Below are 72,089 nucleotides of genomic sequence, written 5' to 3'. Positions count from 1 at the left end.
TTTCTGGCATCAAACTTGCTGAAAACTTTTGCTCCTGCCAGTGTTGGTGTGATTTCTTCAATGTTGGAATAGGGTAGTGATCCCTCTTTATTGCTTGGTTAAGATCTTTGGGATCTAGGCAAATTCGTAGCCATCCATTTGGCTTCTCTCTCACCAGGATGGAATTTACCCGATCTGTAGGCTCTGTGACTCTGGCGATCACCTTCTTTTCTTCCATTTTGGAGCTCTCTTTCAAGCTTTCCTTTTAGTTCGACTGGTACTTTATGTGGGGGATGAATCACTGGTTTCATCACTGGGTCAATAGTGATGTGAGACTCAAAATCTTCAAAGCATCCAACCATCTCATCAAAACATTCGGTACATTCTGGTACCAGATCTTCTTTGCTTCTTATCGGAGGGCACTTTTCAATGGGTGTATTATCTTCAACCCTCAGTGTCGCCTCCTTCACCTCATGGTTTACTGAGATAATCTACAGCTCTTCACAACTGCTCAACCCCAGGATAGCCGCACCATCTGTTTCTGTGATGTAGAACATACAGTTAACATCTTTTCCTTTGTGTGTCCCTCTAATTTGGGTTGTTCCTAGCTGTCGAATCTCAGTTCCCCCGTATGCTGTTAGCATGATGTTGTTTGGTTTCAGAGCACCTTTCCTTGGATAACCATTTTACTCCAAATTTTCAGGAAAGATCTTCTGGTATAGTTCGAGCCGGATGATGTTACTCTGAGCTCCAGTATCGATCTACACCTTTAGATTTATCATTTTGGGCTTATTTCTCAGCCTCTTCCTGATCTGAATGTTGTGTGAATTTCTTTTCTCTGGGAACTGTCACATCCAGACATTTCATGTAATTCTATGGTTCCTATGTCTATTATGTTCTCAAACCCATCGCCATCTTCCAGGGTATGGATGTTTCGGTTTCTTTCACTATTCCTTCACCCTGTTACCCTGGCTCTGATAACTCATCGACCACCTTCTTGTCTTGTTCTGCACATCTTTTCCCAGTGATTGGTCTTTCTGCAAGCTCTGCAGATTGATACATGTACGGAACATCTCCTTCCATCTGTCAATTCTTGTGGTCGTCCACAGCTCCTGCATGTGTTTCTTTCTGTTTGGTGTACATTCTTTAGTTGATGTTTCACTGCATCGACCCTGCTGCCTGTCTCTTGGCTTAACTGAAGGCTAGCCATTTGGGAAGTCAGAGTCTTCATCTGTCTGCTTGGGGCTTCATGTGCTCTGGCAGTGTCTACAGCCTGTGATTTTGTGAGCTTGTCCTGTCTGATTAGAGCTTTCTTTACTTCAGGACGTGCAGAACCTCAAATGAGCTGATCTATCAGCTGTCCATCTGTGTCCTTAAATTTACATTTTCTGGCTTCATTTTTCAATCTTGCGACAAAATTGTCAATAGGCTCACCTAGTTCCTGTCTGTGGCCTTGAAATTCATAACAGTATACCCGATCATTTAATTTTGTCTGGAGGTGGGTGCTGAATCTTTCAAAAGTTTTGTCTGGGTTTCTGCTGTCCTCTTCGCTTAGGTCCTAGCTGTTAAATAAATTTAATCCTTTATCTCCAGCCCACAGAAGGATATAGCTGACCCTTTCCTCTTCACTGGTGCCTTTTAGAAAACTACTGAATGCCAAATTACACTTTTGTTTAAACTTCTCAAATGCCTCCACCACAAGTTCAGCTCCCCAAATCATTATGGGCTATAGCAGTGTATTCATTCCTGTCCCAGCTTCATTTTTTTTTTAGAGTTTTCTCACGAGTCACTCAGTTTTTCTTTCTCTCTCTCTGGCACTAATTTGTGTCACTTTTCTCAATCTGATGCTTTTAAAAATGTTCTATGTTTACCCACAGACACTCACTATCACCATGTTTCATCTTTATGTTGTTTTATGGTTTCCAGATGTTGGAAAGAATCACACTTTAATCTTGGAAAAGGTTGGAGTCAGTCTTGTTTATTTCAGCACCAGGCTCTGTGCTGTAGAACCTGATCCAAATGGTTCTTGTGTTACATATAACATGACTTCCCAGTGCTGCTGTGAATGAGGCCCCCCCCCCCCCCACTGGAACACTTACACATAACAACTAGTTCCTAGCTATTTAGTTCCTAACACTTTACAGATAGTATAACTTCTTTGGCCTCCTTGTCTCGAGAGACAATGGGTAAGCACCTGGAGGTGGTCAGTGGTTTGTGCAGCAGTGCCTAGAGTGGCTATAAAGGCCAATTCTAGAGTGACAGACTCTTCCACAGGTGCTGCAGATACAATTGGTTGTCGGGGCTGTTACACAGTTGGGTCTCTGCTTGCGCTTCTGTCTTTTTTCCTGCCAACTGCTAAGTCTCTTCGACTCGCCACGCTTTAGCCCCGCCTTTATAGTTGCCCGCCAGCTCTGGTGATCGCTGGCAACTGACTCCCACGACTTGTGATCAATGTCACAGGACTTCATGTCGCGTTTGCAGACGTCTTTAAAGCGGAGACATGGACAGCCGGTGGATCTGGTACCAGTGACGAGCTCGCTGTACAATGTGTCTTTGGGGATCCTGTCATCTTCCATGCGGCTCACATGGCCAAGCCATCTCAGGCGCCGCTGGCTTAGTAGGGTGTATATGCTGGGAATGTTGGCCGCTTCGAGGACTTCTGTGTTGGAGATACGGTCCTGCCACCTGATGCCAAGGATCAGATAGTATAACAATATATACATATATAACATACCCCCAAGTCTCTCTGTTCCTGTGCCCCCTTTAGAATTGTATCCTTTATTTATATAGTCTCCCCTTGTTCTTCCTACAAAAATGCATCACCTCACACTTCTCTGCATTAAATTTCATCTGCCACATGTCCTATTCCACCAGCATGTCTATGTCCTCTTGAAGTTTATCACTATTCTCCTCAAAGCTTCCGTGTTTTGTATCATCTGCAATTGTACGTTTGAAGTTGTGCTCTGTACACCCATGAAAAGCAGTGGCACTGACACCGACCCCTGGAGAACCCCTCTCCTTTCTGAAAAACAATTGTTCACTACTATTCTGTTTCCTGTCAATCAGCCAACTACATAACTGTACTGCCAATGTCCCTTTTGTTCCATGGGCTTCAACTTTGCTGACAAACCTATCATGTGGTACTTTATTCAGTACCTTTTGGAAGTCCATGTACACCACATCAACCTTTTCTGTTACCTCATCAAAAGACTCAATGAAGTTAGTTAAACATGATTTGCCTTTTACAAATCTGTGCTCCTTTCCTTAATTAATCCACACTTGTCCAAGTGGCTGTTCATTCTGTCTTGAATTATCAATTCTAAAAGCTTTCCTGCCACAGAGGTTAAACTGACTGGCCTGTAATTGCTGGGTTTAACTTTTTTTTGAACAAGGATGTAACATTTACAATTCTCCAGTCCTCTGGCACCATCCCCATTTATAAGGAGGATTGGAAGATTATGGCCAGTATCTCTGCAATTTCAACCCTACTTCTCTCAGTATCCTTGAATGCATCCCATCCAATCCTGGTGACTTATCAACTTTAAGTATATCCAGTCTTTCTGCCACCCCTTTATCAATTTATAGCCTTCCAGTATCACAACTATCTCCTCTTTCACTCTGACTTTGGCAGTATCTTCTTCCTTGCTAATGACAGATGCAAAGTACTCACTTAGTACCTCAACCATGCCCTCTGTCTCCATGCACAGGTCTTCTTTTTGGTCCCTAATCAGCCCCACCCCTCCTCTTTATTACTCTTTTACTATTTAAATGCCTATGGAAGACTTCTGGATTCCCTGTTATGTTAGCTGACAGTCTCTTCTCATACTCTCTCTTTGCTGCTATTATTTCTATTTTTACTTACTATCTGAACTTTTTATATTCAGCCAGGTTCTCATCTGTATTAACAACCTGACATCTTTCATATGCACCCTTCTTTTGCTTCATCTTTAATCTCTTTCTTTTCCATCTTTCAGGAATCGCTGGCTTCGGTTGCCCTATCTTTCCCCACTGTGGGAATATACCTTTATTGTACCCGATCCGCCTGCTTTTTAAAGGCATCCCATTTTCCGATTACAGTTTTGCCTGTCAATCTTTGACTTCAATTTACCGAGAACAGATTTGTTCTCAACCCCACTGAAATTGGCCCTCCTCCAATTAAGTATTTTTATTCTAGATTGCTCCTTGTCCTTTTCTATAGCTAATCTAAACCTTATGATACTATGATCACTATTCCCTAAATGTTCCCCTACTTACACTTCATCCACTTGATCCATCCCATTCCCCAGAACCACATCCAGCAATGCCTCTGTCTTCATTGGCCCAAATATTGCAGTCAGTACCTAAGTGACACTAACCTCAATGAAAGTTGCTCACAAAGATCTAGCCACCTCGTTTGTGTGAATTCTATCTTTCCCAACATTAATTTGCTTCTGGCCCCAGCTGTAGGAATCTCTGACGTCCAGCAGCAGTGATATCATCAAACAGGTGAAGCAGCCAATCACACTGAGGAATTCTCACACCCAACAAACCAACGATTCCAGTTTGTTGATGATCTCTAACAGGTTTATTAATAGCTAAACTAGTATATACAATACAGAGCAAACTATTTACCGAACCTTTGTCTAAGGTATTACAGTTGCAGAGTGACTATGGCCTCTAGTCACATGACTACATCCTGATACTTCGCTCATTGACATAGAGTTCTTAAAGGGACATCACTCTTAAGATGATCATACAACAGACAACATCACTCTTGATTTTCAAGTTCAAAGAGTTACTATCAGTTTGAGACAAATGAGGAGGACTGTAAATCAATGTTAAACTGAATTTCATTCTTCCTTTTATTTAACTAGGCTTTCCTAGATATCACTGCTTCTTCACTGAATACAAGTGTGGAGAATGTTTCCTTTCACATAAGCCTCACAGAGATTTCAGCACTAAAACAGGCTGTAAAAGGGAGTCGAGAAAGAATAGAACATTCAGATCTCACAAACACTCATTCAGAGAATCTGTCAAACAAGCAGAAATCCGGCAGCCTTTTAAAATAAAAACAGAAAAAGCTGGAATTACTCAGCTCAGGCAGCATCTGTGGAAAACCTTGTCATTTATTCTTTTTTCTGTTGTCACAATAATTGAAATGTCTCATAGTTACTTGTGGACTTTTGACTTCTTTCTTATATATGTCAACACACCAAGAGTGGTAAATGAGGTTGGTGAGCTGCAGCACAAATAGTCACATGGGACTAATGATGAGTCATGGTGATAACGGAGACGTAGCTCAAAAAAGGGTGCTAAATATTCCTGAATACAGGAAAGATAGAGAAGGAAAGAAAGGAGGAGGGGTGGCATTACACATTATGGAGAATATTGCAGTGCTGAAGAGGGAATGTACTGGAGGAGTCAAGGACAGAATCCTTGGTTAGAGTTAAGAAACAATAGAGGTGTCATTACACTACTGAGCATATTCTATAGGCCACTGACTAGTGGGAAAGATATAGAGGAGCAAATTTTCAGTGAAATCACAGAGAGGTGGCGGAACTATGGAGTAGTGATAATGGGCAACTTAAATTATACGAACATACGAATTAGGAGCAGAATTAGGCCATTCGACCCCTCAAGCCTGCTCTGCCATTCAATAAGATCATAGCTGATCTGTTTGTGTCTCGAACCCCACACTCCCATCTACCCCTGATAATCTTTGATTCCCTTACCTAACAAGAATCTATATGCCTCCACCTTAAAAATATTCAATGACCCCGCCTCCAACACCTTCTGAGGCAGAGAGTTCCAAAGTCTCAGAACCCTCAGAGAAAAAAATTCTCCTCATCTCTGTCCTAAATGGGTGACCCCTAATTTTGAAACAGTGCCCCCTACTTCTGGACTCCCCCACAAGAGGAAACATCCTTTCCACATTCACCTTGTCAAGACCTTTCAGGATCTTATATATTTCAATCAAGTCTCCCCTCACTCTTCTAAACTCCAGTGAAAATAAGCCTAGTCTGTCCAACCTTTCCTCATAAGACAACCCACTCATTCCAGGTATCAATCTAGTAAACCTCCTCTGAACCGCCTCCAATGCATTTACATCCTTGCTTAAATAAAGAGACCAAAACTGCACACAGTATTCCAGATGTGGTCTCACCAATGCCCTGTATAACTGAAGCATAACATCCTTACTTTGATTTTCAATTCCTCTCATAATAAAGGATAGCAATCCATTAGCCTTCTTTATTAGTTGCTGTACCTGTATACTAACTTTGTGACTCCAGCACTAGAACACCTAGATCCCTCTGTACCTTGGAATTCTGCAGTCTTTCTCCGTTTAAGAAATACTTTGCTTTTTTATTCTTCTTGCCAAAGTGAACAACTTCACATTTTCCCACATTATACTCCATCTGCCAGATTTTTACCCATTTACTCATCCTATCTATATGGGTCTGCAACCTCTTTATGTCCTCTTCACAACATACTTTCCTACCTATCTTTGTGTCATCTGAAAATTTAGCTACCAAACCATCGCTCCCCTCATCTAAGTCATTGATCTAAATTGTAAAAAGTTGAGGCCCCAGCACAGACCCCTGTGGGACTCCACTCATCACCTCCTGCCAATCAGAAAAGGACCCATTTACACGTACATTCTGTTTTCTGCCAGCCAGCCAATATTCTATCCATGCTAATATGTTACCCTCTACACCATGAACTCCTACTTTGTGCAATAACCTTTTATGTGACACCTCGTCAAATGCCTTCTGGAAATCTAAGTACTGTATGTCAATGGGCTCCCCTTAATCCACAGCACATATCACTCCTTCAAAGAACTCTGATAAATTGGTTAAACATGATTTCCCTTTCACAAAACCATGCTGGCTATTCCCAATTATCTTGAGTTTTTCTAAGTGCCCAGCTATAGCCTCCTTAATGATCGATTATTGTAATGTAGGCTGGGATAGTAATAATATAAAGGGCAGAGAGGGGGAAGAATTTCTGAAGTGTGTTCAGGATCAGTACATTTCTGGCCCAATGAAGAGATCTTCACAGAACTGGAATCCACGTACCTCACTGCTTTGCATAAGACAAAGAACACATTACATTATCAACTGCTGATTGATTTACATTTCTTAAGAGTGTAAGGTCTTTTTTGTTTTAAAAATACACAGGTAAACTATGGCCCAAATATTGCAGTCAGCACCAAAGTGACAGTGCTCACCACTAACCTCTATGAAAGTTGCCCACAAAGATCTAGCAATCTCTTTGGTGTGACTTCCACCTTTCCCGACATTGCTTTGATTCTGGACCCAGCTGTAGGAATCTCGGATGTCCAGCAGCAGTGATATCATCAAGCAGGCAAAGTAGCCAATCACATTGAAGAATTCTCACACCCAACAAACCAGGAAATAAAATACACGGATCACCCTTCACTTTTTAATCGTTTTACAAAGAGCAAGACACAGATTGGGACACACACATGTGATTAAGATAGAATCTGAAATATCAGAAACAAACTTAAAAAAAATACATTTTTATTATATTTAAAACCTGTGGATTTTCTTTTATCAGAATGGAGAAATTTAACATTCCACAAATGTGATTTTCAGGGCTAGGAAGGTTGTTCAGCAATAATTATGATTTAGTGCATCATTAAAAACCCAGTTACACCTCACTCAACAAGGTGTAACTTCATACGGGGTTATTACAGAGAGACTAACCATGTAAAAACTGGAAATTCACATTAATTCTCGTGATTTCTGAAGATTTCCATCTGCCTGGACTTCAGCACTACACCCTGTAGAGGAACAGGGAATCACTGATCACTGGATTTCTACACAGCATATGTGTGGACGGCAGAAGTTGCTGGTTGGGGAAGATTCATCAAAATGCATTCATTTTCTCAGGTACACAGCTATGTTGGCACATTTCAAAGGCTTTATCATATCAAAAATATGTAATTTACCAAGAAATTGATTAATATACATCAATGAAACTAGTAAATGGTTCAATATAGTTTTGTAAAGTTATTTTCAGTGATTTTTAAATCAGGTTACCCACAACCTTATTAAAAATATTTACTTTTGTTGATAAACCCATTTTCAGCTGTGTGACTAAAACTGCAGCAAGTTACTGCTCTTAAATACATCAAGGAATACATTTTAATGGAAAGAATAAAAATAAACAATTCCAGTTTATTGCACAGCCCAGTTGTGTTAGTTCATGGAAGATTTTACAGTTTGCGATAGTGCAAATGAATTTTATCGAAATTAACCTAACCAGCATAATTTTTAGCGCGAAGCAGAAACTCTGCCCCCATAGTCTGTAAACAGCTGGTTTCCTCCTCCATCCCATCTGCAAGAGCCTTTCAAAGTCTGAAGAGCCAGTCTGTTTTTAACTTCTTAATCGGTAGAATTGCTGGATGTGAAGACATTAATGCTATATTTGATTTTCTTGGTGTAGGGGTTTAGTTTGGATGTTTCCCAACTGGACTCCCCATCGTGTCAGAAAAAAATCTGAAGATTGACAGGTGGATCTCTTTAGCTCATTCCAGGGCTCCCCAAAAGAGTCACAATGAATTTTCTGTTCTTTATTACAGACAGACATCTGATTCAGGACCATGTCAATGACTGTGACCGCAGTAGAATGAAAATGTCAAGATGTCACCTTGATAATTGTTTCCCCTCGCCCATGACAATCCTCCCTCTACAAAGAAGCCTCCTCGTTCCATCATCAACCCATTAAGGGCCCTCAGGAATGATTGGAGATTGACTACATAGCCAAGCTACCTCAGACTGCAAAACCAAATAAGTATCATCCAATTATAATTGTTGATTCTTTCACTGCTTTGCTCTAAGCTGTATCCTCACTGTACTGTTCTAGTGACTGGGAAAGTACTGGTTGAATAAGTTCTTTTGAAATGGGTGATCAATAGTGGTAAAAATGAAACCCCCAATACCATGAGCCCTAATCTCGTACAACAATTTCTTGTGTGGCTCTTATCGAGTGCCTTCTGAAAATCCAAATGTACTACATTCACTGCTTCTCCCTTATCTACCCTATTAGTTGCAACCTCAAAAATCTCTAACAAATTTGTCAGACACCATTTCCCATTCATAAAACTATGTTGATTCTGCCTAATTATCCTGTAATTTTACAAATGCCCTGTTATCACATCCTTCCCTACTACTGATGTAAGGCTATAGTTCTGTGTTTTCTCCTTCTTTCCTTTCATAAACAGTGGGGTTACTTTTACTACCTCTTAATGCATGGGGACCATTCTGCAATTGAGGGAATTCTGGAAGATCAAACCAATGGAGCTATTATCTCTTCAGAGACCTCTTTTAAAACCCTAGGGTGTAGGCAATCAAGTCCTAGGGAACTGTCAAATTTCAGCCCCATTAATTTCTCCAGTACTTTTTATTTACTAATATTATTTACTTTACTTCCTCACTCTCATGAAACCCTTAGGTCCCCACAATTTTCAGTATGTTCTTTGTGTCTTCTATTGTGATGAAAGACATACAATATTTGATTACTGTCTCTTCCTTTTCCTTATTCTCCATTATACTTTCTTCTATCTCAGCCTCTCAGGGGCCCAAGTTTACTTTCATGACTGTTACTTTCGCTACTCTCTTTTTTTACATATTTGCGGAAGCTCTTACAAACTCTTTTTTATATTTCTGTATAGTTTACTCTCCTATTCTATTTTCTCCCTCTTTATCAATTTCTTGGTCATCCCTGGCTGATTTTTAAAGCCCCCAATCCTCTGGCTTACTACTCTTTTTGACAACATTGTAAGCCTTTTCTTTTAACCAAGCGTTATGCTTAACTTCTCCAGGTAGTCATGGCTATGCCACTTTTCAAGTGGAGCTTTTATTCCTCAAGGGAGTATATATTTGTTGAGAGTTATGAATTATTTCTTTAAATGTTTGCCATTGCTTATTTGCATCATATCTTTTGATTCAAATTTCCAATCTACCTCTGCCAACTCACTGATATACCTCTGTAAGTGGCTATATTTAAATTTATTACTCTAGTTTTGCATGTAACTACATCACTCTCAAACTTAATATGAGGTTCTATCATATTATGATCACTCTTCCCTAGAGAAACATTTGCTATGAGATTATTAATTAACTCTATCTCGTTGCACAATACTAGATCTAAAATAAACTGTTCCATAGTTAGTTCTTCATCCTCCAAAGAACTTTTGCCAATTTGGTTTGCCCAGTCTATTTGAGAATTAAAAATATTGCATTATGTGTGTTTCATGCATCTCTAATTTTCTGATTTAAATTCTGTCCATTATGATTACTGTTTGGGTTCTATAAACTACTCCCACCAGTGTTTTCTGCCATTTGCAATTTCTTAGCTCCACCCATTCCACCCGTACAAATTTTATATCCTGATTTTCCTGGCTACAAATCTATCTCCTGACAACCTTAATCTCATTCTTTATTATCAGGGCTACCCCTTCCTCCCCACCCAACCCCTACTTTCCATTTTCATATCCTTTCTAAAAATCATGTCCCTTGGAAGATTTAGTTCCCAGCCTTGGTCACCCTGAAGTCATGTCTCAGTAGTGGTTACCAAATCAACCCCATTTATCTCTATTTGTGCCATTAATTCATCCAGTTTGTTATGAAAGTTCCACCCTTTCAGATATAGCGTCTTTCATTTTAGCCTTTTCCTATTTTTCCTGATCTGGCCTTACTCGGTAAAGTCCTATTACTGTTATTAAACTCTCTGTCCCTTCCTTGATTTTACCCAAACCGCTATTCTCCCCATCGGCCCTATCAAAACCCCTCATAATGTTGAAAAGACTCTAATAATTCCCCTGTTAACCTTAAATGTGCTCAGGAAATTAATCTCAGCTGCATTATTATCTCCACATTTCTGAATTCCTTCATGTAAATTCAAGAAGATTTCCTTTGTACCCACTCCAAAGATTTCACTTTCTTCTGAAAGTGTGTCCAGCAGTGAACACAATACTCGAGATGAAGTCTAACCAGTGATTTATAAAGGTTTACCGTCCTTGTCTGTGTACCTTTCCCTATATTTGAAAGTCAATGATCCCATTTTTTTTAACAACATCATTAACATCTTGCCACCTTCAAAGTTTTGTATACACACATCCTTCTTGCCACTCCTGCCCTCCTACTAAAATTGTCCCATTTAGGTTATATCGCTCGTCCTTATTTTTCCTTTGAAAATGCATCAATTTGATTGGGGAAATCATATCTGTGATTGTAATTGCATTATGATCTGTGTACAAGTTTTATATTAAATTGATTACAACAGATTTTATAAATTCACAGGAAGCATTGTAAATGCACGAGGAAAATCCAGAGTAAGCTGAGTTTGGAGAATTCCAGGATTGCAGGATTTTGTCCCGGGTAAATATTCATTCAAATTAAGTCCTGATACTTAAAATTTAATGAAGCATAGTATCTTTCCATGCAGTACTGCAACATAGCAAAAGTTGTTTCCTTGTGAACATACAGCAAAGATAATCTGATACTAGAAGAAAAAAAACTTCAAACCTCACTAAGTTTAGAAGTAAAGGGTTTAACATCATTACAGTTCTAACAGGGAAGTGGTGGGGCCAGCTCCAGTCGAGCAACTGCAAACTCCACCAGAGTTTGAGCAAATTTAAAGAAACTTTGCTGGATTAAAAAAAAACTTTGGATCTCAAGTCTCAAAGACAGAAAACAGGACCTGGTCCTTCTGTTCCATCCAGACTGAGTCAGACGTTTGCTATTGTCCTTGGTCAGGTGATTTTTCATGGCTTGGCCTCTGCAGTGCCAGAAATAGCCCCCAAACTTGGCAAACTTTACCAGCTATAATTAATTATGATCTACTGTCAGCTAGGGACGGTCCTTCCTGATACACATAAAGAGCACTTAAAAAAAACACTTTCGACTCCTGGCTTCACTCATCGCTGTAAAATTCAGTGTAACGTTCCAGTTGATGACACTTCTGACTAATTAATAGGTCTGAAAGTCTAGTGTCAGCAAAATTAATACTTTATTAATATGGAACATTGGTGTCACACATTTAATCCAAACCCTAACACCAGGTCTGTCACTATTTATATGCTTTAATGAACAATCCACATCACCCGACAGATCCCAGACCACATGCTTTGTTACAGAGCAAAACTGTAGCTGGAAATAGTCCCATTTCTTATCTGTGCTTTATGAGGACACATTCCTTGGTATTGAACGGCCTTTCATTAATTTCCTTCAGTGATTTTCTCATTATTCCTAAATCAACTTGCCAACTGATAAATATATTATTTATTTTAGTTTCATAAACATCCCACTTTATAATTTAATCTATCTGATTAGTCACTCTGGCTGAAGATTGTTTTGTGCCTAATAATGGACAAGGTCCTGTTACTTCTTTATCCCATTAAATTTTTCCTGTTTACTGACCACAATGGGTGTTTAATCAGTGTTACCCCGATGAACTATCTGCACTGAAGTTCCTGTCTGTCTAACTCAGGCTTGTTTCTACTTCCCATAAGACATATAATATCAGCCATTTTATGTCAATGTATTTCACCATTTTATATTAACATTTGTCTAAAACCTCCAGTGCACACTCAATGGAGCAGGAATGCACACAGTGAAATAGAAGCACACAGGCAATGAAGTGGGTGTACACACTCAATGGAATGCGAGGACACACTCATTGGAATTTCTGTACACACTCAATGGAGTGGAGGAACACACTGAATGGAATGGCAGCACACACTTTATGGAATGGGAGTACACACTCAATGGAATTCAAGTAAGCATTTAATGGAATGGGAGTACACAATCAACAGAATGGCAGTAAACACTCAATGGAAAGATGCTGAAATGTTGTGGATGAACAGAAAGACCTGGAGATTCAAATACAGAATTCTGTGAAAATGTGAGTGCAGGTAAATTAAGCTATTCAAAAAAAGGCTGCAACCGATTATCCAAGGGACATTCAGGTCATTGAGAGTATATCGCAAATTCAGCAGTGCGAAAACATCTTGGTGTCCATCACACACAATCTATAATTGTGGCTTTTCAGAGAAACACTAGAATTGCAGGAAGAGGAACTGAGAAAAAAGTCACATTTCTCTCATTCAAGACAAGAAGTTTTTCCAGCTGATAACATGGAGCTAGCTGACATTTATCAAAATGTCAATGAATTTCATCGTGATCAATTCAGAAAAGAGAGAGGAAAAAAGAAAGAGTCGAAGCCGGGTAGATAACACTCATTATCTGATCATTACTGTACAGGTTATTCAGTTTGAGTTAATTAACTAGTATTTATTTACCATCAAATCAATTCACAACAGCAAATAGGTCCTTTCCTATTAGTTGAGAGAACATGTTGTTAGGAAATTCAATTTCTTCAGAAGAACTGATGGATTTTAAAGCTGAACATTGGGGTCAGAAGCCCTTGTGACCATCCCTTTAATTGATGGCATTGTTAACAAACAGTGAAATAAAACAGTGGGGTCAGAAGAATGCCGTGACTCTCCTTTCAACTGACGGTGTTACTGGCTCACACTGGAATCTGAGAGGAAGATTTTGTAGTAAAGATGCTGGATGAGGGATGGTGAAAAGCTGAAGAAATGATGAGGACAGAGCTGTGAAATGGACAAATGGTCTTTATTCCTTGTACCTTGCAGATTGCCTGAGTAAATGATATTTGTAAATTTGTAACTGTCCAAAACTTGCTTCATTTCAATTTCCTGCTGAGTTTATATATTTAACCTGCTGTTCATGAATGTTCTTGAATTGAAGAAATGTGTCTTCGATTGGCACAACTGTGCAAAGTTGAAAATATTCCTGTGTTGACAACAACACTCGGCTCCTTTGCCTCTTCTCCAGGACCGAATGAGAAAGGGTTTGGAGTCTTTTTCACCAGACGGTTCCCTCTAATCTTTTCATTGATGACTTTCTCTTGCGCCTTACAGAACGTGCTGTCCGATCAGCAGAACCTGTCCGAGGAAAATGGTCACCTCTGGTCATTTACATTGTCCTGGGTTTCTCCATCCTGCTGACAATCGTGATTCTTGCCACTACAATTGCATCCTGTAAGTTTTGTAATATTTTAAACTATTAAACTTATTGTCCTGAATTCGACAATGATAGTTAACAAATCTAATTCAGAGATATGCAGAAATTAGCATGTATTAATAATGGAGCAGTGAAATGCGGCTGGGCTATATAAGGGATGATGGTAAAAGGGGACATGGAAGTTGGACTCCGCTCAACGCGCTTCCACTTCTCACCCGTTGCCGTGCCACCCCTCCCCCACCCACTCGACCCCACCTCAGTCAGCAGTCCACATGCTGCCTCGTCTCCTAATGGCCAAGTTTCCCCTTCAGAGGTACAGGTGGAGCAGCCTTTGGTGCAGTCCTCAAGGGCTCCAAAAGACAGAAGACATCGATGTAGAGCATCTCAACAGTCAGAGTAGGTATCTGAGCAGCCTGGCACTAACTTTACTCAAGCCACATGGGTTGTACCATGGAGTAGTAGGAAAAGGATGCGTAAGGCTTTGTAATTTAACAAGGGTGTACATAGGTGTATGAGAAAATGTTATGTTAAGTTTCTTAGATCACATAAACATTATTCTGTTGCATCAATTTCCCATTTTGCCCATTCTTGTGTGCTGGCGACAAGTTTCTTTTTAACATGTTTGATGACATGAACTGATGGGGTCCAGTGGCAGGTTGTTCAAGAGCTGATAGTTGTTGGCAGTACTGCTTTGCGTCAGTGGCATTGGTAGGGGCGGTAGTGTTGTTAGGTATCGCAACCATTGCTTCTGCTTGTGACATTAGTTGACTGGTGCAACCTTGCATTAATAATGACGTCCCTGACATTACATGAGCAGGGAAGAAAACAGCTTTGAATGCTGAATATTTATCACTATATATCCCTGAAATGGATTGACAGTTGCTGCTGGGTTCTCGCCTCGCTTTTACTGGCAAGTTTCACGAAGGCCATTGACCCAATTTTAAAGTCAAAAGTCTGAGTAACTATAGCTCGAACTGAAGGGGTTGTGAAGATGTAGCCGACACATTGGAGTGAAATGTGGAAGTTGGCAGGTTGGGGCTGGATTCCCAACTCACTATCAATTTCCCACTTTTTACCAGTCCCACCCACCCATCCACCCCTAAAGCCATGTATGTACTCCTTCATGTTAAACACCTCCGGATAACTCTTTCGGTGAATCTAGCTGAGATTATCAGAGCAGGTCAGTTAGCAATCCCACATTATGAGGATAAACTCGCTAATCTAACATCGAATTGGAATTACACTTTGGAGGGGGTGATTTTCAGTTCTTTAATGCCTGCTTAAAGGAATGACAAAGGAAGAAAGAAAGGTAGAGAGGTGGAATGGTTTTGGGAGGGAATCCCAGCGCTTAGGACCTTAGCAGCTGAAGGCACTGCCACCAATGGTGGAGTAATTAAAATTGAGGATGTTCTGAGGTAAGAAATGGAAGAGAGCAGATATCTTAGAGGGCTGCAGGGCTGGAGAAGATGACAGAGATAGGGAGAGATAGGGAAAGACCAAAGCAACAAAAGCAGGTCATTTCGCTCATGTTGGTTCTTTGCCAGAGCAATTCAGAACTAATCCACTGTTCTCCACTTCCTCTATAGCCCTGTATATCACTCTGCTTAAAATGAGTATCAATTTTTCTGTTAAAAGATGCAGTGGCCTCTGCCTGAACTGTGCCAAATCATCCCCTGCTGTAGCACTCTGCATAAAGAAACCTCTCCTACTCTCCCTCCGCACTTACCTAACTTGCTCCTCACTCCCTCCTCACTCAATTCGCACTCCCCACTGTTTTAGTGACAATTTTAAATTGATGATACCTCATCACTGACTCTCCAGCCTGAAGAAACGTTCTTTCCCTATTCACCTGATCAGGACACTTCATGATTTTGAAGACCTCTATTAAATCTCCTCTTTGCTTTTTCTGTTCCAGTGGAAATAGTCCTAGTAACTCAAGCTCCTACACTTCCCATGTAACTTCCCAACACCCTGGCATCATCCTGGTGAATCTACATTGAAAGCTCTCTCTGGCTTTAATGTCCTTTCAATAATAGGATGCTGAAACCAGCAAATTATAGCCATTGACTTGTATGAATGCATAGCTTTTTGATTTTTCTCATGTATGCCTTTCATTATATGTCTCATGGCCATTAAGGGATTGTAGCTTTCCTTCCCTAAGGGCATTAATGAACTAGACGGGTTTTTATGTCAATCAATGATAGCTTCACGGCACCATTACTGAGACCAGCTTTCAATTCCAGATTTTTAGTAATTGACTGAATTTGAATGTCACCAGCTGCCATGGTGGGATTTGAACCCGTGTCCCCAAAGCATCATCCTAGGCCTCTAGATTACTAGTTAAAGGATGTTATCACTGTGCCACCACCTCCCTTGATCCATTAATACCCCAGATAGCAAAAATCTATCAAACTCCAATGTAAAGTTATTACAAATAAAAAAAAAATGAGCTAGCATTTGCTACTTTATGTGGGAGAGAGTTCCACACTTTGGTCCAAAATTGATGACCTCATACTTACCTGCATTGAAATCCATCTGCACAGTTTTGCCCACTCACTTAATCGATCAATGTACCTTTGAAATTTTATGCTCCCACCTACACCACTTACTGTACCACCAATCTTAGTATGATCAGCAAACTTGGATATATGGCTCTCCATCTAATAATAAAAGCAAAATACTGTGGATGCTAGAAATCTGAAACAAAAACAAGAAATGCTGGATTCACTCAGCAGGTCTGGCAGCATCTGTGGAAAGAAAAGCAGAGTTAACGTGTCGGGTCAGTGACCCTGCTTCGGCTCTCCATCTAATTCACTTATAAATAATTGACTAATTGAGACTCCAGGACAGATCTTTATGAGACAAAAATCCACAAACGGGACTGTCCCGGCAGACCCATTGTGTCAGCCTGCTCCTGCCCAACTGAACTTATTTCTTCCTATCTAGACTCTATCTTTTCTCCGCTGGTCCAGTCTCTTCCCACCTACATCCGTGACTCTTCTGACGCCCTACGTCATTTTGACAATTTCCAGTTTCCTGGTCCCAACCGCCTCCTCTTCACTATGGACGTCCAATCGCTCTACACCTCCATCCCCCACCAGGATGGTTTGAGGGCTCTCCGCTTCTTCCTGGAACAGAGGCCCAACCAGTCCCCATCCACCAACACCCTCCTCCGCCTGGCTGAACTTGTTCTCACATTGAACAACTTCTCCTTCAACTCCATGCATTTCCTTCAAGTAAAAGGTGTCGCTATGGGTACCCGCATGGGTCCTAGTTATGCCTGTCTTTTTGTGGGATATGTCGAGCATTCTTTGTTCCAGTCCTACTCAGGCCCCCTCCCCCAACTCTTTTTCCGGTACATTGATGACTGTATCGGTGCCGTTTCCTGCTCCCGCCCCGAACTAGAAAACTTTATCAACTTTGCTTCCAATTTCCACCCTTCTCTCACCTTTACATGGTCCATCTCTGACACTTCCCTTCCCTTCCTCGACTTCTCTGTCTCCATCTCTGGGGATAGGTTGTCTAGCAATATCCATTATAAGCCCACTGACTCCCACAGCTACCTCGACTACACTTCTTCACACCCTACCTCCTGTAAGGACTCCATTCCATTCTCCCAGTTTCTCCGTCTCCGACGCATCTGCTCTGATGATGCTACCTTCCATGACGGTGCTTCTGATATGACCTCCTTTTTCCTCAACCGAGGATTTCCCCCCACTGTGGTTGACAGGGCCCTCAACCGTGTCCGACCCATTCCCCGCACCTCTACCCTCACCCCTTCCCCTCCCTCCCAGAACCGTGACAGGGTTCCCCTTGTCCTCACTTTTCATCCCACCAGCCTCCATATCCAAAGGATCATCCTCCGCCATTTTCGCCACCTCCAGCGTGATGCCACTACCAGTCGCATCTTCCCCTCCCTTCCCCTGTCAGCATTCCGAAGGGATCGTTCCCTCCGCGACACCCTGGTCCACTCCTCCATTACCCCCACCACCTTGTCCCCGTCCCAGGGCACCTTCCCTTGCAATCGTAGGAGGTGTAATACCTGCCCATTTACCTCCTCTCTCCTCACTATCCCAGGCCCCAAACACTCCTTTCAGGTGAAGCAGCGATTTACTTGTACTTCTTTCAATGTAGTATACTGTATTCACTGCTCACAGTGTGGTCTCCTCTACATTGGGGAGACCAAGCGCAGACTGGGTAACCGCTTTGCGGAACATCTCCGCTCAGTCCGCAAGCAGGACCCTGAGCTTCCGGTTGCTTGCCATTTCAACACTCCCCCCTGCTCTCATGCTCACATCTCTGTCCTGGGATTGCTGCAGTGTTCCAGTGAACATCAACGCAAGCTCGAGGAACAGCATCTCATCTACCGATTAGGCACACTACAGCCTGCCGGACTGAACATTGAGTTCACTAATTTCAGAGCATGACAGCCCCCCACTTTACTTTCATTTTTAGTCATTTTTAGTTATTTTTTCTTCCTTTTTTTTTTTGCATTCCTTTTTACATTTTTTACAATCTTTTTTTGCATTTATTTCATTTCATCTTAGTTTGTTCAGTTTGCTTACCCACTGTTTTTTTCAGGTTGTTTTTCTTCAGGTTTGCACTTGCTGATGTTCAATATTCAGTATATTCACACCTAATCTGTACTAATGCTTTGTCTTTCAACACACCATTAACATATTGTTTGCCTTTGCTCCGTGACCTTTTGGTCAGCTATGCGGCCTGGTCCAATCTGCACCTTCTCCTTTGTTATCTCTTGCCCAACCCCCACCTCACTTGTTTATAATCTGTGACTTTTCTAATATTTGTCAGTTCCGAAGAAGGGTCACTGACCCGAAACGTTAACTCTGCTTCTCTTTCCACAGATGCTGCCAGACCTGCTGAGTGAATCCAGCATTTCTTGTTTTTGTTTCAGATTTCCAGCATCCGCAGTATTTTGCTTTTATCTTTATGAGACAACACTGGTCACTTCCATCCAATTTGTGTTCATGTCCATCATCCTTACTCTCTGTCTTGTAACACCCAACCAATCTTTGAACCAGGTCAATAATTAGCTTTAAATTCCATTAGCTTTAAATTTAGCTAGCAGTCTCTTATGTGAAACCTTATTGAATGCCTTCTGTAATTCCATATAAATTACATTCATAGATATTCTCCTGACGACTACTCCACTTCCTTCCTCAAAAAATTCACTTCAGTTTATCGGATATGATCTACTCTTTTCAAATTGATGTTGGCTCACTGTAATCAGCTCAAATTTCTGTAATTTCTCTGTCATGCTGTCCTTAATTCTAAATTCCAATAACTTCCCTTCAACAGATGTTAGACTAACTGGTTTATAATTTCATGATTTCTCTCCCTCACCTCTCATCTCACACCTCTCCACGTAAAATTGCATCTGCCTCCTGTCTGCCCATTTCACTAACCTCTCCATGTCGACCTGACATCTTTTACATTCTACTTCACTCGTTATAAAGCCACTACCTTTCAGTTTTCAGTCGTTATGTGATTCTCTTCTCTGCCAGATTCCAACTCAACTAAACAAAGAACAAAAGGGTTCCTGGACCCAGCTCTGGTCCCTGAAATAACACGTCCAAGCCTTCTCTAATTTCCATGCGATGGGTGTGGGAGGGGGGACTCACAACAATCCTTGCAGGGGTGGGAGGGGAGGGAAAGGGAACTTCACTTTGGCTGGGAAAACAAAGGTTACCTTAACATGTGATATTGTCCATTCGAGACAGGGGAGGCAAATCCAGTCTATGCTAATGTGCGAGAGTCAAATCCTTGTTTCCTTTTCAGTTGCTCAGATGCTCAGTGAAATGAAAACGACAGTCACAGATTTCAAGGTGGAACTTTCCCAGTTGAAGAGTAATGGTGAGTGTGAAATCCCAATCTGATAAAGGAGACGGTCCTGTTTGGGTGAAAGTCACTTGAATAAAACTTCTGTATTTTGATTTGGGGTTTGGTTTGTGATTGGAGCTAAATTCTAATACCCATCCTGTACTGATACAATGTTAAGTAGTTTGTTGTTATAATCTATCTCAGAGGAGTCAAACCTATGGCAGGTGGAACAGTTTCATCCAGCCCACAGTGTCCTCTGCTTAGAATTTGGCAAGTCTCCTGGAACGGAACGTCAGCTCCTGGAATAAAAGCAGATGCTGGAAATCTGAAATGAAAGGTCTGATGGAAGGTCATCAACCAGAAACGTTAACTCCTTTTCTCTCTCCACAGATACTGCCAGACCTGCTATTTCCCGCGCTTTCTGTTTTTATTATAAATCCCCCGGACCCTGCTTCAGCAATCCAGGAGAGCTGGGCCTTTTAAGTTTCATACCACCTGTCTTGCTGTGTTACAGCATCACCCCCCACTGTGTGTCATCACCTCCCTGCAGTGTGACATCATTACCCTGCTCGGTGACATCACCACCCCTACCCTCCCTCCCTGCACACACTACAGCAATGGAACACTGGTTGGGGTGAGATCGATGTTTCTGCGGTGATGCCCAAGTGGTTGAACCGCTTTGAAGTTTTGCCCTAAATGGTTTAGTTTAGTTTAGAGATACAGCACTGAAACAGGCCCTTCGGCCCATCGAGTCTGTGCTGACCATCAACCACCCATTTGTACTAATCCTACACTCATCCCATGTTCCCTACCACATCCCCACCTGTCCCTATATTTCCCTACCACCTACCTATACTAGGGGCAATTTATAATGGCCAATTTACCTAGCAACCTGCAAGTCTTTGGCTTGTGGGAGGAAACCGGAGCACCCGGAGAAAACCCACGCAGACACAGGAAGAACTTGCAAACTCCACACAGGCAGTACTCAGAATTGAACCCGGGTCGCTGGAGCTGTGAGGCTGCGGTGCTAACCACTGCGCCACTGTGCCGCCCCTAGTGTTGGTGTTGAGCTTCTTTGTTGTTGTTGTGTCACACTCCAGACTTGTGCCTTGTAGGTAGTGCAGAGACTTTGACTAGTGAGGAGGTGAGGCACGTGCCACAGAATATGCAGCCTCTGACCTGCTCAAGTAGCCACAGCCTTTATGTGGATGGTTCAGTTAAGTTTCTGATCAATGGTGACCCCCAGGATGTTGATGGTGAAGGATTTGGCAAGAGCAATCCCATTGAATTTCAAATGGAGGTGATTACATTCTCTCTCTCGGTCAGTAACTGGCATTTGTGTGACACAAATATTACTTGCCACTTGTCAGTTCAAGCCTGGATGTTATTGAAGTCTTGCTGCATGCAGACATGGCATCATTTTGTGATGAGGAATGTGAATGGACCTGAGCACTGCAATCATCAGCAAACATCCCCACTTCTGACATACCTGGACAATTTTTCACATTGTCAGGTTGATACCAGTGTTGTAGCTGTACAGGCAAAGCTTGGCTAGGGGCACAGGTAGGAGAGCAGGTCTCCAGCACGATGTTGTATCATGACTTTAAGTGGGTACGTCCATAATCTGTAGACATCATCAGACAGGATATGATGTCGTCTGTCATAGGCACAGTAGTTGGAATATGTTAGTTGACCAAGAAAGACATACTAGAAAGAGCTCTCCAGCAATGTGTATATACTACTGTAATCTTTGAATAAAAAGTATCGCTCATCTACTTGAGTGATTGGCAAGTTTGTGTTTGAAACATAGAAAGAACCACAACACACTACAGCTGATACATTGTCAGGGCCTGTAGCCTTTGCTTTTCTAGCTGTTTCTTGATATCAGGTGGAGAGTTTCGAATTAGTGAAGACTGGCATCTATTATCCCTTGGGGGTGACCCCTTGGGGATGAGCGATCATAATATGATAGAATTCTTCATCAAGATGGAGAGTGACATAGTTGATTCTAAGACTAGGGTCCTGAAACTTCATAAAGGAAACTACGAAGGTTTGAGGTGCGAGTTGGCTATGATGGATTAGGAAACGTTACTTAAAGGGATGATGGTAGATAGGCAATGGCAAAGATTCAAAGGGTGCATGGATGAACTGCAACAATGGTTTATTCCTGTCTGGCGCAAAAGTAAAACGGGAAAAGTAGCCAAACTATGGATTACAAGGGAAATTAGAGATCCAGGAAAGAGGCATACAAATCCACCAGAGAAAACAACAGAACTGAGGATTGGGAGCAGTTTAGAATTCAGCAAAGGAGGACCAAGGGATTGATTAAGGAGGGGAGAATAGAGTACGAGAGTAAGCTTGTGGGAAACATAAAAACTGACTGTAAAGGTTTCGAGAGGTATGTGAAGAGAAAAAGATTGGTGAAGACAAATGTAGGTCCCTTACAGTCAGAAACAGGGGAATTTATTATGGGGAACAAAGAAATGGCTGACCAACTAAATGCATACTTTGGTTATGTCTTCACAAAGGAGGACAAAAATATCATACCAGAAATGTTGGGGAACAGGGTTTAGTCAGAGGGAGTAACTGAAGGAAATCTGTATTAGTAGAGAAATGGTGTAGGGGAAATTGATTGGATTGAAGGCTGATAAATCCCCAGGGCCTGATAGTCTACATCCCAGAGTACGTAAGGAAGTGGCCCTCGAAATAGTGGATGCATTGGTGGTCATCTTTCTAGATTCTATAGACTCTGGAACAGTTCCTATAGATTGGAGGTTAGCAAATGTAACCCCACTATTTAAAAAGGGAGGTAGAGAGAAAGCCTGACGTTGGTAGTGGGGAAAATTCTAGAGTCCATTATCAAAGATTTTATAGCAGAGCACTTGGAGAAAAGTGGTAGAATCGGACAGAGTCGACATGGATTTATGAAAGGGATATCATGCTTGACAAATCTACTAGAATTCGTCGAGGATGTAACAGTAGAGTTGATGAGAGTAGGAGCCAGCGGATGTGGTTTATTTGAACTTTCAGAAGGCTTTCGACAAAGTCCCACATAAGAGATTAGCATGTAAAATTCAAGCGCATGGGATTGGGGCTAGTGTATTGCGATGGATAGAAAATTGGTTAGCAGACAGGAAACAAAGAGTAGGAATAAACAGATCATTTTCTGAATGACAGGCAGTGACTAATGTGGTACCGCAGGGATCGGTGCTAGGACCCCAGCTATTCACAATATATATTAATGATTTAGATGAGGGAAAAAAATGTAATATTTCCAAATTTGCAGATGACACAAACTGGGTGGAAAGATTAGTTGTGAGGAGGATACAGAGAGGCTTCAGGTTGATTTGGACAAGTTGAGTGAGAGGGCAAATGCATAGCAGATACAGTATAATGTGGATAAATGTGAGGTTATCTACTTTGGTAGCAAAAACAGGAAGGCAGATTATTATCTGAACGGCTATAAACTGAGAGAGGAGAATGTGCAGCGAGGCCTGGGTGTTCTCGTACACCAGTTGCTGATGGTGCATGCAGGTGCAACAGGTGGTAAAAAAGGCAAATGGTATGTTGGCCTTCATAGTGAGAGGATTTGAGTACAGAAGCAGGGATGTCTTGCTGCAATTATACAGGGCCTTGGTGAGGCCACACCTGGAATATTGTGTGCAGTTTTGGTCTCCGTATCTGAGGAAAAATGTTCTTGCTACAGAGGGAGTGCAACGAAGGTTTACCAGACTGATTCCTGAGATGGCGGGACTGACGTATGAGGAGAGATTGACTCGGTTAGGATAATATTCGCTGGAGTTCAGAAGAGTGAGAGGGGATCTCATAGAAACCTATAAAATTCTAACAGGACTGGACAGGGTAGATGCAGGAAGGATGTTCCCGATGGTGGTGGAGTCCAGAACCAGGGGTCATAGTCTAAGGATACGGGGTAAACCTTTCAGGAGTGGGATGAGGAGAAATTACTTCACCCAGAGAGTGGTGAGCCTGTGGAATTTGCTACCACAGAAAGCAGTCGAGGCCAAAACATTGAATGTTTTCAAGAAGGAGTTAGAAATAGCTCTTGGGTCTAAAGGGATCAAAGGATATGGGGTGAAAGCGGGAACAGGCTACTAAGTTGGATGATCAGCCATGATCATAATGAATGGTGGAGCAGGCTCGAAGGGCCAAATGGCCTACTCCTGCTCCTATTTTCTATGTTTCTATTACAGTGGGGGACCTCAGGGGGTCATCCATTTGTTACTTCAGGATAAAGATGATTGTCAGTGCTTCAGGCATGCATTTTGTAATCATGTGTTGGGTTCCACCACAATTTCTGGAGACTCTCGACTCAGTTACTTTGGGAATTGTCCACCAGCATTCATGACTAAATATGAAGGAACCGCAGACCTTTGACCTGATCCGTTAGTTGTGGGATCGCTTAGCTCTGTCTTTTGCATGGCGTTTCTGCTGTTTAGCATGCATGTAGTCCTGTGTTGAACTTCGCCAGGTTGTCACCTCAGGCTTAATGTTGTTGTGGCGATAGGGTCATAGTGGGGGTGTTGAAAGTTGGGTGGGCCCCCATTGCAATTCCACGGTGGACAGGCAGTTAACTGCCCACCATCTGGGACGCCATCCCTTTAAGGGACGAGCCCCTGCCTCCAGAGCTGCCAGCCAATCGGATGACTGGCAGATCTGCAGTACCTGTAACACCACTGGGAGCAGTGGCCACTTCCTATATTGCAGGACCTCCTGCAGTAACAAGGACATCAGAGACCCCCGAGAGAGATATGTGGGGTCAGGGTCATTAGGGTCATGTAGGCATGCACCAGTGACGACATGGGATGTGGAGGTCGGGAGTGTGTCTCTCATTGGGGTGACAATCGTTGCCGGGCAGGCTCTCTGGAAAGGTTGCCCCAAAGGAGGGATGCCCCAGCCCCAATATGAGACCACCAACTCTCCATGGCAGTGGGCACTTCCACTTTCTATTAAATTGAGGTGGAGACTAGAAAGAGGCCGTGGACATTAATTGGTCACTTAAAGGCCTTAATTATCCTGGGGCTGTGCTTGGCCTTCCCCTCCCTGGACTAAATTGGAAGTCATGGGAAGGTGACGGACACTCCAACCCCCACTGTCTCACGCAATTTTATGCACCCCCCTCCTCTATTCCCATCCCTAAGGGGCCCATAAAATTCAGCTACTCATTTCATTACTCATAAACTGCTCCTGACATGCTGTCCTACACTCCTCACTGAAAGAAGGTTGGTCATCTGACTGGTTGGTGACAGAGGAATGAGGGATATGATGGGCCATGAGGTTACAGATTATGCTGGATTATGATACATGTACAACTGCTAATGGCCCACAGCGTCTCATGGATAGCCAGCTTTGAGCTACTGGATCCCACGTAGCACGGTGATAGTGCATAAGACAAAATGGAGGGTGCCTTCAGTGTGAAGACAGGAATTGATCTCCACAAGTTCTGTGCTATGGTCACTCCTACCAATACTGCTGTGGACAGTGTTACAACCGAGGCGGGAGGAGTGCATTGTTTATTCTAGTTCCACTTCTCCACAGTTCACAATATATTTACATTTTTACCACTTACCGATACGGTCAATCATATACTCTATTTTTATCCCAGAATAAAATACACTAACCAGGTTTCTTTAATAAACAACAAAATTATCTGTTTATTCTAACACAAGTGTTACGAACAGGTGAGAAAGAGGAAGAGGGTTCCCTTTCAGCCTTCACCTGGTCTTACTGTTACAGGGTTTTGTTTTTAACACACCATGCTTTTAGTTCCCCCGTGGTGAATCCTTGTTCACTGCTTTCCAATTATAAAGCAAAGAAACCAGCACAAACAGGCTTTCTTAGGTTTAAAGAAGAAAGACTGAAATTTATTAAAATTTATTAAAAATTGGTGGCACAGTGGCACAGTGGTTAGCACCACAGCCTCACAGCTCCAGCAACCTGGGTTCGGTTCTGGGTACTGCCTGTGCGGAGTTTGCACGTTCTCCCTGTGACCGCGTGGGTTTCTGTCGGGTGCTCTGGTTTCCTCCCACAGCCAAAGACTTGCAGGTTGATAGGTAAATTGGCCATTGTAAATTGCCCCTAGTGTAGGTAGGTGGTAGGAGAATGGTAGGGATTAATGTAGGATTAGTATAAAATGGGTGGTTGTTGGTCAGCACAGACTCAGTTGGCTGAAGGGCCTGTTTCAGTGCTGTATCTCTAAATATAAAAAAAAATACACTTAAACTCTAATTCGGTAAATGCCTACGGATACACGATGTGCCCACGCTAGCATGCATATGCAATACACACAAATGCAAATAGAGACAGAGAAGAGTGGAAGAGAAAGTAAAGTGGAAAGGTTTGAGGCAATATCTGAAGCATTGTAGTTGCGGTTCTTTGAGTTCATTGTAGAGTCCTTGATTGTAGGTAGTTGTTTCTTTTCGTTGGAGCCCAGTATTCTTCTTAAACCTTGTTCACTGCAGGAGACTTTTCTCTCTTGGGGTTCATGTGTCTTCAGTGGGTTTTGGAGTTCTGTGAGAAAGAGATGGGAACAGCAGGAGAGGCTATGGTGAGCCATCCAGGAGAGGTCTTTCCAATCCAGGAGCAAACAGCTTTCTACTGACGCTCAGTTCAAAACTGTACAATTCAGAAAAAAACCCCAGGCTGCCAAGCAGGTTAGTCATGTGACTAACTGGTTTGGCCTTTTCTGTTTGTGGGTTGTATTGAGCAGGGAGTAGCTCCTTTGTTCTGTGCACTGTCTGTTAATATGCAAAAATGTCTTTCCAGCCGGGGGCCTGGCAACCCCTTGTCACAGGCCTTCTCTTCTCCCTAGCAACAATTTGAAATTTAATGTCCCTATTGTAAAATTAATGTGCCTCATTCTTGGCAGGTGGGGCCTGCATGACACAAGTCAACCAGTAATGAAGTAATGCATAAACACAGATTAAAATATTAAAATTCCCTTTTTACCTTCGCCCCTTACACTCACACATACACATTTATCAGTTAACAGGAGAAAAATGAAGGGATTTTTGTTTTTTGAGCTCTATTATGGACAAAAAAAACACTTGGGTTGAATACTTGCTCATTGTTGAAGATTCAGCGGATGATACATGTTGTGTTCCAAAACTGGCATACAGTCTGGCTTCCGAGTACTGCGATCTTTTCAGGTGGCATTGTGAATTAATTTGTAGTTTTTCTTCAAAGACAGGAGACGATATTAATTGACACAGTGGACTTCTCAGGTGAGAAGTGAGAGGTGAGAGGTGCTGGAAAGTTGAGAGGGATCGTGGTTTTCTCTCTTTCCTTGGGAATTCTCTTCTCTCCTTGGAAGTTCTCTCCCTTTTTCTCCAGTTCAACCCTAACTCAAAACAATTTTAAAGCAAAACTGACACCAGGAGGTCAAACATTTGATCTCCATCAATCTTGACCTGTCACTTCATCGTAAACAGCTTCTCCAGATATCCAAAGTTCTCTGTCGTTTATTGAGCTGGAAGTCAGGTGGTTTCCCAGAAAGGCTTGTTTTCCTCATTGTTTCTCAAAGTCAAATGGCCTTTACATGACCCTCTTTGAAAGCCCCAAAGTTTAACATTTCTTCAATCTTTCAAAAATGAATCCTCAAAAAATATTTTTAACAAAACAGAGGCAGTACACAACAACAGGGCGGCACAGTGGCACAGTGGCAAGCACCGCAGCCTCACAGCTCCAGGGACCTGGGTTCAATTCTGGGTACTGCCTGTGCGGAGTTTGCAAGTTCTCCCTGTGACCGCGTGGGTTTCCGTCGGGTGCTCCGGTTTCCTCCCACAGCCAAAGACTTGCAGGCGATAGGTAAATTGGCCATTGTAAATTGCCCCTAGTGTAGGTAGGTGGTAGGAAATATGGAATTACTGTCGGGTTAATATAAATGGGTGGTTGTTGGTCGGCATAGACTCGGTGGGCCGAAGGGCCTGTTTCAGTGCTGTTTCTCTAAATAAAATCCGATGCAAGTTGCCAAAATGGTCAAGCTAATTCACGAGGGTCGTGGTTATCTGACTGACCTAGTAATCCACAGACCTTGACTAAAAATCCAGGAAGTGTGAGTTCAAATCCCAGTGTGATAGTTTAAGAATTTGAACTCAGTTCAAAAAAAATCTGGAAATAGAAATCTAAAATCAGTAAAAGTGTTGATGAATCAGTTAAATTGTCATAAAATCCAAACTAGTTCTCCAGTGTCCTTTAAAAATAGAAACCTGTTGTCTTTACCCAGTCTGGTCCATATGTGAGTCAAGTCCCATAACAACATGGTTGACTCTGAACTTCCCTCTCAGTGGCTGAGCAAGCACTCTTATTGACCGTGACTAGCTGTCCTGAGATGGTGAGAGTGGACTTCCTCCTTGAACTGTGCAATTCCCGTGGCAATTGTTTTCCCACTATGGGGTTCATTAGGGAATTCCAGGATATTGACTCCCAACAAGGCAATAATGACGCATGTCCAAGTCAGGTCAGTTTGATGAATTGACTGAAGATGGATGTTCCTGTGAGGAACTCCTGCAGTGATATCCTGTGGCTGAGATGTCATGAAACAATGAAGTAAGTGGATAATGGGAAAACATTTTTGATTGGCTCAAATTTTCCAAAAGCCAATCAGATTTTAGTGCTCGGGTCGCATAGAATGTGATGTGCTTCACATGAGACACTTCATATGTCGCGAGCCGCCCCTCCCCCCCGCCCCCCCCCACCCGTAACATTGCCGATTCTGATTGTTTGAGGTGTGATGTACATGTGCTGAACACAAGGTTTTTATACTTTTATATAAAGATTGATAATGTGTTGAGGAGTATCACTGCCCTTTCAAAGTAAGCCGAGAGAGGTGATAATGATCTCTGGAGAAACAGTATCACATGATCTAAAGTGTTTTCCTCTTTCAGTTACAGGAATGTCTGAGGAGACAAGAAGCTCACTCACTGAACTCGGGACTAAAATTTCACAACTTCCGCAGAGTAAGTTAAATAATCATCAGAGAGACCTTTAATCTCCAATTATTCATACTGGAAACTATCTAAATGTTGACACTGGAATCAGCTGATTGATAATACTGTACATCTACTCATCACTGACTCCAGTTACTATATACATTTGTATCTGGTGTGATCACATCAGCAAGCAATTTCCCTCCTCACTTTGCTCCTGGAGATGCTCAATTCCCCAACTGACAGGAGGGGAAAGGTTACCCCAGGGTTTCCAGCTACCCCGGGAGGGGGAGGGGGTGGGGCAGAGCTCCTGTGTCTATAACAAGTGCAGGCATTGCAATCGTGTGGATCTGAAGGGAGGGGTCACCAGCCCAGAGTCTGAGTTTTCTCTGTGAATGCAAGTTGCGTGCGGGGTGTTTAAAGATAATGTGGCCTGTCCTTGGGCCTGGGGCTCTCAGAGGACAGGCCACAGTGCCCTGTGGTCAGTGAATTTCATCCTCCACAGGGACCCAGCAGATCCTTTGGCTCTTTGTGGGTAACAGATACAAGGGTCTGTAATTTCACTGTCCTCTGGCGAGGTTTCGGGATTGGAGCAAAATTAAAGAATGTAATGTTAGGAGAAGTCCTTGATGCGATCCAACCTCCGAGCAATCTTGCTCGGCAGCATGTGATTGGGACTGGTTACCTGCTCAGCAGCTGTGGGGAACTAATTAGACTCAAATAACTGCTCTCTAAGGGCCAGTTTGGTGCAGTCTGCCTGATGGCATCTGGGTCACCCACTGAGGCCGAAGCTGCGCAGCTGCCTAGAGGCAGCCACCGGGTTGCAGGCCGGGTACCATCGACGCCTCCTCTAGATCCCCTGATCTCACAGCCAGGGGGATCAGAGGGCTACTGCTTCTGCAGGCCATCCTGTGGAGGGGTTCCCCTTCATCAATGATGGCTTGGCAGCTGTGGCCACATTTCTTTTTTACAATTGTATATTTCTTCACAGGACGCCCCCATCTTGCTGCGTCCTCTTGTTCTCCTACCTAACCCATATTGCCCATCTCTCCCAGTGGGGCTGCCAGCCTAACATCACAGTTGGCCGTCTGACTGGGTCACCAGGTTCCTGGTCCACTCTTTGCCCTTAATTGGACAGGGCTCTGGGATGTGGCTTCTTAATTGGCCTCCCCGGGAAGATTGCACCTGACATCCCACCACGGCCACTTCTCGGTTCCTAAATCGGAATTGTGCCCAATGTTGGGATCGCGATCCATTGAAAAAATCCAGCACAAGGCCTCACAGCCAAATACATGATTGAGTTATCTGCCTGCAGCAGCGACTGGCCTTTCTGACCCCACTGCTGGGTGCCAACCGCTGCCTGGGGCCAGGCCTTTGTCGGGGTCAGGGCCTTGTTAATCACCAGAAACCAGAACTCCAGACAGGGTTAGGTCAGGAGATGCACACTTTAGATGTGCTTTATCTCACTCGAGCAATATCGGGGTGCCCCTGCCTCCCCCACTATCCCACACAGATTTCCCGGGAGTCTCCAGCAATTGAATATTAATCAGCAGGACACCATTATAAACAACACTCAAGAAAAATCAGAGCTGGTATGAACAAAATTGTGCTATTTTAATTTTCTTCTGGAGAACTGGTTCATGCTGATATTTCTGCTCTACTCGAGCCTCCTCCAATCCTACTTCATCTCCCCCGATCAACATATCCTTCAATTCATTTCTGCCTCATCTGCTTATCCAGCTTCACATGAAATGCATCTATTGTATTCACCTCAACTACTCCCTGTGGTAACGATCTCCACATTCTAACCTCTCTCTGAGTGAAGAACAGCAGCAACACTTGCATTTATGTAGCACCTTTAACAAAGTAACATGTCTGAAGGCATTTCATAGGAGCATCATCAATCATAATTGACACCAAGCCACGTAAAATGATAGAATGATTACCAAAATCTTGGTGAAAGTGTAAGGTTTTCAGGAGCATCTTAACAGAGGAGAGACAGGAAAACAGACAGAGATTTAGGGAGGGAATTCCAGAGTTGACGGTCCAGACAGCAGAAAGCACAGCTGCCAATGGTGGAGCAACTGAAATAGGAGATGCACCAGAGACCAGAATTGGAGGAGCACAGAGACTCGGAGGGTTGTAGGGCGAGAGGAGGTTACAGAGATAGGGATTGGTGAGACCATGCAGGGATTTCAAAATGCGGATGAGAATTTTTAAATGGAGTTACTTGACTGGGAGCCAATCTCAGTCAGCAAGGACTGGGGTGATAGGTGAACAGGACCTGGTGCGGGTAAGAATTCAGGCAGCAGAGTTCCAGACGAGCAGTTGTTTATGGAGGGCGGAAGGTGAGAGGCCGATCAGGAGAGTGTGGGAAGAGCCAAGTCTACAGCTAACAAAGACAAGGATGAGGGATTCAGCAGCAGATGAGCTGAGGCAGGGGTGGAGTCAGGTGATGTTACAGATGTAGAAATAGGTGGTCTTGGTGATCCTGTGGATATGTGGTCAGCAGCTCATCTTGGGGTCAAATATGAAATCAAAGTAGTGAACAGTCTGGTTCAGTCTCAGACAGTTGCCAGGGAGAGGGATGGAACTTTCTCCTAAACTCCCTATTGGATTTATGAGTGATAATCTTATTCATAGCTCCTAGTTTTGGACTCCCACAAGTGAAAGCATCTTCTCCAAGTCTATCCTATCCTCCCCTTGCATTATTTTAAAGCTCTTTACTGAGTCATTCCTCAGAATTCTCTTTACTGGAACAAAGGTCCCCAGCCTGTTAAGTCTTTCATGAAAGGAATAACCTCCCAGTTCCGGTATAATCCCGATGAATCTTTCTCACACATTCTCCAGTACCTCGATATCCTTTTTGTCATATGGAGATCAGAACGGTTCTGCCGGTTTTGGACCAGAGACTGCCCTCAATTATTTAATTGAGATGTCTGGGCCTTACACTGAGCTCCCCACAGGATTTTCCCTCTCACCTCTCATCCTGTGCCCCCATCCAGCCCAGACAAATCTCCAGTTAAAATTGGCCTCTGTATTTGAGGTCAGGTCGCAACATGGATGAGTGTTAATTGGATGAAAGCATTAATTTTCAAGGATGGGATGGCACCACAGAAAACCAAACTGGTTCACCAATGCGGGCAAATGGGATTTGATGCAAAGAAGTTTGGGGAACTGCATTTTCAGAGGAAGAAACAAGGCATGGGAATATACAACAACAACAAGACCTTGCATTTGTGGAGTGCCTTTAATGTCGTGAAACATTCCAGGGCACTTTGCAGGAGTGTAATCAATGAAAATTGGACACCAAGCCACATAAGGTGATATTTGGGGAGATGACAAAAAGCTTGGTCAAAGAGATAGGTCTAAAGGAATGACTTAAAGGGCGAAAGAAAGGTAGAGAGATGGAATGGTTTTAGGAGAGAATTCCAGAGCTTCGGGCCTTGGCAGCTGAAGGCACTGCTGCTAATGATGCAGTAATTAAAATTGAGGATGCTCTAGATGTCAGAATCGGAGGAGAGCAGGCATCTCAGAGGGCTGCAGGGCTGGAGGAGATGACAGAGATAGGGAGTGTGTACACTCAATGGAAAGACCAAAGCAATGGATGGAGGTCATTTCGCTCATGTTGGATCTTTACCAGAGCAATTCAGAACTAATCCACTGTTCTCCTTTTCCTCTGTATCCCTGTATATTCCTCTGCTTAAAATGAGTATCAATTTTTTTCTTAAAAGAAGCAGTGGCCTCTGCCTGAAATAATCCCTATGCCAAATCATCCTCTGCGACAACATAAAGAAACCTCTCCTACCCTCACTCCTACCCTTTCTCCTCATTCTCTCCTCACTCTATCCTCACTCCCCACAGTCTTAGTGACAATTTTAAATTGACGAAACCTCATCACTGACTCTCCAGCCTGAAGAAAAGAAATTTTCTTTTCCCTTATTCACCTTATCAGGACACTTCATAATTTTAAAGACCTCTATTAAATCTCTTCTTTTCTTTCCCTGTTCCAGTGGAATTAGTAATAATATCTCAAGTTTCTACACTTAATTAGCTTTCCAACCCTGGCATCATCCTGGTGAATCTCCACTGAAAGTTCTCTCTGATTTTAATGTCCTTTCAGTGAAAGGATGCTGAAAACAGCAAACAGGTCAGCAACGAGAGTCTAATCATTGACTTGTATGAATGTATTGTTTCTTGATTTTCTCCTGTATGCCTCTCATTTATATTGTATATATATCTCTGAGTGCCTTCTGACAACACAACCATGTGCTAACATCATCACTGTGTTATGAACTGTACACCAGCGTGGAACGCATTCATCCTTGCACACATACAGAATGCACCTGAGCTTTGACAGCTTGCCAGTACTAATGCGGGCATGCGTGTGAATACGTTATCACGCAAAGGGACGTCAGCCTCCAGGGTGAGTTTTGGAAAGACGCCTCAATCTCTGCTTCTCTTCCCCGCTCCCTCCGTTCTCTCCCATGCCCACCTGCTTGAGACTGCTCCATTCCGCCGCTCTTGACTGGTCACCGCTCCATCCCGCCACTCATTTCCCACTTCGCCGCTAGCACCCCACTCGCTCCCCCTCCCCTGTGCTTCTCTGGGCGGCGAGGTGGGGAGTGAGCAGCGGGAGGGAACGGCGAACAGTCGAGCGCAGGAGAGAATGTTGGGATGGAGCAGCAAGCAGTCGGGAGAGGCGGGCATTGTGGAGCAGCGGGTGGGAGCGTGCGAAGCCAGGCAACTGAAGCGGGGACTTGCCATCCAATTACATTTTTCAAATACTACCTCTTCATTAATACTAATTACTTTCAGTTCCTTTACAACTTTACAGACACCTTTATTTTCTAGCTAGCTTGCATTCATAAGCTCTTTTCTCTCTCTTTGTCAGTTTCTTGGTCCTCCTTTGTTAGAATCTAAATTGCTCCTAATCTTCGGGGGCTCATCACATTTTCTGGCAAACTTATATGCCAATTCCTTGGACCTAATACAATCTTTAACTTCTTTTGATGGTCACAATTAATTCACCTTTCCTGCTGTGTGTTTGTATCTTCGAGAAATGTATATTTGTTGTAAACTGTGTAATACTTCTTTAAATACTAGCCATTGCCTGTCTAGCATCAAATCTTTTAATGTATTTTCCCAATCCACCATAGCCAACTTGCCCTTCATACCGTTTTTGTTTCCTTAGTTCAGATTTAAGACCCTAGTTTCAGAATGAAGTATATCTCTTTCAAACTTGATGTAGAATTCAATCATATTATGGTTACTATTTCCTAATGGCTCCTTTACAGCTGGGTTATTAATTAGCCCTTTCTCATTACATAATACTAAATCTAAAATAGCCTGATCCCGAGTTGGTTCTTCAACATACTGCTGCAGAAATCCATCTCATATACACTCCAGGAATTCATCCTCTCTATGTCTAGCTGACATCTTTTACATTCTACTTCACTCTTTGTAAAACCATTACTTTTCAGTCCTCAGTCGTTATGTGATTCTGCTCTCTGCCAGATTCCAACTCAACTAAACCATGAACAATAGGGAACTGGAACTCGCTCTGGTCGCTGAAATATCACATCCAAACCTTCTCTAATTTCCATATGATGGGCATGGAAGGAGTGGCTCACAGAATCCTTACAGGGCTGGGAAGGGAGGGGTAATTGACTTTGGGGTGGGAAAGCCTTATCATGTGATTTTCTCCATTCGGGACAGGGGAGGAAAATCCAGTCTATGCTAACGTGTGAGAATCTTTTTCAGTTGCACAGATCGTCAGTGAAATGAAGACATCAGAGGCTGACTTCAAAGTGGAACTTTCCCAGTTGAAGAGTAATGGTGAGTGTGAAATCCTAATCTGATAAAGGAGATGATCCTATTTGGCTGAAAAGTGCTTGAATAAAACTTTTGTATTCTAATCTGGGTTTTGGTTTGTGGCTGGAACTAATATCTAATACCCATCCTGCACTGATACGATGCTGTGTAGTTTGCTGTTATAATCTATCTCAAGGGACTCATATGTATAGCAGGTGGAACAGTTACATCCAGCCCACAGTGTCCTATGCTTAGAATTTGGCACGTCTCCTGGAACGGAATATAAATCCCCCGGACCCTGCTTCTGCAATCCAGCAGAGCTGGACCTTTTCAATTTCATACCACCTGTCTTGCTGTGTTACATCATCACCCCCACTGTGTGTCATCACCTCCCTGCAGTGTGACATCATTACCCTGCTCTGTGACATCAACCACCCCCACCCTCCCTCCCTGCACACACTGCAGCAATGGAACAGTAATGGAACAATACATGGGTGGTAAGATGGGTGGAGAAGTGGCAGATGGAATTTAATCCTGAGAAGTGCGAGGTGATGCATTTTGGGAGGACTAACAAGGCAAGGGAATATACAATGGATGGTAGGACCCTCGAGTGTACTGAGGGACCTGGGAGTGCTTGTCCATAGATTACTGAAGGCAGCAGCACAGGGAGATAAGATGGTCAGGAAGGCATATGGGATTCTTACCTTTATTAGCCGAGGCATAGAATATAAGAGCAGGGAGGTTATGTTAGATCTGTATAAAACACTGGTTATGTATAGCTGGCGTACTGTGTACAGTTCTGGTCACCACACTATAGGAAAGATGTGATTGCACTGGAGAGGGTCCAAAGGAGATTCACCAGGGTGTTGCCAGGGCTGGAGCATTTCAGCTATAAAGGGAGATTGGATAGGCTGGGGTTGTTTTCCTTGGAGGGGAGAAAGCTGAGGGAGGATCTGACTGAGGTATACAAAATTGTGAGGGGCATTGATAGGATAGATAGGAAGTAACTTTTTCCCTTAGCAGAGGGCGTCAATAACCAGGGAGCATAGATTTAAGGTAACAGGCAGGAGGTTTAGAGGGGATTTGTGGAAAGATTTTTTCACTGAGAACGTGGTTGGAATCTGGAACACACTGCCTGACGGGGTGGAACAAAGAACAGTACAGCACAGGAACAGGCCATTCGGCCCTCCAAGCCTGCGCCGATCTTGATGCCTGCCTAAACTAAAACCTTCTGCACTTCCGGCGACCGAATCCCTCTATTCCCATCCTATTCATGTATTTGTCAAGATACCTCGCTATCGTACCTGCTTCCACCACCTCCCCCGGCAGCAAGTTCCAGGTACTCACCACCCTCTGTGTAAAAAATTTGCCTCACACATCCCCTCTAAAGTTTACCCCTCACACCTTAAACCCATGTCCCCGAGTGACTGACTCTTCAACCCTGGGAAAAAGCTTCTGACTATCCACTCTGTCCATGCCACTCATGACTTTGTAAACCTCTATCATGTCATCCCTCCACCTCCATCGTTTCAGTGAAAACAATATGAGTTTATCCAACCTCTCCTCATAGCTAATGCCCTCCAGACCAGGCAACATCCTGGTAATCTTCTTCCGTACCCTCTCCAAAGCCTCAACGTCCTTATGGTAGTGTGGCGACCAGAATTGCACGCAATATTCTAAGTGTGGCCTAACTAAAGTTCTGTACAGCTGCAGCATGACTTGCCTATTTTTATACTCTATGCCCCGACCGATGAAGCCAAGCATGCCATATGCCTTTTTGACTACCTTATCTACCTGCGTTGCCACTTCAAGTGACCTGTGGACCTGTACTCCCAGATCTCTCTGCCAGTCAATACTCCGAAGGGTTCTGCCATTTACTGTATACTTCCCACCTGCATTAGATCTTCCTAAATGCATTACCTCACATTTGTCCGGATTAAACTCCATCTGCCATTTCTCCGCCCAAGTCTCCAACTGATCTATATCCTGCTGTATCCTCTGACAATCCTCATCACTATCCGCATCTCCACCAACCTTTGTGTCGTCCGCAAACTTACTTATCAGAGTAGCTACATTTTCCTCCAAATCATTTATATATACTACAAAGAGCAAAGGTACTGATCCCTGCGGAACACCACTAGTCACAGCCCTCCATTCAGAAAAGCACTCTTCCACTGCTACCCTCTGTCTTCTATGACTGAGCCAGTTCTGTATCCATCTTGCCAGCTCACCTCTGATCCCGTGTGACTTCACCTTTTGTACCAGTCTGCCATGAGGGACCTTGTCAAAGGCTTTACTGCAGTCCATATAGACAACATCCACTGCCCTTCCTTCATCAATCACCTTTGTCACTTCCTCAAAAAACTCAATCAAGTTAGTGAGACATGACCTCCCCTTCACAAAACCATGCTGCCTCTCGCTAATAAGTTCATTTGTTTCCAAATGGGAGTAAATCATGTCCCAAAGAGCCCTCTCTCATAATTTCCCTACCACTGACGTAAGGCTCGCTGGCCTATAATTTCCTGGATTATCCTTGCTACCCTTCTTAAACAAAGGAACAACATTGGCTATTCTCCAGTCCTCTGGGACCTCACCTGTAGTCAATGAGGATACAAAGATTTCTGTCAAGGTAGAAGCAGGAACCCTCACAACATTTAAGTAGTATTTTGATGAGCACTTGAAATGCCATAGCATACAAGGCTACAGGCCAAGTGCTGGAAAGTATGATCAGATTGGTCGGGTGATTGATGGTCAGTGCAGATGCGTTGGGCTGAAGGGCCTGTTTCTGTGCTGTAAAACTCTATGACTCTCTGACCGGTAGGGGTGAGATCAATGTTTCTGCGGTGATGTCCAAATGGTTTAAACTGCTTTGTAGTTTTGCCCTAAATGGTGTTGAACTTCTTCATTGATATTTTCTCATGCCCCCAATTTGTGCCTTGTACGTACTGTCGAGGCTTTGCCAGTCAGGAGGTGAGCCACATGTCACAGGGGAGATGGTGGCATAGTGGTAATGTCACTGAGTGAGAAATCTAGAGGCCCAGGCTAATGCCCCGAGGACATGGGTTCAAATCCCAACACTAACCTGAAACGTTAACTCTCTTTCAAACTGCACAGATGCTGCCAGACCAGTTGGGTATTTCCAGCACTTTCTGTTATGGACAGATGCAGGTTGAGGATTGGGTCAAGTAGATGCATGAGTGTATTGGTTATCTGATTGACCTAGTAATCTACAGGCCTTGACTAATAATCCAGAGAGTGTGAGTTGAAATCCCAGTGTGACAGTTTGAGAATTTGAACTCAGTTCAAAAACAATCTGGAAATTAAAATCTGGAATCAGTAAAAGTGTTGATGAATCTGTTAAACTGTCATAAAATCCAAACTGATTCTCCAGTGTCCTTTAAAAATAGAAACCTGTTGTCTTTACCCAGTCTGGTCGAAATGTGAGTCAAGTCCCATAACAACATGGTTGAGTCTGAACTTCCCTCTCAGTGGCTGAGCAAGCACTCTTATTGACCATGACTAGCTGTCCTGAGATGGTGAGAGTGGACTTCCTCCTTGAACTGTGCAATTCCCGTGGCAATGGTTTTCCCACTATGGGGTTCATTAGGGAATTCCAGGATATTGACTCCCAACAAGGGAAATAATGACGCATGTCCAAGTCAGGTCAGTTTGATGAAATGACTGAAGATGGATGTTCCCGTGAGGAACTCCTGCAGCGATGTCCTGGGGCTGAGATGTCATGAAACAGTGAAGTAAGTGGATAGTGGGAAAGCATTTTTGATTGGCTCAAATTTCCCAAAAGCCAATCAGATTTTAGTGCTAGGGTCGCATAGAATGTGATGTGCTTCACATGAGACACTTCATATGTCGCGAGACGTCCCTCCCTCCCACCCCCCCACCCCACCCGTAACATTGTTTATGGTAGGCCGGATCATACTCTGGATATAACTACAGGAACACTGTAACTGAGAATGCAGAATGTAGTATTCTGCTGCAAAGATGGCTCTGTGTTTCAATGGTCTGTCCCTTTAAGGCTGCAGTCTAGTTACTGACCATAGGGATATCCTGAGATCCATCAGCAGATCATTGCACCTGGTGAAGAAAACATGTAGATTGGCAGATGCTTGTAAATTTCTGCTTCTAGGTTAGAAAAGATTCGCATAAAGTGACTGTCTTTCTCTCTTTGCCTGTTCTGATTGTTTGAAGTGTGCTAAACTGAAGGTTTTTATAATTTTATATAATGATTGATAATGTGTTGAGGAGTACCACTGTGCTTTCAAAGTAAATCTAGAGAGAAGGTGATAATGATCTCTGGGGAAACAGTATCACATGATCTAAAGTGTTTTCCTCTTTCAGTTACAGGAATGTCTGAGGAGACAAGAAGCTCACTCACTGAACTCGGGACTAAACTTTCACAGCTTCAGGAGAGTAAGTTAAATAATCATCAGAGAGACCTTTAATCTCCAATTATTCATACTGGAAACTATCTGAATGTTGACACTGGAATCAGCTGATTGATAATACTGTACAGCTACTCATCACTGACTCCAGTTACTATATACATTTGTATCTGGTGTGATCACATCAGCAAGCAATTTCCCTCCTCTCTCTGCTCCTGGAGATGCTCAATTCCCCAACTGACAGGAGGGGAAAGGTTACCCCAGGGCTTCCAGCTACCCCGGGAGGGGGTGGGGCAGAGCTCCTGTGTCCATAACAAGTGCAGGCATTGCAATCGCGTGGATCTGAAGGGAGGGGTCACCAGCACCTGGAGTCTGAGTTTTCTCTGTGAATACAAGTTGCGTGCGGGGTGTTTAAAGATAATGTGGCCTGTCCTTGGGCCTGGGGCTCTCAGAGGACAGGCCACAGTGCCCTGTGGTCAGTGGATTTCAACCTCCACAAGGACCCAGCAGATCCTTTGGCTCTTTTTGAACAACAGACACAAAGGTCTGTAATTTCACTGTCTTGCAAGATGGGTTTGGAGTTGGCAACAGGAGAAAGGTTGGGCAATATAACATTGGGGAGGACCTTGACACAATCCCACCTCCGAACAATCTTGCCAGAGGCAGATGTGACCCCGGATACCTGCCCAGCAAGGAAGGGTAGATAATTAAGTGCCCACATATGGCAATTTGGTGCAGTCACTGGAATCTGCCAAATGGCGGATGTGCCGCACACTGAGGCTAAAGCCGAGCAGCTGCCTGGAGCCGGCCACTCAGTTGCAGGTGGTGGACCATCGACACCTCCTCGAAATCCCCCCATCCCAGAGCCATGGGGATCAGAGGGTCACTGCTGCTGCTGCAGCCCATCCCGTGGAGGGGTTCCCCTTCATCAATGATGGCCTGGCAGTTGTGGCCACATTATTTTTTGCAATTGTATGCGTTTTCATAGGCTGCCTCCATCCTGCTGCATCCTCATGTTCTCCTACCTAACACACGGCAGACACCTTTCCCAATGGGGCAGCCTGTCTATCATCACTGCCAGCCCTCCAATTGGGCCTCCCGGTTCCCTGGGCCAACCACGGTTCTTAATTGGAAGGGGCTCCGGGACGTGGTTCATAATTGGCCACCTCCAGGAAGTTGGCAACCAACATCCTCCCATGGCCACTTCCCGTTTCCCACTCCGGAATTGAGCACGATGTCAGGATTGTGACCTATTGGACAAATCCAGCACAAGACCTCACAGCCAGATACATGACTGTGCTATTTGCCTGCAGCAGAGAGTGGCCTTTCTGGCCCCACTGCTGGGTGCCCAACGCTGCCTGGGGCCAGGCCTGTGTTAGGGTCAGGGCCTTGTTACTAGCCAGAACCCAGAACTCCAGACAGGATCTGGTCAGGAGATGCACACTTTTAGGTGCCTTGTACCTAACTCGAGGGTTGTCGGTCTGTTCCCCACCCCCCACCGTCCCCTATTATTCCACATAGAGTTGCCAACTCTCCCAGATTTCCCTGGAGTCTCCAGCAATTGAAGGTTACTCAACAGGACACCATTGTAAATAAACCTCGAGAAAAATCAGAGGTGATATTAACCAAATTGTGCTATTTGGATTTTCTTTTGGACAACTGGTTCATGCTGATATTTCTGCTCTACTCGAGCCTCCTCCAATCCTACTTCATCTCCCCCATCAACATATCCTTCAATTCATTTCTGCCTCATCTGCTTATCCAGCTTCACATGAAATGCATCTATTGTATTCACCTCAACTACTCCCTGTGGTAACGATCGCCACATTCTAACCTCTCTCTGAGTGAAGAACAGCAGCAACACTTGCATTTATGTAGCACCTTTAAGATAATAAAGTGTCCCAAGGCATTTCATAGGAGGGTTATCAAGCATCATTTGACACCAAGCCGTGTAAATAAGGTTATAGAAGAGATGATCAAAAGCTTGGTCAAAGAGGAAGATTTGCAGCATTTAGGAAGTGAATTGGAGAGCTAAGATTCCAGGCAGCTGAAAGCATGGCCACCAATGGTGGAGCATCTAAAATAGGGGATGTGCAAGAGACCAGAATTGGAGGAGCACAGAGACTCGGTGGGTTGTAGGGCGAGAGGAGGTTACAGAGATAGGGATTGGTGAGACCATGGAGAGATTTCAAAATGCGGATGAGAATTTTTAAATGGAGTTACTTGACCGGGAGCCAATCTCAGTCAGCAAGGACTGGGGTGATAGGTGAACAGGACCTGGTGCGGCTAAGAATACAGGGAGCAGAGTTCCAGACGAGCAGTTGTTTATGGAGGGCGGAAGGTGAGAGGCCGATCAGGAGAGTGTGGGAAGAGCCAAGTCTACAGCTAACAAAGACAAGGATGAGGGATTCAGCAGCAGATGAGCTGAGGCAGGGGTGGAGTCAGGTGATGTTACAGATGTAGAAATAGGTAGTCTTGGTGATCCTGTGGATATGTGGTCAGCAGCTCATCTTGGGGTCAAATATGAAATCAAAGTAGTGAACAGTCTGGTTCAGTCTCAGACAGTTGCCAGGGAGAGGGATGGAACTTCTCCTAAATTTCCTATTGGTTTTATGAATGATTATTTCATGCTCAGGGCTGATAGTGTTGGACTCCCTCATAAGTGGAGATATCTTCTCTAAGTCTATCCTTACATAATTATGTAGATCTCTATGGGTCACTCCTCAGATTTCCCTTTTGTCGGTAAATGGCCTCCAGTCTGGTCTGGTTATGATAGAATAACCTCTCCTTTCTGGTATCATCCCGATGAATCATTCTCACATATTTTCCAGTGCCTCTATATCCTCTTTGTGTAATATGGAAATTAGAATTTTTCCAGTGGTTTTGGACGAGGGACTGCCCTCTATTAGTTCAAGGAGATATCTTGGCTTCCAATAGGAGATTCCTTCTCATCCCTCACTCTGTGCCCCCACCCACTGCGAACACACCCTTGTTAAAACTGCCCTCTTTATTTGGGGTCAGGTTGCAACCAGGAAAAGGGTGAACAGAATTAAAGCATTAATTTATAAGGAGAGGCTGGCACCACAGAAAACCAAACTGGTTCACCAATGTCCCTGAGGCAAACTGAATCTGCCACCCCGTACCCAGTCTGGCTTCAGTCCACAATCATTCTTATTGGCTTCTGAAGTGGATTAGCAAGACACTCAGTTATAAAATAACACTTTAGACTCAACAAGGAGAATATTGAATGGAGCTTTGCTATCAGGCATGGATCAGCTGAATTAAACCTGCAACATCTTCTTCAATATGTGGGATTCAGACTCCCGATCATCTTCACTCAACTGACAGGTCTGACCAAACAGAGGTGGGACAAGGGTTTTACAGTCAGGTGAGAATGGCCATGGAAATCCTCAACATTGGCTCCAGACCCCTCAATGTCTCATGATTTTAGGTCAAACAGGAGAAAAAGTATCACACACTGTCACACATACCATTCCCCCCTCAACTGATGATTCAGCACTCTTACATATTGGACAGTACATGGAGGAAGGTCTGAGGAAATCAAGTGTACAGAATATACCTGGGTGGGGATTTCAATGTCCACCACCCAGCATGGCTCAACTGTATGGCCAATGTGGCCTTGCCACATTCTGAGTGAAATAGCTGCCAGACTGGACCTACAACAGCTGAGGCAACCATCATGAAGAAGGAACTTATTTGACCTCGTCCTCAGCAGCCTGCTTGTCACAGACTTGTCTGTCATCCATAACATTGGTAGGAGTGAACGCTATACAGTCTTTGAGAAAACAATGTCCCGTCTCCACTGTGAGGACACCCTCCATTGCATAGTGTGGCACAATCACCGTATTAAATGGGACAGACCAAGGGGCAGACCTGGCAGTAAAAATAAGGATTCCATGACATGTTTTGGGCCACCAGCAGCAGCAGAATTGTAGACCACCACAATCTGTAAACTCATGGCCCAGAACATCCCCCTGTTCATCCAAAATCATCAAGCCAGGAGACCAGTCCTGGTTGAATGGGCATTAAGGAAGAGCAGAATCATCCTTTCTGTAATGAGGTGACCAGAACTGCACACAGTTGTGGCCGAACCAATGATTTATCCAGTTCCAGCATAATCTCCCTGCTCTTATATTCTATACCTTGACTAATAAAGGAAAGGATTCCATATGGTTTCTTAACTACATTATCAACCTGTCCTGCTACCTTCAGGGATCTGTAGACATTCACTCCAAGGTCCCTCACTTCCTCTGCAACTCTCAGTAATGTCATGCAGACGTTCACCTGCCAGTTAATATTGGAGTATTTAAAATCCCCTACTATTACTGCCTGATTGTTTTTGCACTTCTCAGAGATTTGCATACATATCTGCTCTTCTATCACCCTCTGACTGTTTGGGGGTCTATCTTACACTCCCAGCAGTGTGATTGTCCTTTTTGTTCCTTAGATCGATCCATATGGCCTCATTTGATGAACCTTCCAACATATCATCCCTTATCACAGCTATAATTGTTTCATTGACCAAAAATGCCACTTCCCCTCCTTTCTTATCCCCCTCCTTAATGCACCTGAAAACCCTGTAACCAGGAACATTGAGCTGCCATTCCTGTCCCTCCTTCCGCCATGTTTCTGTAATAGCTATGATAACAAACAGCTGTGTGTCTATCTGTGCCATAAATAAAAACAGAAAGTTCTGGAAATACTCAGAGGTCAGCCAGCATCTGTGGAGAAAAAAGCAGAGTTAATGTTTCAGGTCTGTGACCGTTCATCTCTCTCCACAGATGCTGCCTGACCTGCTGAGTATTTCCAGCACTTTGTTTTTATTTCAGATTTCCAGCATCTGCAGTATTTTGCTTTTATTTTAGGGTCTAACTGTGCCCTTAGCTCATCTGCTTTATTTGCTATACTACTTGCATTGAAGGAGATACCCTTGAGCACTGCCAAACTCTCTTTTTGATTTTCTAACCTTTGTTTCCTCTGTCTTCCAGTCTCATCCACTAATTTTCTGCCTTCCATTTTCATTTCTGATTTTGTCCCAACTGAGTCTACCCTCAGGTCTCCATTCCCCTGACAAACTAGTTTAAACCCTCCCCATAGGACTAGTGTTACAAAGGTTTTCTTTTAAATTCAGAATTTAGAATTCTGTGTCTTTTAAAAACTGAGAAAAGGATTTTTGCTCAGTGGAAGACAGCTACAAATAGTTGGAATTCCTGCCATGTTTTGAAAGGAAGTTCATAAGAAAAGTTGAATATTACGGGTGCTTTGGAAGGAAATTGAACTTGTACAAGGACAGGAAAGCCAACAATTTAAAGGAAACCACAGGAGTCTGGCCTTCCTTAGAGCAGTTTTTTTTGAAGGACAGGAGACACTGTGTCTGGACATGTGGCCATGTTCAGCAAGTTTTTTTTTTACTTTGGAGCCTGAAAAAGCCAGTGAGTTGGACAAAGCGCAGGCATTTGAAATCTTTGCTTTAGCCTGCCTGGAGCAAGAGAGGAAGACACAGAAAAGTGTTACCTCTCTCTGTCAAGCAATCCTACAGCTCTTGAGAAGAAACCCTGCATCCAGAGTGATTCCTGCTGCCTCCTGTGCTCTGAGAAATCCTGAAATCTGAAGAATTCTTCTACTGATAGAATGCTGCTGACCTACGTAGACCTGTTGCTACACCCCTGATGGAAGACCTATGTGATGCCTGCTGGAGGTAAATTGCTGTGAACACCTACCCATCACAGATTGTTCATTAGCCTCGCTTGGAGAGACTGGCATCTGACTATTCGACTCTGGGACAACTCACCATACCGAAAACATTCTACCAGAATGCGATAAACTCAATTATTTTTGTTATTCCGTCTATTCCGAAGAAGCAGCTGTAAACCGAAAATACTTTTCCGCGGTTAACTGTTTTGTTTGAATGTATGTGTGTGTGCGCATGAGGGTGAAAGAAATAAGGAGTTGTTAATGTATATTGATTTATCTCATTAGTAGTTAAGACTTATTATTTCTTTTCTAAATAAATAGTTAATGTTTTTTTTTAAAGAAACCTGGTTTGGTGTGCTTTATTCTGGGGGAGCAAATAGAGTGTAAAATTTGGCTAATATTTGGTAGATGAAAAACTTTCTTGATATGCTAGGACCAGTGTAGTAGTGGGACTGAATTAACAGTGCATTACTCCCGCCTTGCTCATAACATAGTAATTAGGGGCTCTTGTGGGATTAAAATCCAATGCTAATTATGTTAATTGTGAGGGGAGTAATAATAAAGGAACCAGGTTTCTTGTGTAATAGGGTAAGGTCTACATCACCAGAATAGCATTAGCAGCTGCTGCAGTTTTTCTGGGAAAGGAGAATGTGTCCCTCAGTGACTTGACAATTTGAACCAAGGTTAAACTAATAGTTGGCAGCATGATTGGAGTTAGAATTGAAATCATGTGCTTAAAAAGCAGAGATAATTGACATAATAACCCAACATCTGAAATTGCAAGAGGAAGAAGAGGAAGATAGTGGATTGAATTTTGCGAGCTCACTGCTGAGAGCAGTGGCGAGCTTGGAAGAAGGCACCGCGCAGGTGCGGGCTGTGCGCCATTGAGACCCCTCGATATTCCACCACTCATTCAAATGGAGGGGTGGAGCAGCCACCACCGATGGCGTAAAGGGGTGGCTGCTCCATCCCAAGGCAACAGTATCCCATGCTACCACGCAGGTGCTGGTGCTATTTTTAAAGCACTTCAAGCCCTTTAAATTTTAAAGTCACGTTTTGTGGAAAGTGAAATTGAAAACTTTATTAACTGATCGATGCTCCTCTCCAACCAACAACGCCTCCCCCCCTCCGCGCCCCACTACTGGCCATTTCATGTTATTTACACACTGGAAAACCTCTTCTGCCTAATCATCGACTTTGTCCCCAGAACCTTGTAACGTTGCCCTTCAACCCCTTCCCACCATCCCCTCAGCCAATGGAAGGGTTTTTCCCTGGTCCCCCCCCCACCCCCCACCCTCACACCCTGAGAATTTCACTCCTCCCCACTCCCCACTAGAACGGAGTTCCGAAAGCATGGGAGTTCTGGCCAGCGGCCAGAATATTGGTGTAGAATGGCCGCCAGGACAAGGTAAGTTAATTTGCATATGTGTTGATTAATTGTAATATTAAAATGAAGGCCCCTCCGCCTTGTGGTGAGGGGGCCGGACCGAAGCCTTGCTGTCACCGGTAAAATGCGGCGGGGCTTTCCCGGCGTTGGGGGTCATGGCAGGCCTCTCCTGGAAGAATTTTCCAGGCCCCTCCACCAGAACTGCCAACATTGGAGGGCTAGTAAAATTCAGCCCAATAAGTCAGTGAGTGACACAGTTGAATTGGCTAAAATTCAGTTAGAGATGGAAAAACTTAGGCTTCAACAGACAAAAGAAAAAAAAACAACAAAATTTAAAAAAAACTGAGGCTGAGAAAGAATTGACAATGAGAAAAACATGAATTTGAAAATGAGGTAAAAGGTGAAAGAGGGAGCATTTCAGAGAGAAAGTGAAAAAGAAGCAAGGGAATTCAAATTAAAAGAGATGGAACTAAGACAAAAGGTTAATCTTGACTCCAGGGGAAATTGCGGTCAGGGAGAATCTGAATCCAGCCCAGGATCCAGCGAAAAGCTGTTTAAATTTATACAAGCTCTCACCAAGTTTGAAGAAAGGGACATAGAGGCATTTTTCATTTCTTTTGAAAAAATAGCCAACCAAATGAAATGGCCAAAGGTAAGCTGGACACTGCTTACGCAAAGCAGGTTGATGGGCAGAGCTCATGACGTTTATGCCATGCTTTCTGAAGCGGCTTCAGCAGATTATTAGATGGCAAAAAAGGCTATTCTTGCTGCATATGAGTTAATCCCTGAAGTTTACCGACAAACGTTTCAGAATCTGCAGAGCTTGACTGGACTGACGTATGCAGAATTTGAGAGGGTAAAGCAAATTCATTTTGATCATTGGATATGGGCAGTAAAGCTGGAAGCCACCTATGAGTACCTTAGAGAACTTGGAGAAGTTTAAAATTCAATCTCTCCAGTAGTGAGAACTCACGTAAAAAAACAAAAAGTTTTGAAAGCCAGTGAAAAAGCCCTTTGCCTGTCATCCCCACAAACCTGAGAAGGATAGAAGGTGGGAGAGTGAAAAGAAGGCAAGGGGACAAGAAGGAACAGCTAGGAACCCTTCAGGATCCCCTCCTCAGGCCAGAAAGGAAGGTGCTGAGGATAAAAGTGATGTTCGCAAGCCGAAGCGTTACCATTGCCGCAAGGTGGAACATTTTTGTTCAGAATGTTGGACGTTGCGAGGTAAACCCATGGGACTTGTTGGGGTACACAAAGCTAATGCAGAGAAAGGGGCTCTGACTGACAGTATAGGAGACCAGGCTGTAGTGTTGATGGCAGCTGTAAATCCAGATACAAAAACCAAAGTGAGTTGAGAATAAGATACCTGAAAATTATAAGGAATTCTTGTCAAAAGGAAAAGTAACTCCATATCCCTCAAGTGAAGCAGGAAAACCTATCATTATACTTAGGGATACAGGAGCAACTCAAATTTTTTTTATTGGGGATAGGTATAACATTTCTACCAGAGAGCGCACTGAATGCTAAAGTTTTAGTTAATGGTATTAGCGGGGAGTATATATCCGTAATTTTGTATCGAGTGCATGCAGAGTGTGACCTAATGTCTGGGATGGTAACTGTAGAAGTTGTCCATAGTTTGCCAGTACAGCGAATTGACCTAATCCGAGGGAATCATTTGGCCAGAGCAAGAGAAACCAAGTGAAGTTAAAGAAACAGAACAATTACAGGAAGAAGTTTGAGACATGTTTCCTTCATGTGTAGTAACTGTGCAATGGCTAAACAAGTTCCATTATTGGTGATAAAACTGGCACCACGGACAGATAGCCGAGTATCTGAAACTTACCTTGGAGATTTAGATAATCCAAATGAGATGTTGAACAAATCTTCTTTAATTGCAGCACAGCAAGCTGATCTAGAGTTACATAGAATAGCACAGTCGGCTCTGACAGAAGCTGAGGCAAAAGGAGTTCCAGAATGCTATTATATTGAAGATAGGGCTCTGATAAGGAAATATAGACTGCCTAATAGACCTACGGTCTAAGACTGGATGGTTGATCAACAGGTAGTTGTACCACTTAAATATTGCTGGGAATTCTTAAGGTTAGCGTGTGACATTAGTCTAGCAGGACACAAGGGGATGCAGAAGACCAGATCACAACATTATTACTGGCCAGGCCTTACAAAGGACGTGGTACAGTTTTGTAGGACATGCCACATGTGCCAAATGGTGGGAAAACTGCGACCTACCATAAAACTAACCAGTTATTGAGGAATCGTTTCGTAGGGTATTGGTAGACTGTGTAGGACCCTTGCAAAAACAAAAAGCAGGACATTAACATATACTCACTATCATGGATATGGCTACTCAATTTCCAGAAGCCACTCCCTTGAGGAAAACTACTGATAAAATAGTAGCAGAGAAGTTAACCCAATTCTTTACGAGATATAGATTATCACTTGAAGTTCAATTGGATCAAGGTTCCAATTTTATGTAAAAGCAAAATACTGCAGATGCTGGAAATCTGAAATAAAAACAAAAAAATTCTGGAAATACTCAGCAGGTCTGGCAGCATCTGTGGAGAGAGAAGCAGAGTTAACGTTTCGGGTCAGTGACCTTTCATGAGAACTGGCAAAGGTTAGAAATGTAATAGGTTTCAAACAAATAAAGCAGGGGTGGGGCAAAAGAGAACAAAAGGGAAGGTGTTGATAGGACAGATGGTCACAGAGAATAACTGACAAGGACGTCCTGGGGCAAAGGCAAAGGCAGAGAGAGTGTGTTAACGGTGTCGTGAAAGACAAAGTGTTAATGCAGAGAGGGTGTGAAATGATAGAATAATGAAAGCCCTAGGCAAAAGCACAAACATGAAAAAAAGAAGTGGGCAGGCACATGGTGAAAAAAATTGAACGATGAAACAAATTAAAATAAAATAAAAATAAAAAAGGGGGCCAGTCATGCTTTGAAATTATTGAACTCAATGTTCAGTCTGGCAGGTTGATGTTCACTGGAACACTGCAGCAAGCCCAGGACAGATGTGTGGGCATGGGAGGAAGGGGGGAAGTGTTGAAATGGCAAGCATCAGGAAGCTCGGGGTCATGCTTTCGGACTGAGTGGAGGTGTTCCACAAAGCGATCACCCAATCTGCGTTTGGTCTCTCTGATGTAGAGGAGACCACATTGTGAGCAGTGAATACAGTATACTAAAATAAAAGAAGTACAGGTAAATTACTACTTCACCTGAAAGGAGTGTTTGGGGCCTTGGATAGTGAGGAGAGAGGAGGTAGAAGTGCAAGTATTACAACTCCTGTGATTGCATGGGAGTGTGCCTTGGGAAGGGGACAAGGTGTCAGGGGTAGTGGAGGAGCGGACCAGGGTGTTGCAGAGGCAATGATCCCTTCGGAATGTTGACAGGGGAGGGGAGGGGAAGATGCGTTTGGTAGTGGTATCATTCTGGACGTGGGGGAAATGGCGGACGATGATCCTTTGAATATGGAGGTTGGTGGGTGGCAAGTGAGGACAAGGGGAACCCTGTCGCAGTTCTGGGAGGGAGAGAAAGGGGTGAGGCCACATGTGCGGGAAATGGGATGGACACGGTTGAGGGCCCTGTCAACCACAGTGTGGGGGGGGTGGGGGGGAATCCTCGGTTGAGGAAAAAGGAAGACGTATCAGAGGTGTTGTTGTGGAAGGTAGCATCATCAGAGCAGATGCATCGGAGACGGAGAAGCTGTGAGAATGAAATGGAGTCCTTCCAGGAGGCAGGGTGTGAAGAAGTGTAGTCGAGGTAGCTGTGGGAGTTGGTGGACTTATAAGGAATATTAGTAGACAGCCTATACCCAGAGATGGAGACACAGAAGTCGAGGAGGGGAAGGGAAGTCTCAGAGATGGACCATGTAAAGGTGAGAGAAGGGTGGAAGTTGGAAGCAAAGTTGATAAAGTTTTCCAGTTCGGGGCGGGAGCAGGAAACGGCACCGATACAATCATCAATGTACCTGAAAACGAGTTGGGGGAGGGGCCTGAGTAGGACTGGAACAAGGAATGTTTGACATATCCCACAAAACTCTGCTGCTCTCTCCACAGCTGCTGCTAGACCTGCTGAGTATTTCCAGCACTTTTTGTTTTTATTCCAATTTTATGTCTAAGATATTTCAAGAAGTCATGGGGAATTTGGGTATCAAACAGTTAAAATCTTCAGTATATCATCCACAGACACAGGGAGCTTTAGAAAGGCACTATCAAACTCTCAAAACAATGATTAGAACACACTGTCATGAATATCCCTATGATTGGGATAAAGGGCTAAACTTTCTTTTATTGGCTACTCGAGATTCGTTGAATGAGTCAACAGGTTTTAGTCCTTTCGAATTGGATTACAGACATGAGATAAGAGGCCCTCCAAAACTCAAAGACAGGTTCTTAGAACAAAAGAATGAATCTTCGGTCCTGGACTATATAATCTTGTTCTGGGAAAGGCTCACGAAAGGTGCAATGTGGCTCAGAAACACCTTAAAGCATACCAAACCACTATGAAAAAATGGGCAGACAGAAGTGCAAAGACCCGAACTTTTCAACCAGAGGATGAAGTATTAGTATTATTGACTTTATAGGATGAACCATTAAAAGCACGGTTCAATGGTCCGTATAAAGTGGTCAAAAGAGTAGGTAAGGTAAATTACTTGATTGACACCCCCTTTCGCCGGAAAACAAATTGGCTGTGTCATATCAATATGTTAAAGCAATATTATCGCAGGGAGGAGGATAAGCCAGTACAGGTATGTCTGGTAATAAGGACAGATAAGAATGAAAGGGATAGTGAGGATGAAGAAGAAGGAGGCCTGGACAATTCTCAAATTGAACCTGCTACTATCTGGTTAGCTAAAAAGAATGGCTTGGATAATTGGACAACATGCTTTCGTACTTAGATACAAAACAACAAGAAGACCTAACAACACGACTCACAGAATTTCAAAAAGTCTGTAGGGATAAGCCAGGATGTGTACACATGATGTGGATGCAGGGAAATCCATTCCTATAAAACAGCATCCTTATGGCTTAAGTCCAGACAAACAGGCCCAAGTAAAAGCAGAAATCCAATACATGCTGGAAAACAACTTAATTGAACCTAGTCAAAGCAGCTGGAGTTCACCAATAGTATTAGCGCCTAAACCTGACGGATAAACTCGACTTAGACTACAGAAAAGTCAATGCAGTAACGAAGGCAGACTTCCCACTTCCTCGCTTAGAAGACTGTATTGACAGAGTGAGCAGTGCTAGGTTTCTTACCAAGATCGACTTGTTAAAGGGATACTGACAAGTTCCTTTGACACATCGAGCTAAAGATCAGCTTTTGTCACACCAGACCATCTTTATCAGTGTCGGGTGATGCCATGCAGGCGAAAAAATGCCCCAGCATTTTCAGCGACTAATGAATCAGGTGGTAGCCAGAGTTCCCAAGTGTGTAGTGTATCTTGATGATGTACTAATATACAGTAACATTTGGAAGGAACACTTAAAACAGCTAGAAATTCTGTTAAAAAATTTGCAAGCTGATGATTTCATGGTAAATCTGGCAAAAAGCGAATTCGCAAAAGCAAGAGTGACCTACCTCAAGCATATATTGAGGCAAGGACAAGTGTTGCCAAGAATGGCAAAAGTGCAAGCCTTAGTGGGATTCCCTATCCCTAAGACTAAACGTGAAATCATGAGGTTTTTGGGGATGCATGATTTCTACAGAAATCCTAGTGCTGTAGCTGCTCCATGAACCAATTTGCTTCAGAAAAAGAAAACCAGGGTAGTGTGGTCAGGTGAATGCCAGGCATCTTTTGAAAAGCTAAAGGCAATTTTGACTAATGAACCAGTGTTGGCTGCTCCAAATTAAACCCTTCAAGGTAGTGATTGATGCTATTGACCTGGGTGGGGGGTGGGGGGTGGCGTCGGTGCAGTCCTATTACACGATGAGAAACTAATTGGACTAAAGGCAGACAAGTCGTCCGGACCTGATGACCTACATCCAAGTGGCTGCAGAGATAGTGGAGGCATTGGTCAAAATACTTCGGGGACCTATAGACGACTCCCACCCATGACTTCTTCCCCTTGCTATTCCTTATTTCCACACAAACTGATTCCACATCACAATCTATTGCACCGATATCATTACTCACCACTGCACTGATAGCTTCCTTTATTAACAGAGCCCCACCTCTTTTTCCTTTTTGCCTATCTTTGAATACGCTTGAATTTGAGTTGTCAGTCTTGGTCACCCTGCAACCACGTCTCTGTAATAGCTATCAAGTCATATTCATTTATTTCTATTTGTGCCGTCAATTCATCTATCTTGTTACAAATGCTGCGTACATTCAGATAAAGAGCCTTAAGCATTGACTTTTTCCCATTATTACTCATTCTGGTTCTAATTTCTGCTAAACTCTTCTGCTTATATTTTCTGCCCCTTCCTGTCACACTTAGATTACCGTTTGCCTCTTCACTACCCTGCACCTCTGTTCTCTCGTTTCTTTTTGATTTTTTAAACTTCCCTTCTATTGAACTCTCCCCCCCATTAATTAGTTTAAAGTCCTAACTACAACCCTAGTTATACGATTCATCAGGACACTAATCCCAGCATGGTTCAAATGAAGCCCGTACCAACGGAACAGCTCTCTCTTTCCCCAGTACTGGTGCCAGTGCCCCATGAATCGGAACCCATTTCTCCCACACCAATCTTTGAGCCATGAATTTACCTCTCTAATCTTATTTACCCTATGCCAATTTGTCCGTGGCTCAGGTTGTAATCCGGAGATTATTACCTTTGTGGTTCTGCTTTTTAATTTAGCCTTGAGCTGCTCATAGTCCCTCAGCAGAACTTCTTTCTTAGTCCTACCTATGTTGTTGGACTACATGGATCACGACAACTGGATCCTTCCCCTCCCACTCCAAGTTCCTCTCCATCCCAGAAGTGGCACAGTGGTTAGCACCACAGCCTCACAGCTCCAGCAACCCGGGTTCAATTCTGGGTGCTGCCTGTGTGGAGTTTGCAAGTTCTCCCTGTGTCTGCGTGGGTTTCCTCCGGGTGCTCCGGTTTCCTCCCACATGCCAAAGACTTGCAGGTTGATAGGTAAATTGGCCCTTATAAATTGCCACTAGTATAGGTAGGTGGTAGGGGAATATAGGGACAGGTGGGGATGTGGTAGGAATATGGAATTTATGTAGGATTAGTATAAATGGGTGGCTGATGGTCGGCACAGACTCGGTGGGCCGAAGGGCCTGTTTCAGTGCTGTATCTCTAAATCAAAATCAAATCTGTGGTTTTAAACTGGTGTTTTTTCTGCAGCAGAGGAGAAGCAACTGGATTCTGACATGAGCAGACCCTAAGTGAGGGTCCCTCTCTTTGTCTCTCCATTCCAGCTTGAAAATTTTCAAATCCTGTTTGTTGACTGACCACCTTTGCATACTCTGGCTACAATCAGAAACCCGGTTGGAGGAAACCATCCACATTGCTGTCTCCAAGAGACCCACAGAACCAGTCATATACCTCTTCAAACTAAAAGTCTCAGGATTCCTGAATTCAGCTGAATCACCAAACTCCACAGACTGTATACTTTTTTTCTGGGCTCTAACTCGACCAATCCACCTTTCCCCACTCTGTAACCTATTTGTCGGTGTGTAAACCTCTAGAGTGTGTGTGTGTGAGAGAGAGTGAAAGTTGGCACTTTGTTTATTATTTTATTAGTTTGGTTTTGGTACAATAAAAAGTTAACCTCTTTCTTTGTTACCTCAAGAAAACCTGTCCGAGTGGTTCTTGATATGATCATAGCAAGTAAGTAATCTACTGAATTGGTCAGTACATCCACTTTAAAAAAGAATTAAACCTGCTGTGGCCAAACAAGGAGAGGGAAAAGAGGGAAGCCCTTTGATCCCGCCTCACTTGACTGTAACATCATTAATTCTGTGCTCGAAGGGCGCTGCTCCCCAGATTGTGAAAGGACGTGCACCTGAAACGAGGATTTGACATTTTCTTTACGCAAATATGAGTCTGGCGACTTTGCACAATCCACCCCACTTCTTCCATCCAACTACCTCCCCTTCCCTGACTGCATCCCTTCTAGATTCCCCCAACGTCTCTACTTTGTCCACTGACTACTCTCCTTGCCAACTGCCTCCCCTCCCTCTTCATTGCCTCCCATCGCCATGTCCACTTCCCCAACTTTCTCCCCTCCCTGGATTCTCCGAAAGGCCTCTGCTGGGTTGGCTGATCTTGGTGCTTCCCGATTCCATTTATCTGCCTTTGGGACCTGGGACCTGGGTCCAGTGAGGTCCCTCTGGAACCGTGACTGGGGTCTGCAGTCCACCAGTAATAAACCATCGGGTCTGGCACACCAATTTCTCGTGGTCCAGCTGTGGGCCTTTTAGCCGTGTGCAGTGTTTGTAGCATTGGGATTGCGGCATCTGGTTCAGGCCAGATCCAATTACTAGACCCTGGAGTGTGAGATTCTGAGTTGGATCACTCCTGGGGTCAGACACTTGATGGTCTGTAACCAGCAGCTTTACAATGCTGGGTAAAAACTCGGTGAATAAGGAGATTTGTGAATGTCCCAGCTGCCTCTAACATTTATTTAAATGTCTTCACAGATCTGCCTCGTACCCAATGTCCTGACCAATGGAAGCTGTTTCAGAAAAACTGTTATTACCTTTCGTCAAACACCAATAACTGGGCAGGTGCCCAGAGATCCTGTGCATCAATGGATGCCAATCTTGTTGTCATTAACAAAGCTGAGGAACAGGTAGGAAATTATTATAATTTCAAACTCATGCTGATCATTTGTCAGTATGTTCAGTGGTGATATAAAAGCAGGACAGAGGCAAAGGTCATTCAGTCCTCACACCTGTGCTGATACTAGCTCTTCAACTCGACCTACTCCAAACAAATGCCCTGCCCTTTCCCCATATACTTTTATATTCCTGTTCAAATACTTTTCTAATTGCTTTTTAATTTATTGTATAATTCTCTGAACACACAGCATCTGTGGGGTTCCAAACCATGATTCTTCCTTCTGCTGCCTTAGAATGAAAACATTGGGCTTCATTCCCCTGACAGCATACATTCAGCTGCTCAATCCCCTCTGATTGGAGTCACACACCATTTTCACATTAATGAAACAATAATCTTCACGTGTGAGTATCCCAGGGATTATTGATAAACACGAGTGGATCCATGTGGGCAGACATTGATTCCTTGTGCTGGGGGATGACATCAATTTGGAGAAGACCAGCTCCAACAACAGCCATAGCCGACTGCTGAAGGACCTGTAACCGTTTTTGTGACAATAATGGGCCTCAATTATATTCCGAATTGACAGTGCAGGCCAAAGCTGCTGATTCATCAGATATTCCTGTGGTTACCTGAAACCGAGGGTGTAAATATTAAGGGCTGATGTGCTCTTCACTGCCCTAGTAGTGCAGCGCGTGAGAGACTCGCTGTCCCAGTAGTGCAGTGTGTGTGATCCAAGTCTCACTGTCCTAAGTCTCTGGAGTGGAAATCTAATTATTAATAATTGGTCTTATTATGAGATGAAAGTCTAATACTTGTATTTAAATCACGTCGTGATCTTTCCTTTATCTTTGACTATGTCTTTAGGCTGTCAGTTGTGACTTGGTGGTAACGCTCTCACCTGAGTCGGAGATTATCAGTTTAAGCCTCACTCCAGAGACTTGAGCACAAACTGCAGGCTGATACTCCAGTGCAGTACTGAGGGAGTGCTGTACTGAGGGAGTGCAGTACTGAGGGAGTGCTGCACTGTCGGAGGTGTTATCTTTTGGTTGAGACATTAAACTGGGGCCCCGCCTGCCCTCTCAGGTAGATGTAAAAGATTCCATTGCACTATTTCAAAGAAAAGCAGACGGGTTCTCCCCTATATCCTGGCATCACAGAAGTGGTTCCACTTCTGAAGTACATCATTGGCTGTAAAGTTCTGACATCATGAAAGGTGCTATATAAATGCAAGTCTCTCTTTGTTTTTGGTAATGTCAGCCATGACATCCGGAGGATTCCCTGCTTTTCTGTTACACCCACCTAAAGAGCAGACAGGTAGATTCAGATGTTTTTATAATTAATCGTTGTTGGCATATGGGCATTATTGACCCATTACTATCCTGAGTGGTGTGAAACAGGGCTGTGTTCTCGCACCCACACTTTTTGGGATTTTCTTCTCCCTGCTGCTTTCACATGCGTTCAAATCCTCTGAAGAAGGAATTTTCCTCCACACAAGATCAGGGGGCAGGTTGTTCAACCTTGCCCGTCTAAGAGCGAAGTCCAAAGTACGGAAAGGCCTCATCAGAGAACTCCTCTTTGCTGACGATGCTGCTTTAACATCTCACACTGAAGAATGCCTGCAGAGTCTCATCGACAGGTTTGCGTCTGCCTGCAATGAATTTGGCCTAACCATCAGCCTCAAGAAAACGAACATCATGGGGCAGGATGTCAGAAATGCTCCATCCATCAATATTGGCGACCACGCTCTGGAAGTGGTTCAAGAGTTCACCTACCTAGGCTCAACTATCACCAGTAACCTGTCTCTAGATGCAGAAATCAACAAGCGCATGGGTAAGGCTTCCACTGCTATGTTCAGACTGGCCAAGAGAGTGTGGGAAAATGGCGCACTGACACGGAACACAAAAGTCCGAGTGTATCAGGCCTGTGTCCTCAGTACCTTGCTCTACGGCAGCGAGGCCTGGACAACGTATGCCAGCCAAGAGCGACGTCTCAATTCATTCCATCTTCGCTGCCTTCGGAGAATACTTGGCATCAGGTGGCAGGACTATATCTCCAACACAGAAGTCCTTGAAGCGGCCAACATCCCCAGCTTATACACACTACTGAGTCAGCGGCGCTTGAGATGGCTTGGCCATGTGAGCCGCATGGAAGATGGCAGGATCCCCAAAGACACATTGTACAGCGAGCTCGCCACTGGTATCAGACCCACCGGCCGTCCATGTCTCCGTTATAAAGACGTCTGCAAACGCGACATGAAATCGTGTGACATTGATCACAAGTCGTGGGAGTCAGTTGCCAGCATTCGCCAGAGCTGGCGGGCAGCCATAAAGACAGGGCTAAATTGTGGTGAGTCGAAGAGACTTAGTAGTTGGCAGGAAAAAAGACAGAGGCGCAAGGGGAGAGCCAACTGTGCAACAGCCCCAACAAACAAATTTCTCTGCAGCACCTGTGGAAGAGCCTGTCACTCCAGAATTGGCCTTTATAGCCACTCCAGGCGCTGCTTCACAAACCACTGACCACCTCCAGGCGCGTATCCATTGTCTCTCGAGATAAGGAGGCCCAAAAGAAAAAGAACTGCCCATCCTTAGTTGGTCTGAAACGGAGATGGTGGAAAATATTCTTGAACTGTAGCAGTTTGATGCAAGTAAGTAGTTTGCTAAGCCATTTCAGAGGGTGGTTAATGGTCAAACAGATTGGCATGGGACTGGAGTCACATATCGGTCAGATTGGGTAAGGAAGGCAAGTTTCCTCCCCTAAAGAACATTAGAAACATAGGAGCAGGAATAGGCCATTCAGCCCCTCAAGCCTGTTCCGTTATTCAATTAGATCATGGCTGATCATTATCTTAACTCCATTCACCTCCTTGGTTTCGTAAACGTTAATCCCCATGCCTAACAAAAATCAATCTTAAATCCCTCAGTTAAATCATCCTTTAACTTTTTACACCCAAGGAAATTTTAGCCTAGTCTATGCAACCTTTTCTCATAATTTAATCCTTTTAATCCAGTATCATTCTGGTAAATCTGCACTGCATCCCCTCCAAAGCGAACATATCTTTCCTGAGACGTGATGCCCAGAATTGTACGCTGCATTCCGGATGGGGTCTAACCAGAACTTTATACAACTGTTGCAATTCCTTCAGATCCATCAGTATCTTCCTCCTCTGCCTCAGAATTCTCTGCGTCATGTGTTATTTCAAAGTCTTTGCCCCTCCGCTTAGGGTAGTTCAGAGCATAATGATACTTTGAGTCACATCTGAAGCACTATTAACTGTTCCTTGGGCATTCCCGGGATTCATTCGTCTTTGATTGCTGTTCCAGCCCTGTCTTTCACTGTAATATTTAGACCTGCTAAAGGTGCTTTCATCCTCATTCCTCCTGTCTTTAACTCCTCCATTGTACTTAGGCCTGCTTCCAGTACCTGGATTATTTCTAAATCTAGTAAACATTGAGTCCTCCATTCTTTGTGTCACTGCAGAGTGTCCCGCTTGTTCTACCAGGACTGCGAGAAATGACTGTTTCCCCAGGAATTATTTTAAGGCAACAGACATTTGGTCCAACAGGGAATCTTTGTTCAAGGACTAAACCCCAGTTAGAACAAGGAGCCTGCCCATATGAGACACCCTCGCACAATCTAACAACTTAAAAGCTAGCACTGAACCAGGGATCTCCAAATTGAATTTCCTTAATCTTCTATACAGTCTGTTAATGTCCATGATATATTCCTCCATTGAATAACCATCTGTTTTCCAAAATCTATCAAAGTCTGACCAAGCCTCATACACATTCAATAGGTCATCTTTCTTGTAAATTTCATCCAAGAATTCTAACGGAATATCCAACCCTTCATCAGTATTCAGCTGGCGAGCATCCAGTTCAGAAAACACTTTACTTCTGATTTTACTTTCAATAGGAAGTGACAACGCCAAGGCCATACCTTGTTTCCTTTTTGGTCGAAATGTAACCTGAGTCCACGTACCCACTTCATTCTTCCATTGGGCATATGGTTCAGACTCCGAGAACACCAGAGGGTAATCATACCCTGACAGGTTGCATTTGCTTCCTGCCATATTTTTCACAATAGCCGTTGACACTTTAGTTTTCTATCCAAAAAAATAAATTCCTATTTTCCAACCTTCAGCTTTAGGCAACCGTCCTCTGCTACCATGTTAAATTCCAGAAAGTTTATTGTAGAAGGATAAGGCTGGAGCCTATATTTACTCAGTTTCACATTTATTGTGCAAGGTTAAAGGATTACAAACATGTAGCTCTTCACACAAATCCCCCTCCCAGTCCCAGTGAGTGTATACTTTTATGTGCTCAACTAAAACCCCAATTAACTCCCTTCATCTGCATACAATCACACAATTAACACATACAATCACACAATTAACACTGTGTTCCAGCGAGGTAGAGTGACTGCCTTTTACACCAAGGCAGCATTTGACCAAGTGCAGCACCAAGGAGCCATAGTAAAATTGAGGTCAATGGAACAGAACAGAAAAACTCTCCAGAGGTTGGAGTCATGCCTAGCACAAAGAAAGATGCTTGTGATTGTTGGAGACTAATGATCTCAGCCCCAGGACATCACTGCAGAGCAGTGTCCTCGGCCCAACCATCTTCAGCTGCTTCATCAATGACCTCCCTCCATCGTAATGTCAGAAGTGGAGATGTTCACTGATGATTGCACAATGTTCAGTTCCAATTATAATTCCTCAATACTGAAGCAACCCACGCCCACATACAGCAAGGCCTGGACAACATGCAGGCTTGGGCTGATGAGTGGTAGGGGTTATGGATTTGGGAAGAACTGTCAAAGAAGCCTTAGTGAGTTGCTACAATGCATCTTGTAGATGGTACACAAAGCAACCAGTGGTGGAGGGAGTGAATGTTTATGGTAGTGGATGGGGTACCAATCAAGCGGGCTGCTTTGTCCTGGATATTTGAGCTTCTTGAGTGTTACATCACACTCCTGGGTCTTGTAGATGGTCGAAAGGGCATAAGTGCCAAGCATGAACACCTCCAATGAGAGACAGAATCTGACCAGCTTCCTGAGACATTAAATTGTGGCTATTGATAGCTCAATGTTCCTTTACCATTAGATTGTTGACTAATTCTGGCTCATTACTCATTATTAAATTGCCCTCTTGTTGGTTCAAGAACATATGATTCTAGAAAACTGTCTCACAAACACTAAAGAAGTTTGTGGCATTTGGGAGTCGAGCTGCTTTGCTTCTCCCAGTCTAGGTGAAAATTAAAGTGTCCCTATAGAACCACTCTGCTTTTGTAACAAGCTTCTCTGATCACCATATTTATTCATCCCCTAAAATATTGAAGCAGTTATGAGTTTTTATAACATCCAACAGCTTCAGGGTCACCCTTGCTGATGCTGAAATTTTATTTCCAGACCTTTTAAATTGAATAAATATTCTCAAACTACTATCGAGGGATTTGAACTCAAAATCTCTGGATTACGAATACAGTAACAACGACAATAATGTCTCATCCAAAAGGCAGCACGTTCTCACTGTCGAATTGAAGTCTCATCTTAGAACATGCACTAAAGTCCTGGCGGGGGTTTGAACTCTTGATCTTCTGACTCAGTCAAAAGTGCAACTGAGTCAAACTGAAACTGCAATCATCACACATTCCTCTGTCCCATATTCACTTGGGAGGGAAGCTGGTTTAAAATAAATGGGTAAAGGCCTCAGATAGAAGATTGTCAACTGGAGGGTTTGTCACTAATATTGTGAAAATCTATATTGCTCCATATACAGTCGTGACACTTTATTTACATGACAGGCATTTATTGAAACATTGATTGCAAAACGTTCCTGGATTGGCCTCAGTGATTCGATCTCTGAAGGTGACTGGCGCTGGGTGGATGGAACAGATTATACTTCCTCTGTAAAGTGAGTTCTCTTTTCAGTTGTACATTCTGGACAATATCAGTGACACTGAACATTAATGAGGAAGCTGGATTTGTTTTCAAGCTTCAACTTGAGAAGCAATTTAGAGACAGAGGGGGTGAATCTGGGGTCAGCAGTGACTGTAATATTGGCTCAACGTGACCCCTTCAGGTGGCAAAATGGTGTTTATGGTGCGCGCACATTTCTGATGTGAAGTCTGACGAACGCCATATTGGTAAAGGGTTTCAAGCGCACACACTTAATGTCTGCCGGAAGCATGCAGAGCTGGCAGATCAGTACATCAATCCGTGTTCAATGCTGATTTGATGCCAGTGCTGCCAGTTTGCAGCTTCACACTCCAGCCTACACCCTCTCTTAACCTTCCAGAGCTGAACACACATTCAGTGGTATAAAGGACCCTTTACTAGAGCTATTAAACACTATTTACAGGTTGGTTCATGAATTATTTATTCTGGATGTTGCTGCAATTCTATGCATTGTGAGTGCTTTTCCATACTTAATAAATGTTTAGTCTGCAGGGATTGGTCTGGCTGGTGCTCAAGTACATTTTTTGTGATTTAAAAGCTTCTGCATAAACCAATTGCTTTCAAACATGGGTGGCCTAGTAGAGCTTCCTCTGAGTATTGAGCATGTCTGGGAGAATGAGCAGAGGCAACACAGAGCAGGACAAGCTGCTGGAAGAGGAGGAGGGGCAGGAAGAGGGCTCCCAGAGGACCTTTAGGGAGCAGATCTGTTGCCAAAATGGTTTTAGGTGCCCTGCAACACCCTGGAAGCCCCATTGTACACTAATATTCAGAACCATGATGACAGTAGACTGAGTTCCACTGCAGCACTCAGATGGTGGGTCTTGTGAAATGAAATGGAAGCTGAGATATTGGCATCAGAGGCTGCATCATTGTGGGCACCACAGGTGTGTTGGAGGAAGTGGTCACCCTTTCCTTGATGGAACAAATGGGCATCAGTCTCTGCACAAAGCCCTGTGCCAAGTTGATGCTGGATTCCTCAATGTTCCTTGACATTGAACACAGACACTCTCACAGGCTTCCAAATGCACCAGGAATTTTAGTGTGTATACTCATCAGTCTTCTTCTGTGGCTTGGCTCATCAAAGTCTTCAACAGAACTAGTGTGTGACCTCACCCTCTGGTGAGCTGGCACCTGTGCTCTCATTCTCCCTGACCGGACTGGTCTGGACTTTTGCCTGGTTCCTCACCATAGAACATAGAACAGTACAGCACAGTACAGGCCCTTCGGCCCACGATGTTGTGCCGACCCTTTAACCTACTCTAAGATCAAACTACCTACATACCCTTCATTCTACTATCATCCATGTACCTATCCAAGAGTCACTTAAATGTCCCTAATGTATCTGCTTCTACTACCACCGCTGGCAGTGCATTCCACGCATCAACCTGCAAGTCTTTGGCTGTGGGAGGAAACCGGAGCACCTGGCAGAAACCCACGCGGTCACAGGGAGAACTTGCAAACTCCACACAGGCAGTACCCAGAATTGAACCCGGGTCGCTGGAGCTGTGAGGCTGCAGTGCTAACCACTGCACCACCCAATGAGTGATGGGTGTATCTTCATTTTCACTGGCTTCCTGCTTTTCCACTACTGCCTGGGCAGTTGCAGTTCTTGTGTATCTGAAATGAAATGAAAAGGGACAAGGGTAGGGCTGTGGTGAGGGGAGAGGAGAAAGTAAGAAGTGGATGCTTACACCATCAGCAACTTTACAATCAGAAGAGACGATGTGATATGAGAAGGAGGATTAGATTTGTAGATATCTTCATCTTCAATGGCTTCGAACCCACCACTGGCCACAGCCTCAGTGATGGCCTTTCCCATAATAGCCATCACCGCCTCCTCCCTGGGGGTTCGAACATGCAGGCGTCCCTCTGCTCCTTTGTTAATTCCTTTTGCCTCTGGTTGTTCGCAACCTTCTCCTATGAGAGAGTAAAATGTGTCAGTGTCATGTTACTGGTGATCCGACAGTCATGGTTGAATAGCAGGCAATGTGTGCAAGTTGTAAGACATGGGTGTGAGCTTTGCAACAGTGCTTAGTGTGTGAGGGTGAGGTGAAGCATATGAACATTGGGCGTGGGTCCTGATTGATAGAAATTGTTGGTAGGTGAGTGATGGAGGTGTGAATAATTAAACAATAGCTGAGGGCAGTGATGCAGTTAGTCGGCTATGGCATTTGGATACAATCACTGACCTTGACCACTTGTGCAATATCATGAAACTTTTTGTGGCACTGCGTCCAGGTTTTTTGGGGCGGTCCTCCTGGCATTGACCTCCACAGCTATCTTTTCCTACTGCCTTCTCATCCTGTGTCTGGGGGGTTTCCTGTACTCCTGCTGAAGATACAGAACATCTCTCCTCCTTTCCACCTCCTCCACTATGACCTCCAGTGCAACATCACAAAAAACTGTCTCCCATGGTCAGCCATTCCTTACTCTTTCCCAAGTTAGATTCACTTGTAGAATGACTCCCAGCACCTGCTCCAGCCACAGTGAACCTTCCATTTAAAAGATAAAGTTTAGCTTTATGTAGTATAAGTTACAAATGTTTATGGGCCTGCTGTGGATATGTGCAGCCAACAGACAGCCTGGTTAGCACTGGCTGTACTCACTAACCATTATAATTAGCAGGCAGCATGAAGTTGAGATGTTGCCTGCATTCTACTCAATGGGCATGGCTTAATCATGCATCACAATCCCCACACCCGTTTTCAGAGGCTAACCAATTTCACCCCAAGAGCATGTCCTGCACAATGAGGAAGATACAGCACAATGGTGGAGCTGCAGGAAACTAGGCAAAGTTTAATATATTCTGAAATATCAAACTGGAAAACTCAAACTTGAAGAATTGTGATTTGGAAAGTCTGTGAGATATTTCTGATTGTTCAATAACATTAGCCATTATCTGTTTGTGCAGGTAACAAATTCACTCCAGAACGCTCTGAAGTTTCCTTTTTTCCTTCAGAGGGCTATTGTTATTGTCCTAAGACGTTGATGTTGAGTAGAGGAGCAATCCACCATTTAACATTTGATGTTTTTCAATGTTGGTGTGTGTCGCTGTATAAACAGGGTTTCCAGGATTCCCTAAGGGTGAAACAGGTGAAATCGTATCAGTTTTCCATTATACACCAGCCTGATGTTCAGTTCCAGTGACTTCAATAAAACCCAATATCGTGCATCTTGTATAACCTGCGGTAAATGTAATTCCACCAGCTTTGTTGACCTAATTCCCCTCAATAGATATTCATATGTCAACCCATCGCCAGTGAGCTAAATGACTGAAACCTTTCAACTCCCAATCACTATCAACTACCCTGTGACTAAATATAGATCGAAGCAAACAGTTATTGCCTCAACAGACAGAGATTGTTCACAAGTACAGATATAGGCTAAGGACGACCTCTAATATGATCAGTAATCCAAAAGCAAGCATGGGTGGGTCACATAGCTTCCCAAAATTTGAAAAAATTGAAATTACAATGAGTCGTCTTCAAAGAAAAATAAAGTTTCGAAGTTTACAGAATAGAAAAGGGCCACTTGCCATATTGGGAGTGAAACTGATTTCAGGTAAAAACTCAGATCAAACACAAAAATCAGATTCCCTTTTACAGGCCACCTGACTTTCTTTCTCACTGCCTTCAGTGGTGAAGACAATCAGACAGGGCGTAAATTGGGCTCCAGATTTGCTCGCACCCATTTGCACGATTGTCCATTTTGCACTATCACCATTATGCTCGTGTCAGCTGTGTTCGAGCAATTCCACTGTCAAAAGAACAAAAGAACAAAGAACAGTACAGCACAGGAACAGGCCATTCGGCCCTCCAAGCCTGTGCCGATCATGATGCCTGTCTAAACTAAAACCTTCTGCACATCCTGCTGTCTCCTCATAAACTCTTTCAAATGACCGAAAATCTCAAAATATTGTGAATTCAAAGGGTGATGTCAGTATAACTGACAAAGTTTAATGATGCTGGCAGTTTACGTGTGTCAAATTGATGCCACAGTTGCTGTAAAGAAATATCTTGTGAGTTGTAAGCTCCCCTTCACTGTTCAATCACACCCACCTCTAAGGAGACTCAATATTGAGACACGTTCTCCCTCCCTCACCATTGCTCCACCTTGCTGTCGCTTGCACCTCCCTCTCAATCAACTGTCCTTCTCCGTCACCCGCTTCATATTGCTACCTCTCGGTCAGTCCTCCCTTGTGATCACCTCTTCCCTCTCCATCCCGCTTAATCTATTTTGGCCCCTGCTTCTCCATCGCCCCTCACTCTTCATCATCCTTTTCCCTCTCCATTGCCCCTCCCATTTCATCGCCTTCTCTTCTCCATCATCTCCTCCTGCTCCATCGCCCCTCCCTCTCCATCACCACTTCTCCCATTACTGCTGCTCCTCAATTTCCCCTTCTCCATTGCCCCCTCCCACTCTCACACTCTCCTCCACCATCACCTTCCCTCCCCCTCACAGAGTGTGGTGACTATTCCATGTATTGTACCAGTTCTGGGAAAGCATAATGCTGCCCTGGGTAGGCTGTGTCTTTTTCTGTCGGCTGAGTCTGTGGTTGGTCACATGGGACACTCCGTCAAGCTGACAAAGTCACAAAATGTCTCAATCAGAGGCCAATCTAATGTCTTGCCCCTGAATCAGTGCCAGTCTGTCCCATTCCGGCATGTTGCATGTGGAAGAAAAGAACTCACCCTCTGTCAGTCAATTCTTCAGCTTCTACACATCGAGCAAAGCAATATTTCAGATTAAAAACCACTGCTTGATATTTAACAGTGGAGTAGGATTTAAGGAGCAGTTTACAGGAGCATGTTATTGCTGAGATTCTTTGTTATCAGTGCTGCTTATCAGCACATTGATGGGACATTACAGACTCTGTGCCCATTTTCTGATGTGCACAGCTTCCAGCAAACACAGCCAGCAAAACGTGCAATTGTAAAATGAACCCTTTATTCTCGAGAAAAATACAAGTTTACTGAACGACCATGGATCTGTCCATTCTAACAGGTTTCTCTCAAACAGATGCTGAATGATCTCTGGTTACATTACTACACTGCAGTTAAACAGCTCCACCTGACTCTCACTGGGATATCATGACCTGGTTAACTGTTGAGTTTCAGCTTGAAGTTGGAATTCTTAGAAAGAATTTTATTCATATCCTGTTTTGTTATTTAGTTTTGGAATCAGGAGGAACCCAACAATGAAAACAACAATGATGACTGCGTAGAGATGTATATTTTTGGAAAGTGGAATGATGTACCGTGTGGAAATCAGCTACACTGGACACAACCTCCTCCTTCCCAGAGAGTGGAGACAATCTCCTCATGTCCAGAAAGTGGAGACAAACTCCTCCTGTTCAGGCAGTGGACACAACCTCCTTCTTCCCAGAGAGTGGAGACAATCTCCTCATGTCCAGAATGTGGAGACAGTCTCCTCATGTCCAGAGAGTGGAGACAATCTACTAATGTCCAGGGGGTGGAGACAATCTCATCATGTCCAGAGAGTGGTGAACATCTCCTCCTGTACAGGGAGTGGAGACAATCTCCTCATGTCCAGAGAGTGGAGACAATCTCCTCATGTCCAGAGAGTGAAGACAATCTCCTCATGTCCAGAGATTGGAGTCAATCTCCTCCTGTTCAGAGAGTGGAGACTATCACCTCATGTCCACAGAGTGGAGACAACCTCCTCCTGTCCAGGGAGTGGAGACTATATCATCACGTCGAGGGAACGGAGACAAATCCCTCATGTACAGGGAGTGGAGACAATCTCCGAACGTCCGGGCAGTGGAGACAATCTCCTCCTGTGCAGGGAGTGCAGACCATCTCCTCATGTCCAGAAAGTGGAGACAATCTCCTCCTGTGCAGGGAGTGGAGACAATTTCCTCATGTACAGAGAGTGGAGACAATCTCCTTCTGTACTGGGTGTGGAGAAAATCTCATCATGGACAGAGAGTGGAGACAATCGCCTCATGTCCAGTTAGTTGAGACAATCTCCTCACGGACAGGGAGTGGAGACAATCTCCTCATGTCCAGAGAGTGGAGACAATCTCCTCCTGTTCAGGCAGTGGAGACAATCTCCTCATGTCGAGGGAGTGGACACAATCTCCTCATGTCCAGAGAGTAGAGGCAATCTCCTCCTGTTCAGGCAGTGGAGACAATCTCCTCATGTCCAGAGAGTGGAGACAATCTCCTCCTGTTCAGGGAGTGGAGACAATCTCCTCACATACAGGGAGTGGATGTAATCTCCTCACGTACAGGGAGTGGAGACAATCTCCTCATGTTCAGGCAGTGGAGACAGTCTCCTCATGTCCAGAGAGTGGAGACAACCTCCTGCTTTCCAGAGAGTGGAGACAATCTCCTCATGTCCAGAAAGTGGAGACAGTCTCCTCATGTCCAGAGAGTGGAGACAATCTCCGAATGTCCAGGGGGTGGAGACAATCTTCTCATGTCCAGAGAGTGGTGACAATCTCCTCCTGTACAGGGAGTGGAGACAATCTCCTCATGTCCAGAAAGTGGAGACAGTCTCCTCCTGTCCAGAGAGTGGAGACAATCTCCGAATGTCCAGGGGATGGAGACAATCTCCTCATGTCCAGAGAGTGGTGACAATCTCCTCTTGTACAGTTAGTGGAGACAATCTCCTCATGTCCAGAGAGTGGAGACAATCTCCTCATGTCCAGAGAGTGGGGACAATCTCCTCCTGTCAGAGAGTGGAGACAATCTCCTCATGTCCACAGAGTGGAGACAACCTCCTCCTGTCCAGGGAGTGGAGACTATTTCATCACGTCGAGGGAGCGGAGACAAACTCCTCATGTACAGGGATTGGAGACAATCTCCTAACGTCCAGGCAGTGGAGACAATCTCCTCCTGTACAGGGAGTGCAGACAATCTCCTCATGTCCAGAAAGTGAAGACAATGTCCTCCTGTACAGAGAGTGGAGACAACCTCCTCCTGTCCAGGGAGTGGAGACTATCTCATCACGTCGAGGGAGCGGAGAGAAACCCCTCATGTACAGGGAGTTGAGACAATCTCCTCAGGTCCAGAGAGTGGAGACAATCTCCTCATGTACAAAGAGTGGAGACAATCTCCTCCTTTCCAGGGAGTGGAGACAATCTCCTCCTTTCCAGGGAGTGGAGACAATCTCCTCCTGTACAGGGAGTGGAGACAATCACCTCATGTCGAGGGAGTGGACACAATCTCCTCATGTCCAGAGAGTAGAGGCAATCACCTCCTGTTCAGGCAGTGGAGACAATCTCCTCATGTCCAGAGAGTGGAGACAATCTCCTCCTGTTCAGGGAGTGGAGACAATCTCCTCACATACAGGGAGTGGATGCAATCTCCTCACGTACAGGGAGTGGAGACAATCTCCTCATGTTCAGGCAGTGGAGACAGTCTCCTCATGTCCAGAGAGTGTAGACAACCTCCTGCTTTCCAGAGAGTGGAGACAATCTCCTCATGTCCAGAAAGTGGAGACAGTCTCCTCATGTCCAGAGAGTGGAGACAATCTCCTCATGTCCAGAGAGTGGGGACAATCTCCTCCTGTCAGAGAGTGGAGACAATCTCCTCATGTCCACAGAGTGGAGACAACCTCCTCCTGTCCAGGGAGTGGAGACTATTTCATCACGTCGAGAGAGCGGAGACAAACTCCTCATGTACAGGGATTGGAGACAATCACCTAACGTCCAGGCAGTGGAGACAATCTCCTCCTGTACAGGGAGTGCAGACAATCTCCTCATGTCCAGAAAGTGAAGACAATGTCCTCCTGTACAGAGAGTGGAGACAACCTCCTCCTGTCCAGGGAGTGGAGACTATCTCATCACGTCGAGGGAGCGGAGAGAAACCCCTCATGTACAGGGAGTTGAGACAATCTCCTCAGGTCCAGAGAGTGGAGACAATCTCCTCATGTACAAAGAGTGGAGACAATCTCCTCCTTTCCAGGGAGTGGAGACAATCTCCTCCTGTACAGGGAGTGGAGACAATCACCTCATGTACTGGGAGTGGAGACAATCTACTTCTGCACAGGGTGTGGAGAGAATCTCCTCCTGCACAGGGAGTGGAGACAATCTCTTCATGTACCAAGAGTGCAGACAATCTCCTCATTTCCAGAAAGTGGAGACAATCTCCTCCAAGACAGGGAGTGCAGACAATCTCGTCCTGTGCAGGGAGTGGAGACAATCTCCTCATGTACAGAGAGTGGAGACAATCGCCTTCTGTACAGGGAGTGGAGAAAATCAGCCCCTGTACAGGGAGTGGAGACAATGTCATGGACAGGGAGTGGAGACAATCTCCTCCTGTACAAGGAATGGGGACAATCTCCTCCTGTACAGGGAGTGGAGACAATCTCCTTCAGTACAGGATGTGGAGACAATCACCTTCTGTGCAGGGAGTGGAGACAGTCTCCTATTGTCCAGAGAGTGGAGACATTCTCATGGACAGGGAGTGGAGACAATCTCCTCCTGTACAGGGAGTGGAGACAATCACCTGCTGTACAGCGAGTGGAGACAATCTCCTCATGTACCGACAGTGGAGACAGACTCCTCATGTACCGAGAGTGGAGACAATCTCCTCAGGTACCGAGACTGGAGACAATCTCCTCAGGTACCGAGAGTGGAGACAATCTCTTCATGTACTGAGAGTGGAGACACTCTTCTCATGTCCAGAGAGTAGAGACAATCTCCTCCTGTGCAGGGAGTGCAGACCATCTCCTCATGTCCAGAAAGTAGAGACAATCTCCTCCTGTGCAGGGAGTGGAGACAATTTCCTCATGTACAGAGAGTGGAGACAATCTCCTTCTGTACTGGATGTGGAGAAAATCTCATCATGGACAGAGAGTGGAGACAATCGCCTCATGTCCAGTTAGTTGAGACAATCTCCTCACGGACAGGGAGTGGAGACAATCCCCTCATGTCCAGAGAGTGGAGACAATCTCCTCCTGTTCAGGCAGTGGAGACAATCTCCTCATGTCGAGGGAGTGGACACAATCTCCTCATGTCCAGAGAGTAGAGGCAATCTCCTCCTGTTCAGGCAGTGGAGACAATCTCCTCATGTCCAGAGAGTGGAGACAATCTCCTCCTGTTCAGGGAGTGGAGACAATCTCCTCACATACAAGGAGTGGATGCAATCTCCTCACGTACAGGGAGTGGAGACAATCTCCTCATGTTCAGGCAGTGGAGACAGTCTCCTCATGTCCAGAGAGTGGAGACAACCTCCTGCTTTCCAGAGAGTGGAGACAATCTCCTCATGTCCAGAAAGTGGAGACAGTCTCCTCATGTCCAGAGAGTGGAGACAATCTCCGAATGTCCAGGGGGTGGAGACAATCTTCTCATGTCCAGAGAGTGGTGACAATCTCCTCCTGTACAGGGAGTGGAGACAATCTCCTCATGTCCAGAAAGTGGAGACAGTCTCCTCCTGTCCAGAGAGTGGAGACAATCTCCGAATGTCCAGGGGATGGAGACAATCTCCTCATGTCCAGAGAGTGGTGACAATCTCCTCTTGTACAGTTAGTGGAGACAATCTCCTCATGTCCAGAGAGTGGAGACAATCTCCTCATGTCCAGAGAGTGGGGACAATCTCCTCCTGTCAGAGAGTGGAGACAATCTCCTCATGTCCACAGAGTGGAGACAACCTCCTCCTGTCCAGGGAGTGGAGACTATTTCATCACGTCGAGGGAGCGGAGACAAACTCCTCATGTACAGGGATTGGAGACAATCACCTAACGTCCAGGCAGTGGAGACAATCTCCTCCTGTACAGGGAGTGCAGACAATCTCCTCATGTCCAGAAAGTGAAGACAATGTCCTCCTGTACAGAGAGTGGAGACAACCTCCTCCTGTCCAGGGAGTGGAGACTATCTCATCACGTCGAGGGAGCGGAGAGAAACCCCTCATGTACAGGGAGTTGAGACAATCTCCTCAGGTCCAGAGAGTGGAGACAATCTCCTCATGTACAAAGAGTGGAGACAATCTCCTCCTTTCCAGGGAGTGGAGACAATCTCCTCCTGTACAGGGAGTGGAGATAATCACCTCATGTACTGGGAGTGGAGACAATCTACTTCTGCACAGGGTGTGGAGAGAATCTCCTCCTGCACAGGGAGTGGAGACAATCTCTTCATGTACCAAGAGTGCAGACAATCTCCTCATTTCCAGAAAGTGGAGACAATCTCCTCCAAGACAGGGAGTGCAGACAATCTCGTCCTGTGCAGGGAGTGGAGACAATCTCTTCATGTACAGAGAGTGGAGACAATCGCCTTCTGTACAGGGAGTGGAGAAAATCAGCCCCTGTACAGGGAGTGGAGACAATGTCATGGACAGGGAGTGGAGACAATCTCCTCATGTCCAGAGAGTGGTGACAATCTCCTCTTGTACAGTTAGTGGAGACAATCTCCTCATGTCCAGAGAGTGGGGACAATCTCCTCCTGTCAGAGAGTGGAGACAATCTCCTCATGTCCACAGAGTGGAGACAACCTCCTCCTGTCCAGGGAGTGGAGACTATTTCATCACGTCGAGGGAGCGGAGACAAACTCCTCATGTACAGGGATTGGAGACAATCACCTAACGTCCAGGCAGTGGAGACAATCTCCTCCTGTACAGGGAGTGGAGACAATCACCTGCTGTACAGCGAGTGGAGACAATCTCCTCATGTACCGACAGTGGAGACAGTCTCCTCATGTACCGAGAGTGGAGACAATCTCCTCAGGTACCGAGAGTGGAGACAATCTCCTCAGGTACCGAGAGTGGAGACAATCTCTTCATGTACTGAGAGTGGAGACACTCTTCTCATGTCCAGAGAGTAGAGACAATCTCCTCCTGTACAGGGAGTGGAGACAATCTCCTCATGTACTGAGAGTGGAGACAATCTCCTCATGTACAGAGAGAGGACACAATCTCCTCATGTACAGAGAGAGGAGACAATCTCCACCTGTACAGGGAGTGGAGACAATCTCCTCCTGTACAGGGTGTGGAGACAATCTCCTCATGTACCGAGAGTGGAGACAATCTCCTCCTGTACAGGGTGTGGAGACAATCTCCTTCTGTACAAGGTGTGGAGACAATCTCCTTCTGTGCAGTGAGTGGAGACAATCTCCTCATGTACCGAGAGTGGAGAAAATCTTCTCAGGTACCGAGAGTGGAGACAATCTCTTCATGTACTGAGAGTGGAGACAATCTTCTCATGTCCAGAGAGTAGAGACAATCTCCTCCTGTACAGGGAGTGGAGACAATCTCCTCATGTACTGAGAGTGGAGACAAT

At 44.3% G+C, this 72,089-nt stretch overlaps 1 protein-coding gene across 1 annotated transcript; it reads left to right on the top strand.

The window, feature by feature from the left end:
* The first annotated feature begins 13,080 nt into the window (after positions 1-13,080).
* On the top strand, positions 13,081-65,892 carry LOC137355554 (CD209 antigen-like). Its single transcript, XM_068020800.1, has 9 exons — positions 13,081-13,211; positions 13,931-14,050; positions 19,833-19,907; positions 28,778-28,849; positions 34,583-34,657; positions 38,990-39,061; positions 54,755-54,906; positions 60,698-60,807; positions 65,871-65,892. Exons 1-9 carry the CDS (start codon positions 13,121-13,123, stop codon positions 65,875-65,877), a joined length of 774 nt encoding a protein of 257 aa, XP_067876901.1. The 5' UTR covers positions 13,081-13,120; the 3' UTR covers positions 65,878-65,892.
* Positions 65,893-72,089: the final 6,197 nt, after the last annotated feature.

The sequence above is a fragment of the Heterodontus francisci genome, chromosome 43 (assembly GCF_036365525.1).
Source record: "Heterodontus francisci isolate sHetFra1 chromosome 43, sHetFra1.hap1, whole genome shotgun sequence".
In the NCBI taxonomy this organism is placed as follows: Eukaryota; Metazoa; Chordata; class Chondrichthyes; order Heterodontiformes; family Heterodontidae; genus Heterodontus; species Heterodontus francisci.
The sequence above is the reverse complement of the archived record's forward strand: the minus strand, read 5'-3'. Positions and strand labels throughout refer to the sequence as shown.

Bases quoted from the DNA above. Each gene is read 5' to 3' on its own strand.
- LOC137355554 (XM_068020800.1), top strand. From the start codon at position 13,121: ATGGAGCTAGCTGACATTTATCAAAATGTCAATGAATTTCATCGTGAT. The intron at 13,212-13,930 runs GTAGATAACACT...TGCGCCTTACAG, and splicing joins AAAGAAAGAGTCGAAGCCGG to AACGTGCTGTCCGATCAGCA. The intron at 14,051-19,832 runs GTAAGTTTTGTA...TTTCCTTTTCAG, and splicing joins TGCCACTACAATTGCATCCT to TTGCTCAGATGCTCAGTGAA.